Raw genomic sequence first — 72089 nt, 5'->3', positions numbered from 1 at the left:
AAATGAGCTCTTCTTTTATAGGAGAATCCTAGAAAATGGTTTATGCTTGATCTGTTTTATTTATTATTTTGAGAGACTCTTTCCAACTTTCTTTCTTCATTTTTGAAAATAATTCTCAAAAGGTCATTTCTTCTGTGATCTATTTTGTTAAATTACTTTTTTTTTCAGAAAATTTTTCAGTTTTTCTGTTTTCAGATCCATTTGTTTTGACCGATTTATTTTACTATTCCAATTGTTTTAGTCTTCTCTCCTTCTTTTCTCCTCCTATCTTTTCATATTTTATCTGAATGTAAGTTTTTTAAAAAATCTGATTGGATAAACGAATATGTCTTTTCTTCCCCCAAAATATTTACCCAAACAACCCTTTACAATATGAAGGATGTGTAGGTGGATCTTGATGTGAATTGGCTTTCCAATAAAGGTCACAATCTGAGGTGAGGGAACTAACAGGTCTTCAAGCTTGCATTTATTGATCTGAGCATTTTTGTTTGCAAAACTTAGTGGTAATTGGAGCCCCAAAATTAATGTCACCTAAGAGATAGTATCCAGTAATTCCTTAAAACAAAGTATTTCCCTTTTCATAGTATTTATTCACAATGATCATAAACTGAAAGTCCCTTTTGAAAAGAAGAGTAGGAAAAAATGACAGTACATATTTTTATTTGAGTTTCAGAGTTCAAGGGACTCTAAGGCTGTGAATTAGGTTTGGGACATCACTGGGAAATGGTGATCTTCTATGGCAGGGAAAGTAGACAATACAACAGACCTGAAGTGCTTGGCCTGTTTTTAATCTGTTTTGTTTCTTTTAAATTATAACTATCCATTAAGATCTTAGCAAACCGATAATATATTTTGGTCCTTGGAACATCATGATCTCTACTGGTTAGGTATTCTTACTATTATTTAGGCTCTGTTGACCTTTTGATTGCCACATTAACTATGTCCCAGGTGTTTAGGGAGAGTCATTTGACTACTCTGAGATCTTATCATCCTCATCAAGACTCATTTTAATGATAGCTTCTTCCAGGCTATAAAAGATTTCAGCTGTAGAGTTGTCTAAGCATGTTAGCATCAGTCTTTTTTTTTTTTTTTTTTTTTTTTTTTTTTTTTTTTTTTTTGACGGAGTATCGCTGTGTCACCCAGGCTGGAGTGCAGTGGCCGGATCTCAGCTCACTGCAAGCTCCGCCTCCTGGGTTTACGCCATTCTCCTGCCTCAGCCTCCGGAGTAGCTGGGACTACAGGCGCCTGCCACCTCGCCCGGCTGGTTTTTTTGTTTTTTTTTTTTTTTTAGTAGAGACGGGGTTTCACCGTGTTAGCCAGGATGGTCTTGATCTCCTAACCTTGTGAACTGCCCGTCTCGGCCTCCCAAAGTGCTGGGATTACAGGCTTGAGCCACCGCGTCCGGCCAATTAGCATCAGTCTTACCAATGGACTTTTTCATTTCTTGATGAAGATGGTATCACCCAACGACTTCTTAGAGACAAAGATTTATAATAGGGAGGAGAGCAAGAGAGTCAGACAAGAATTCACAATAACCAAGATATGAAATCAAACTGAGTGTCAAATATGGAATGAAAGATAAAGAAAATGTAGTAAAATACACAATGAAATACTGTTCAGCCATATAGAGGCTTAAAATTATGTTATTTGCAACAACATAGATGAAACTGGAGGGCATTAGGTTAAGCAAAATAAGACAGGTACAGAAAGACAAATACTGCATATTCTCACTCATAGGTGGGACATAAAAGAATTGATCTCATAGAGGTAGAGAGTAGATATATGGTTATCAGACATTGGGAAAGGTATGGTGTGTTGGCAGATGGATGAGAAAAGCAGCTGGTTAATGGCTACAAACATCCAATGAAATAGAAAAAAATAACTGCTATGGTTCAATCTCACAGCAGGGTGAATATAGTTAACAACAATGTTATTATATATTTCAGAATAGCTGAAGAGAAGGTTTGAAATGTTCCCAATACAAAGAAATGACAACTCTTACAAGGTGATGAATATCCTAAATAGCCTGATTTGATCATTACACATTTTATGTGTATATACCATAAATATGTACAAATATTACATATTAATACAGAACTTAAATAGAGAAAAATCTGTTCCAAAATTTCTATCTTTCTAACTTGTCAAATTTCTATTTCTATATTTTACCAAGAAAGTTCTGGCATTCAGGCTTTATTTAATGTAGGCCACTGTTGAGTCAAGAATAAGTTACCAGCTATGCAAACTGTTAGAGTTAATCTCAGATTTGTGAATTGAAGTATTAAACCTAGCATGTTTGGTAAGTACATTTGGCTTACCATTTTTTTCCTATCTAATCTTGAAGCCATTTTCATTCATTTCCTTCAGGTTTCTGTGTATATAAATCATCTCCTGCTTATTCAGATGTGGGACTCATTACCCTGGAATATGACAAGATCTACTCTAGCCTTCCTTAGTCTAGATACAAAAATGGTGGTATGGTTATATCTTGCTTAGAATCAGCATATAAAAAAGGTTAATGTCCAAATTAAGGTTCTTAAAGAGGCTTTTAAAAAAAGGTATTCTAGCTTCCTCATATAGAGGAAAATTGTTATTCATGCTGAGAAGATACACTTTGTAGAACTTGGCAATTTAAGAACCTTGATTTTTTTCTGATTCCATTAAAGTGCACCTTTTAAAAAATTTTCCAGGTGGCATTCTTTCCCTATTGGTGCAATAACATCCATATAGAAGATGTGGCAAGACTATAAATCTAAATTGAGTTGTCATTCTGCAATCTGAAAAATCTAATTTGTGTCATAGTAAGATATTTCAATCCCTGGGCTAGAAATGATTTTATAAAAAATTATAGCAGACAACAAATCTTTGTTTTTCCAGGCTTGCTTTGAGCTCCAGATGTAAAGCCCTGAACTTTCCATTTTCTATGTAAGATTTTTGTGTGTAATACAAAACAGACGGTCCTCCCTAACTCTAAGAACCGTGACTCCTATTGTAATACTCCATTTCAGCAGCCACTTGATCACTCATATACTCGCTTTATATAGACACTTTATTCCAGTGAAATAGACATTATAATTCACATACCCGATTTTAACTAAATGATAGAAACTTATAACCAATTTTTGTCTGATGATGTAATCATCATTGTCTTCAAAATTAACTAAGTTGATAGCAAATACTAGCTTTATGCTTGTGCAGATGTTTTTCTTGGAACCATTTCTAAAATAACAGCATTAGCCAGGATTATATCTAGTATTAAGAAACCACTCTACATTTCAATCTAGAAAATATTAAACACAGGAAATTAGAGGTTTATACAACACTCAAAGTGTTAAAAGAGAGATGGTCAGAGAATATTGAAACTTTTTTTAGTTTTTGCCATTAGTTTCAGTATTGCAGGAAAATTTTGGCCAATAGTCACAGCTGCATTTAGGAGTGACTTAAGAAATTTCTAGGGGGGTTTGCCGAAGAGATGAAAAAATCCCATGCTGAGATCGGCATTCATATCTTCCTTTTTCTGTCTGGAACAATTCTGCTCTGCCTTCCATATCTCACATGAAGGCCTCTCACTAGAAGAGTTTCCACTGAAACAAAAATAATAGGGTATTCTAAGAAACATAGTTTACAGACTTCCAACCTCTGTGATACAAAGAAAGCATAGAAAATTCAGAAATGGTGTTGCCTGTGAGCAGGGACATAAAAGACACATTTATTTTTGTGTTTGTAAATAATACCTCTCACTTAGCCTCACTAAAAATTAAGCTTGCAGGATACAATTTTTTTAATTATTTTGTTAACACCTTTTCATGGTTTCCTAGAATAAAACAGAATTTAACAATATTCATGTTGGAAACAATTAATGTTTTAATATAAAATATTGCACTTCTCAAAAATATTTTTCTCCTAAATATATGTAAAAGTGTGCTAAAATAAATTTTTAAAGCAAGGTGAGTACTTTATTTTATGCCCCTCTCAATATAAGACAAATGAGTTACAGCTCTTCATCCTAGATATCAAAGTTTGATACAATGATGTGATATAAAAGTAATGTCTCGCTTATTGCAACCACTTAACGGATAAAGCAATTTAATGTTAATTATTTACTAATAAACTATAAGGTATCAGTTTTGTAACCTCAAAACATGAGAAAATGCTTCCTCAGAAAATCTATATCCTCCACAAACTAAACCACAAATAAACTGATTAATTTGCAGTTATACAAGTCAGTTACACAATTTACACAAATTGTAAAAGAAGTTATGTAAGAAGTCATGCACAAAGTTATATAAAACATTACACATGAAGTCAGTTGAAGCTAGATCAGAAATCAGACTTCACTGGTTCAAACAATCGTTGTGAATGTTAATAATTCACTTCATTTAGATTAATCAGAAATATGGACTGAAATTTTGAGTACTATCACTGATATTAATTAATATTTCTATTTTATAGGCTTGAAAATTTATACATGATATATAGAGGTAATTTGAAAGAGCAAATGCTATCCATAGAAACGCTGCCATAATTAATTCAGGCAGCCACTAAGCCTTTAATGATGGTACTTATTCATTGAAGAATAAAACTGACCAAAATATTTCTGTACAGAGTGAACTTTAGAGCTCAAGCAATTGAGTTGAAACCTGAACACTGCCACTTACTGTATAACCTTTGTCAAGATGCATCTGAGGCACCTGACTTTCATCATTTATAAAATAGAATGTGTATGTTATGTTATTCATATTGTTTATGTGATAATTACTACAGTTAATACATGAAAAATAGTTACAACCTTGCTTAGTATGTAATAAGCTCTCAATGCATGTTAATTGATTTTATTATTATGTGGCAATAGCAGTAGAAATAGTAGCAGGTTGTACCTATTATTTTGATAACTTAAAATTTTACTATACAAAAATTCTGTTATTTGTACAGATAAAAATTCAAGTACCAAATTGATGCCCTGAAGCTGTTTAGCTGTTTCTGATAAACAGGTATTCTAGTTCTGAGAATGAGCGAAACCTTATGAATCATTTCTTCTAAATGTAAAATGCTATAGACCTGTTAAACTAGGTTGAAAATGTTTATTTATTTATTTTTTTTTTCCGAAATCTCAGCTTTTCTCCAAGCAATAAACGCAACGGAAACAAACAAATTCTTGACAAATCTATTCAACTAAAAAGTATATTTGAGCATATAAGGGAAACAGAAAGAGGTGGAGATAAAAGAGAATATGATAAAGACCCAGAATAAAACCAACAAGGCAAGCAGAGTAGATAACTTTTATGTGTATTTTTTTTTTTTTTAGGTTAGAATTACCTGTTTCTTCTTCACTGTATGTAATAAAATATATTTTATACTCATATCTCCATAAATTATGTTTTATAGATTGGCAATGCAAAGATCATATGCTCAAAATATTATTCATTCTTAGAAAATAGCAAACTTTAAGATAAATTAATGTAAGTGAAATGGAAAATAAGATAATTTTTTTTTTTTTTTTCTTTGAGACGGAGTCTCACGCTGTTGCCCAGGCTGGAGTGCAGTGGCGCGATCTCGGCTCACTGCAAGCTCCGCCTCCTGGGTTCACGCCATTCTCCTGCCTCAGCCTCCTGAGTAGCTAGGACTACAGGCGCCCGCCACCGCGCCCGGCTAATTTTTTGTATTTTTAGTAGAGACGGGGTTTCACTGTGGTCGATAATTTTTTTTTAGACGGAGTCTCGCTCTGTCGCCCAGGCTGAAGTGCAGTGGCGCCATCTAGGCTCACTGCAAGCTCCACCTCCCAGGTTCACACCATTCTCCTGCCTCAGCCTCTCCAGTCGTGGGACTACAAGCACCCGCCACCACGCCCGGCTAGTTTTTTGTATTTTTAGGTGAGAGGGGGTTTCACAGTGTTAGCCAGGATAGTCTGGATCTCCTTACCTCGTGATCCGCCCATCTCAGCCTTCCAAAGTGCTGGGATTACAGGCGTGAGCCACCGCGCCAGGCCAAGATAAAAATTTTGATGAAAGTTCATCAACCTACCTGACCCAGACTGTTCAGGAATCCTTTGTTCCATTTCACCACCATCTTTACATACTTCTTAGGTTCTAAAATATACACTTTTTACTTCCTAAGCAGTTTACTAAGAAAATACACTTATAAACTCACAGTTTCTCTTCAAAAATAATATAAATCACACAATAACACCAAAAGCTACACAATTGCATAAGCAAAAAGTCATTGCCATTATCATATTCTATAACTCACCACAATGCTCTAATTCCACTAACATTCCTTTATTATCAGGAACTATTTATTCACCTTTGAAATTACTGTTAGAGCAGCCCAACTCATCTATGTATATTATGAGTGCTAGAAAACTATTAGCTTTTAAAAAAATCTGCTAATCCATTCTTCAAACAGCAAGTCTTACAGCAAGTCCAAGAGAGAGAAGCATAAAATATTTGGATAAATCACAGTCAAAACTTACCAAATTTGATATGATTTCATCTCCCAGGTAAGACAATGGAAATAATAAAAAATATTTTTTTCTAGAGAAAACAGATTAATATTAGAGAAGATCAGTAAAATAAAGTTTTAAAATAAGATCTAAAATTAATAAACATCGGGATATAATAATAAAGATAAAAGAGAAAAATCAGCAATTACCAAAATTAGAAATGAAAAATGAGCTATAACTGCTGATTCCACAGATGTTAAAAAGTTAATATAGAGATATGTTGAACAATGCTATGCCCATAAATACATATGAAAAATTTAAATTGCTTAATAGACAAAAATTATAAAAAATTACAAAAGAACCACTGCTCAGTGAAATAAAAGAGTACACAAATGGAAGAACATACCATGCTCATGGATAGGAAGAATCAATATCGTGAAAATGGCCATACTGCCCAAGGTAATTTATAGATTCAATGCCATCCCCATCAAGCTACCAATGAGTTTCTTCACAGAATTGGAAAAAACTGCTTAAACGTTCATATGGAACCAAAAAAGAGTCCGCATTGCCAAGACAATCCTAAGTCAAAAGAACAAAGCTGGAGGCATCATGCTACCTGACTTCAAACTATACTACAAGGCTACAGTAACCAAAACAGCATGGTACTGGTACCAAAATAGAGATCTAGACCAACGGAAGAGAACAGAGCCCTCAGAAATAATACCACACATCTACATCTTTGACAAACCTGAGAAAAACAAGAAATGGGGAAAGGATTCCCTATTTAATAAATGGTGCTGGGAAAATTGGCTAGCCATAAGTAGAAAGCTGAAACTGGATCCTTTCCTTACTCCTTATATGAAAATTAATTCAAGATGGATTAGAGACTTAAATGTCAGACCTAATATCATAAAAACCCAAGAAGAAAACCTAGGTAATACCATTCAGGACATAGGCATGGGCAAGGACTTCATGTGTAAAACACCAAAAGCAATGGCAACAAAAGCCAAAATTGACAAATGGGATCTAATTAAACTAAAGAGCTTCTGCACAGCAAAAGAAACTACCATCAGAGTGAACAGGCAACCTACAGAATGGGAGAAAAGTTTTGCAATCTACTCATCTGACAAAGGGCTAATATCCAGAACCTACAAAGAACTCAAACAAATTTACAAGAAAAAAACAAACAACCCCATCAAAAAGTGGGCAAAATATATGAACAGACATTTCTCAAAAGAGGACATTCATACAGCCAACAGACACATGAAAAAATGCTCATCATCACTGGCCATCAGAGAAATGCAAATCAAAACCACAATGAGATACCATCTCACACCAGTTAGAATGGCGATCACTAAAAAGTCAGGAAACAACAGGTGCTGGAGAGGATGTGGAGAAATAGGAACAGTTTTACACTGTTGGTGGGATTGTAAACTAGTTCAAGCATTATGGAAAACAGTATGGCGATTCCTCAAGGATCTAGAACTAGATGTACCATATGACCCAGCCATCCCATTACTGGGTATATACCCAAGGGATTATAAATCATGCTGCTATAAAGACACATGCACACGTATGTTTATTGCGGCACAGATTTTGGTATCAAGTTGATGTTGGCTTTATAGAATGAGTTAGGAACAAGTCTCCACTCCTCGAATTTTGGAATAGTTCCAGTTGAATTGGTACCATCTCTTCTTTGTCCATATGGTAGAATTTGGCTGTGTATTCATCTGGTCCCAAACTTTTATTATTTTGTATGTTTTTTTTTAAATTAATGATTGGATTTCATAATTTGACATTGTTCTGTTCAGGGTTTTAATTTCTTCCTCATTCAATCTTGGAAGGTTCTGTGTTTCCAGGAATTTATCCATGTCCTCTAGATTTTCTAGTTTGTATATGGAAAGGAATACATAATAGTCCCTGAAAATCTTTTGTATTTCTGTGGGATTGGTTGGAATGCCACCTTTGACATTTATGATTGTGCTTATTTGGATCTTCTCTCTTTTTTTCTTGCTTAATTTAGTTAGTGGTCTACTGATCTTGTTTATTATTTCATAGAAATGACTGTTGGTTTTGTGGATCCTTTGCATGGAGTTTTGGGTTTCAAGTTTATTCAGTTCTGTTCTGATCTAATTTATTTATTTTCTTCATCTCCTTTGGAGTTATTTTGTTCCTATTTTTCTAATTCCTCTTCGTATACTGTTAAATCATTAATTTGAGAATCTTTTTAACTTCTTGATGTAGATGTTTAGAACTATAATGTTTCCTCTTAATGCTGCTTTTGTTTTATCTCAGAGATTTTTATATGTTGTGCTTATTTTCCTTTATTTAAAATATTTTTTTTTTAATTTATCTCCTAATTTTGTTGCTTACTCAAAAGCCATTCAAGAGCAAGTTGTTTAATCTCCATGTAATTGTGTGAATATGAGAAATCTTCTTGGTGTTGATTTCTTTTTATTCCATTGTGGTCTGAGAGTATGGTTGGTATGATTTCAATTTTTTATTTTATTTTATCAAGAGTTGCTTTATGGCTAAGCATGTGGTTGATCTTAGAGTATATTCCATGGGTAGATGAGAAGAGTATATAATCTATAGTGATGGGTGGAGTACTCTGTATATGTTTATTAGGTCCAATTGGCCACGTGTCAAATTTAAGTTCATTATTTCTGTGTTAATTTTCTTCTTCATTTATTTATCTAACTCTGTCAGTGGAGTATTGAAGTTTCTCACTATTATTGTGTGGCTGTCTAAGTCATTTTGTGGGTCCAGAAGTACTTGTGTTGTTAATCTAGATAATCTAATGTTGGGTGCATATTTATTTAGGATAGTTAAATCTCCTTGTTGATTTAAACAGTTTATGTGCTCTTCTTTGTCCTTTTTTACTGTTTTGGTTTAAAGTCTATTTTATCTATTGTAAGAATAGTTTCCTTGTTTTTTGTTTTTGTTTTGTTTCCTTTATGCGTGATAGATCTTTCTCCAACCCTTTAAGCCTATTGGTGTCATTACAGGTCAGATGGATCTTTTGGTAACAGGAAAAAAATGGTCTTTTTTTTTTTTTAAATCCAACTTGCCCATCAGTGCCTTTTAAGTGAAACATTTTGACCATTGACATTTCAGATTAATATTGATACATGGTCTTTTGTTCCTGTTATCAAGTTGTTACCTGGTTGCTTTGTAGTATCTATTGTGTGGTTGCTTTATAGGGTCCATGGACTATATACTTAAGACTGTCTTGGTAGTAACAGGTATTGTTTTTTGTTTCTATATTTGGAACTCATTTAAGTATGTTTTTGTAGACATGCTGTATGATGCTGTATAATTGTTAACAATTCCTTTAATGATTGCTTATCTGGAAATTATTTTATTTCTCCTTCACTTATGGAACTTAGTTTGGCCAGGTATAAAATTCTTCGTAAGAATTTATTTTCCTTAAAAATACTGAAAATATCCTCCCATGTAATACTTTTTCAGAAGTCATGTTTAATGAGTTCATTTTGTTTCACAATTATTTATAATTCAGGTCTAAATTGTACTAATTTCATTTACCGTGAACTGAACCAGACTCTTTATGTTATCAGTCTTGCATTTATATTCCTACAATTCTAAATATGATGAATGCATGAGTAACTGTTGATTTTCAGTCAGTTTGCTTTCTGAGATATGTTAATATCCATATTGTTTAATATCACCAAAGCTGAATAATGATAACAAATCATTTTCTAAGAAAATAATAGTATTTAAATTAAAAATGAATAATAAAACATTTAAAAACAGGTTGTGAATGAAAACAATCACTTGTTAATAATAAAAATAATAAGTTGACTAATGACAAATACTGAGTAGGTATTAGATTTGCCCAGAAATAAAATTCAATTAAGACAGTATGCATTAGGTATAACTATCACCTCTGAGAATTGGAAAATAAATCCCCATAAAATTATTTTTTGGTAAATCTCTGCTCTGACAAACCAAATATAAGAAATAAGCTGCAGTGACAAAATATTAATGGCGTTTTCACTTTTCAAACTTTTAGCATTTGGATTGTCCTGTAAAGAACGTATTTACAGTGAATTTTTCCTCAGTAGTAAATATAAGCATAATGAGCAAAACTTTCTATTTGAGCAAGTCTTAACAACACCTTGGCAACATTGTAAACATCTAACATATGGCTCATTTACATGAAGAGAATTTTGGCAGATCATTTAAAAATATCTAAGCCTCAAAGATGATGAGGAGACAAACAACCTGGCCCATGAAGTGATTAATACCATTGTAGACAACCATGATTGATTGCCTAGAAGACATAATACTATCACATTTCTTGGGTAAAAATCCAGTGCAAATGAAACTTTTTTTGATGTAATTTCAAATATTTTCACAGCTTCACTTTTTGGGCGTAAAATGATTAGTGCATTATGATTAGCATATACTTCTGTTGACTATCAGGAAAACAGAGTTAGTGCACACCTTCAGAATGTAAACTACTATAATTTAATCCTATTTTTGTATATTTTACTAAACAAATTGCAGAGATGTCTTACTATGGTGACACAGAGGACAATGTAGCCACCAAATACACAGAGTCACTCAAAAATTTTGACAAAGGTATATATATATATATACACACACACAGAGAGAGAGAGAGAGAGAGAGAGAGAGAGAATGGAATCTCACTGGCTGGAGTGTTACTCAGCTCACTGCAGCCTCTGCCTCCTGGGTTCAAGCGATTCTTATGTTTCAGACTCCCAAGTAGCTGCGATTATAGGCAGATGCCACCATGCCCAGCTAATTTTTGTATTTTTAGTAGAGACAGGGTTTCACCATGTTGGCCAGGTCTTGAAATCCTGACTTCAAGTATCCACCCCCATCCCCTGGCCTCCCAAAGTTCTGGGATTATAGGCGTGAGCCACCACGCCCAGCCATGTATTCTAATTTTTCAAATCATCTCAATTGTTACTAGAATTACTAATTCATGATTTACAAAAATATCTCTTATTTCTATGTGGTATAGTAATTTAATTATCCTTACAATGTAAGTTTCTATTTAACTTTAATTGTACATTTATTCGTTGTGTTGAGTGTATCCGCTTTCAATTATATTTGTTAAACTGCATTTGTTTTAATGTTATAATACTAAACATAGTTTACAGAAATAACCGTTTTAATATTACTACTGATAATAGTTTGCTTTTCTATTTTCAAAACTAATTCAACCAGCCCTCAAAATATCTACTTTGTCTTCTAATATGAAATCTATATTTCTATACCTCTGTATATATCAATATCTACTTCCATAACTAAAGACTAATAATTACACACACACGCATAGATTTATTTCATCTCCACAAAATAATATGAATATATGTTCAGCCAAAATAAATTATCTATGATAACTTTTTATATAATATGTTATGTTAAAAGATATAGAAAAAACGAATATTAAATCAACTTTATGTCCTCAGTGCTTCGATGTACTGAGAGTAGAGACAGGTATTTGAATAGATAAACTAATATAGCAAGACTTGCATGAGCTTGGGTAACAAAGGGACCTCTAAGTACAGAAGCTTAAACCAAAGATATCTATTTGTCTCTTATGTAACATTCTAGAAATAAGCAATAAAAGAAAGCAGAGAAGCTGTATTTTTCAACATATAGCTCCCTGATTCCTAGGTAGCTCTTCTAGTTGTCACTATTTTCCATTTCTGATGTTCTAAAGAATAACAAGCAAGCCTAATAAAAATAATGTGTAAATGTTCAGTTGTGACTCAAGTTCAGAAAAAAAATCAGTTTCAATAATTGTAGTAATATAAAAAGTGCAAAATACGTGAACTGAGTTTTGAGATCAAGATAAAGAGGAACAAAACCTAATAAATCACAAAGAAATTGAGTAACAAATAAACACAAAATAGTTAGAGTTATTATTTCTATTATGATGAAAGTAAGAAGTATTTGCCATCATTTGAGAGAATCACAGAGAAAAAAAGAAAATTAAAAAAAAAAAAAACACCTTGAAACAAATGTAAATGGAAACACAACATACAAAAACATATAGGATGCAGCAAAAGCAACCCTAAGAAGGAAATTTATAGCAATAAACTCCTATGTTATAAAAGAAAGCTTTTCCTCTAAGATCAGGGACAAGGTAAGAATACCCAGTCTCACTGTTTCTTTTCAGCGTGGTCCTGAAAGTCCTAGCCAGAGCAGTTAGGCAAGAGAAGAAAACAAAACGCATCTCAATGAGAAAATATGAAATAAAATAGTTCCTATATGTAGAAAACATGATCTTATACATAAAAACCCAAAAGTCTCCATGAGTAAAAACAGAGCTGATCAACACATTCAGTAAAGTTATTGTATACAAAAACAGCATACAAAAATTTCTATGTGACAATATTTAACTACCTAAAAAGAAAATCAAGAAAACAATCTAATTTACAATGGCATCTAAAAAGTTAAAACTTAGCTATAAATTTAACCAAGGATATAAAATACATGTATATTAAAAACTATGAAATACTGATTAAAGTAATTGGAGAAAGTAAAAATAAATGGAAAGATATCCTATGTTAATGGATTGAAAGAGTTAATGTTGTTAAAATGCCCATACTACCCAAAGCAATCTATAGCTTCAATATAATCTCTACCAAAATTTCAAATTCATTTATCACAGAAATTAAAAAAAAAAATCTTTGCATTCTTATAGGATCACAAAAGACCCTGAATGGGCAAAGTTGAGCAAAAAGAACATAACTGGATTCACCTCCCTGATTTCACAATTTATTCCAAAGCAATTGTATTACAAACAGCATGATACTGGTATTTAAAAAAAAAAAAAAAAAAAAAAAAAAAAAAAGGACAGACTGAGGAATGGAACAAGATAGAAAAGGCAGAAATAAGCCCACAAATTTGTAGTCAATTGATTTTTGACAAAGATGCTGAGAGCACACACTGAGAAAAGGATAGTGTTTTCAATAAACAGTGCTGAGAAAACCGGGTATCCACATAAAGAAGAATGAAAATGGAACTTTATCTTACACATATACAAAAATCAACTTAAAAAAGATTAAATAGTTAAATAGAAGACCTGATGCTGTAAAATACTAGAAGAAAATATAGGAGAAATGCTCTACAACATTGGTTTGAATAATGATATTTTGGATATGACCCCAAAAGCACAGCAACAAGAGCAAAAACAAACAGGATCACATTAAGCTAAAATGCTTTGGCACACAAAGAAACAATTAACAAAGTGAAGAGAAAACAATTAACAAAATGAAGAGAGAAAAAATTTGCAAACCATTCATTTGAAAATAAGTTATTATCCAAAATATACAAAAAACTTAATTCAATAGCAAAAAAAATACAAAAATTACTTGATTTTGAAATCAGCCAGGGACTTGAACAGATATTTCTCAAAAGGAGACATACATATACCCAAAAGATACATGAAAAATGCTTAGCATCAGTAATCAACAGGAAAATAAAGTTAAAACCACAAAGGGATATCACCTCACACCTATAAGAATGGTTTTTATATAAAAGATCAAAAATAACATGTGTTGGAGAGGATGAGGAGAAAAGGAAACTCTTTAATATATTGTTGGTAGCCATGTAACTTAGTACAGCCATTAGGAAAAATAATGTGGCAATTCCTCAAAAACTAAAAATAGAACTACCATACCATTTAGTAATCCCACTCCTGTGTATGTTTCCAAAGAAACTGCAATCAGTATATGGAAAGCTTATCTGCATTCCTTTGTTTATTGCTGCACTACTCACAGTAGTCAAGAGATGGAAACAACCTAAAAGTCTGTCAAGAGATGGGTAAAGGAGAATGGATAAAGGAGATATGGTATACGCACACAATGGAATACTATTCAGCCTTTAAAAAAGAGGAAAATCCCGTCATTTGTGACAGCATGAATAAAATCTTCAGGACATTATGCTAAATGAAATAAACCAGGCACAGAAAGACAAATATCACAAATTCTCACTAGTAAGTGGTATCTAGTAAAGTTGAACTGATAGAAGTAAAGAGTAGAATGATTGTTACCAGAGGCTGGGGATATAGGGAGGAAATGAATGGAGCGTTTATGAGGTTTCCCATAGATGGGAGAAATAAGTTTTCAGATTTAGTGCACATCATGGTGGACATAGTCAATAATAATGTATTGTATATTTTAAAATAACTATAGGAAAAGATTTCAAATGTCTCATCATAAAAAATCATAGGTAAGTAAGCTAATGGATATGTTAATTAGCTTGATTTAATCATGCCATATTGTATACAAATAACCTACCGTTACATTGTACCCTATGAAAGCATACAATTATGACTTGTTAATTTTGTTTGTTTTAAACACTAACATTTTCATGGGACTGATACTCATTTTATGCACCAAATTTTGGGATAGTTATAGCCTCCTAAGGTAAAAATCAATCCTATCTAGAATTATATTTGTTTAATATAGAGTACATATTAACTTACACTGCCTCTAAAACAAAGCTGGTACAATTTGATTTTCTTTATCAAAAATGCAGTTGAGGCTGGGAGCAGTGGCTCACACCTGCAATCCCAGCACTTGGGGAAGCTGAGGTGGGCAGATAATGAGGTCAAGAGATTGAGACCATCCTGGGCAACATGGTGAAACCCCGCCTCTACTAAAAATACAAAGATTAGCTGGGTGTGGTGGCACGCACCTGTGGTCCCAGTTACTCGGGAGGCTGAGGCAGGAGAATTGCTTGAACCTGGCAGGTGGAGGTTGCAGTGAGCTGAGTCGCACCACTGCACTCCAGCCTGGCGACAGAGCAAGACTCTGCCTTAAAAAAAAAAAAAAAAAGAAAAGAAAGAAAGAAAAAGAAAAGATATACAATTGGGACAGAAGTATAAGACATAGAAGAGTGATTTTGAATGTGCTAGACTGTCTACAAGCTCCGATGTAACTTTGAGTAGATATCGCCTGTAGCAAAAAGATCAACATAATGTGCTTTCCTATTTCTCATTTAATGGATCACTGAATGTGATAACAGGGTGCTCAGTGCAGTGTTAATTGGATGTGATGGTCTTAGTGGTGCATTGAAGTTTGGGGGAAAAGGTGTGTAATAAAGGTATCTAGCTTTGCCTTGAGGCTTACTACTCAGGAAGGTATGTGATTTCTGAGTCTTTTCTAATATAAATGTTTGATTTTTATTTTGTGTGTAAATGTTTGATATCCAGGATTATATGTTAAACTTTTTATCTTGCTTCTTTATTTTTTTCTTAATTTATGCAATGTCTTTATTAAAACCCAAAGAGAAATCAGCACGAGGACCTCTCCTCTGCCAATTCCTTTTGAAATATATATAAAATATGTGTATATATATATGTATATGTTCTTTAAATTACTTCTAGAAGGGCTCACTGGACAGGGAGGTAGGTTCATGATTAATGTGCAAGTGGGGACTCTGTGGCGAACATATTGTATTACCAAACAGACTGGAAAATGTATGCTGAGTTATTGTTATGATGATTATCCTCCATTGAGTTTACATTGATGTTAAAAAGTAGTAATAAAAAATCTTGAACAGATGGAATAATTATGCTTAACTGTTGTAATCAATATATTAATTTTATAAAATGATTTATATCAAAAATTAATTACAATGATTGTAATTATTATTATGTTGTGCTAATAATTTTAATTTTTAATAAATGCTATTTAAATCATTATTAAAAAGAATATTTTTCTGGTTTAACTTTTTTGTATCTTGGTTTGATTCTTATAGGTGTTTAATTTTTATGTATAATCAATAATTAATATCTTAATATGGTAACAATGTATGAAACAAATACATGTTTAGGTACAGTTTAATTCATTGATAGGAATAATTGTGATTTACTACATGTCTCCAAACTTGCACACATCAGTGTAAGCACATGCACAGGCTGTATTTTATACAACTCATGGAAACCACTGTCCATATATGGATTATATTACTTATCACTAAGTTTACACAAGTTTTATCAAGACTGAGGTGATTGTAACTCAACACTATTCTGTGTACTTTTTACCCAAAATTATCTGATAATTTTGGATAGAATTCATAAACTAGCAAATATTACAGTCAATTGCTTTTGACTCCAAACCTTTAAACTAATATTTTAATGATTTGAATATCTTGCTTTGAACTTTCATTGGTCCAATTTTTAAAAACTTCTACAAAGCTCTGTGAGAATATGAGCTGGACAACTGCTAGGAAGATCATGAGATATAATAAATTCTGCACCAATGAAGGAAAAAGAAAGTTTTCTACTTCTATCATTAGATTTCTCAAAACCATCATTTGGCTTTTGTAAAGCCTATTGAAAATTCATATTACAGAAAATTGTTATTATGGTATAGTAAAAGAAACAAAATACACTAAAAATAGATATTTTGGAAATATTAAAGTACTTTTAAAAGTTAAGCAATGTTATCCTATTATAATCAAACATTTCCACATTTAACATACCATGAGACACATCAGATCAAAACAATGGAAAAAAATACATATTGAAGAAAAACCTAAATTCACTGCAGCATAATTTAATCCAGAAAATAATCTGCTCCATTACTTATTTTCAGAGAACAAATACTCACATAACCAAAGAAGAGTATCTGTCTGGATTACCACCACATCTTTCTTCCCTCCCTCTGTTTCTCTTTCTTTCCTTTTTTTCTTTCTGTTGATGTGGTATTTTCATTCCATTTTTTTCTGTCAGTTTTAATTTCAATACTATATTGTACCCTATTTTTCACTTTTGACCTCTGACAAGTATATGTATCAATAATTAACGCTAAAATGGAAGTGGCAATACGCTAAACATCAGTTTAATTTCATTTTAAAATAATCCTTCCCCGTTTGACTTTAAGAAAGCCAAGTTTCTGAGAGGTGTTGGGAAGATGGCCTGACTAGGTGCATCCAGGTGAAAAGCTGCCACTAAGGGGCTGGGACTAATGGTGCACTCCTAACAAATATTCAGACTGAAGGTCTCAGAGTGGATAGAGGGAAGATATGGGACCTGGGCTGAAAAAGCAGAACGCTGGGATCCCTGCATATGATTACCACACACCAGGACTCATTCCTGGCCCCCAGTGACTCTGGGAGAACAGGTGAGTTGAACTGGCATGAAGTAACATACTCTCACCACAGCCCTCTGGAATCCCAGCAAGAGGAGATCCTTTGCCCACTATGGACATTCAGACACTGAGTTGGCAAGAAGAGCTGCTTAGAGAAGTGGTAGGAGCACAACGTCAGCTGATGTGGAGCCCAGAGGGGTTAGTGCAGGAGCGTTTCTATTGGAGGCTGACCAGAGATGCCCATCTCTCTTGGTTAACATGCTCCCATAGGAGACTTAAGTCCTATGGGAGCTATTGAATCTGAACTTTGCAGGGCTGTCTTGCCAACAGATGGGGCTAGTCTGACCTGAGCTCCCCTTAGTTTGCTGGCCTCTCACAGGACTCCAGCCTGGCTGTGCCTGCTTGCAGGGCAGCCTAGGATGCACTCAGGTCCTGCATCGTAGCTCCTGTGCTGGTGGACCTTGCCTGACTGGCAGGTGGAGAACACTAACAAGACAACCCCACTAGCCAAGCACCAGTGTGCCTGCTACCTTCCAACACTGCGGTTTTTCCTGGGCCCACAACTTCTCCCATCCACCATCATTGCTTTGCTGGTGTGTGTGCACATGGGTGAGTTTTGCCTTCCCTTTTCCATCAACATGCATTTGTGTGTTCATCCTGCCATGTCACTACTGTAGAATGAATGCGCCCCACTTCCTGCTGTACCGATATAGCAGTCAGAGCCTTGGCAGGCACAGAGCCTGATATTGTTTGGCTCTGTGTTCTCATCCAAATATTATCTTGAATTGTAATATCCATGTGTGGAGGTGGGATCTGGTGGAAGGTGACTGGATCATGGGGATGGTTTCCCCCATGGTGTTCTCCTGACAGTGAGGGAGTTCTCAGGAGATCTGCTAGTTTAGAAGTGGCACATGTACCCTAGAACATGAAGTATAATAAAAAAAGAAAACGAAAAAAAAATAAAAAATTAAAATGTTTTCATGCTTAAATTGTCAAAAAAAAAAAAAAAAAAGTGGCAGTTTCCCTTGCACTCTCTCTCTCCTGCCGCCATATGAGATGTCCCTTGCTTCCCCTTCACCTTCCTCCATTATTGTAAGTTTCTTGAGGCCTCCCCAGACATGTGGAACAGTGAGTCAATTAAACCTCCTTTCTTTATAAATCACCAAGTCTCAGGCAGTCATTTATAGCTGTGTGATAAGGCACTCACATAGAGCCAGACAACCCCAACCTGTCAGTGGGAGTGAAACTAAGCCCAGAGAACAGCAGGTCATCCTCTGCTCTGAACAACCACCCCTGCCTGTGGTGCACAGAGAGCACACACAGACTGGCACCCACCCATGCCTTGCCCCCATGCTACCACCAGAACCAATGCAATTGTGCACTGGGGCCTCCTGACTCCCTGAGCTGTGCTGCATCTGCCACTGTTGTGAACACCTGCATGGAGACAGGCACCCCAGCACCCACTATCATGCAGCATTACCACTGCCACTTCAGCTGGCATGTGCAAACGAGGTTGGATTCCTCTACCACCACACTATGAAAGGCTCTGGCTGACCCCACCCGTCACAGTGCAGTGACCAGTGGTCTGGGAGCACCTTGGCTCTCTTAAAGCAGTGGATTCCTAACCGTGAAGAGTGAGAGAACAAAGTTGGGGCCCAATTCAAGTCCCACAGAGCTAGAGCATGCAGTCCAGGAATTGGGAGTTGAATATTGGCTCCCTGAAATCTTCCAGAAGTGAAGACAGTTGACTGATGACCACCTTATACCAAAATCAAACCCCCAAGGTCAGCAAACAGGAAAAAAGAAAAAAATCCCATCCAAAGATCAGCAACTACAAAAATTGAAGAAACATTAGCCCACACAAATGAGAAAGAACCAGTGCAAAAACTCTGGCAACTTCAAAAGCCAGAGTGCCTTCTTTCTTCCAAACAACAACAGTATCCCTCCTGAAAGGGTTCTGAACTGGGCTGAGATGGCTCAAAAGACTGAAATAGAATTCAGAACATGGATAGGAATGGAGATCATTGAGATTCAGAAGTACATTGAAATCCAATCCAAAGAAACTAAGAATCACAATAAAACAATACAGAGGCTGACAGATAAAATAGCCAGTATAGAAAAAAATGTAACTACCTGATAGAGTTGAAAAACACAGTACAATAATTTATTAATGGAATCACAAGCATTAATAACAGACTAGAGCAAGCTGAGAAAAGAATCTCAGAGTTTGGAGACTGGCTTTCTGTAATAAGACATAGAAGAATAGAGAAAAACTATTAAAAATGAACAAAACGTCCAAGAAATATGGGATTATGTGAAGAGACAAAATCTATGTCTAGTATATTGACTTTGGAAATAAAATATATCATTCTATTTATAGCATTCTGTTTTTAATAGTGGTATTTTCATTGACAAAATATGATAATTCTTGATGGCTGAAAATTTTAAAACCTAGAAAACATAGCATTCCTACATGCAATGTTAACATTGTTTATGAACAGTTGTTGGTCAAAGATTCATTTATGAATCTGATTTTTCCAGAATAGATGATTGTGATGATTCATACAATTTTGATGTTAATTATGTTTAGAAATAGCTCTGAGAAAAGTTTTTATATTTAATTTTTTTATATTTTATTTTCAAATTGAAAATCAAATTTGCTTCAGCCTCAGAGAGCAAATGAGTGCTGGCAACAAGCTGTACCTTCTTTTTCTAAATGAAAAAGGGTTAAAGAAAAAGAAATTCTAACACAGAATTCATATCCAGCCAAACTAACCTTCATAAGCGAAGGAGAAATAAGGTGTCTTTTAGACAGGCAAATCTGAGGGAATCCATTACCACCAAACCTGCCTTACAAGAGCTCCTGAAGGAAGCACTAAATGAAAAGGAAGGACCAGTACCAGCCATCAAAGAAACACACTTAAGTACACAGACCAGTGATACTATAAAGCAACCACACAAAACAAGTCAGCATAATAACCAGTTCACAGCATGATGACAGGATCAAATCCACTCATACCAATACTCACCTTGAATGTAAATGGGCTAAATGCCCCCTGTTAAAAGGTACAGAGTGGCAGGCTGGATAAAGATCCAAGACCCACTGATAAGCTGTCTCTAAGAGACCCATCTCACATGTGATGACAGCCCTGGGCTCAAAATAAAGGGATGGTGAAAAATCTACCAAGCAAACAGCAAACAGAAAAAAGCAGGGATTGCAATCCTAATTTCAGACAAAAGAGACTTCCAATCAACAAAAACTGAAAAAGAAAAAGGACAACACTACATCATGTTAAAGGGTTCAATTCAACAAGAAGACCTAATTATTCTAAATATATGTGCACCTAACACAGAACCACTCAGGTTCATGTAGCAAACTCTTTAGAGACCTTCAAAGAGACTTAGATTCCCAAACAATAATATTGGGAGACTTCAACTCTGCACTGACAGTATTAGACAGATCATTGAGGAGGAATATTGACAAGGATATGCAGACTCTAAACTCAGCATTGGAACAAATAGGCCTGATAGACATCTACAGAAATCTCCACCGATAAACAAAAGTATATACGTTCTTCTCATCACCACATGGTACATATTCTGAAATGAACTACATAATCAGACACAAAACCCTCCTCAGCAAATGTAAAATAACTGAAATTATAACAACCACTCTCTTGGACAACACCACAATAAAATTAGTGATAAAAACTAAGAAAAATCACTCAAAACTATACAATTACAGAGAAACTGAATAACCTGTGCCTGAGAGACTTTTGGGTAAATAATGAAATTAAAGCAGAAAACAGTAAGTTCTTTAAAACAATGAGAACAAAGATGCGACATAACAGAATCTCTGGCACACAAGGAAGACACTGTTAAGAGAGAAATGTATAGCACTAAAGGCCCACATCAGAAAGTGAGAAAGATTTCAAATCAACAACCTAACACCACAACTAAAAGATGTAGAAAATCAAGTGGAAACCAACCCCAAAGCCGGCAGGATCTAAGAAATGCCAAAAGCAGAGCTAAACAGAAAGAAATTAAGACACAAAAGATCATTCAAAAGATTGACAAATTCAGGAATTGTTTTTTTAATCACTAAAATACATAGACTGATAGCTAGACTACTAAGAAAGAAAAGAGAGAAGATTCAAATAAACACAATTAGAAACAACAAAGGGAATATTACCACTGATCCCGCAGAAATATACATAACCATCAGATAATATTATGAACACCTCGTGCACACAAACTAGAAAATCTAGGAAAAAAAAGTGGATAAATTTGCAGAAACATACACTTTTCCAAGACTGAACCAGGAAGAAAGTGAATCCCTGAACTGACAGTAATAAGCACCAAAACTATAAAAATAGCCCATTAAAAGTAATAAATAGCCTAACAACAACAATAACAACAACAAAGCCCAGGACCAGAGAGATACACAGTCAAATTCTATCAGATACACAAAGAAGAGCTGGTATCATTTCTACTGAAACAATTCAGGAGTAAATGGTTCAACGAGGTTACTATCATATTGATAGCAAAACCTGGCAAAGACACAACACAAAAAAGGAAACTTCTGGCCAGTATCTTTGGTGAATATTGATGCAAAAATCCACAACAAAATACTGGCAAACCAAATTTAGCAGCACATCAAAAAGTTTACCCACCACTTCAAATATGTTTTATCTCTGGAATGAAAGTTTTGTTGATTACATGCAAATCAATAAATGTGACTCATTATATAAACAGGACTAAAGACAAAAACCATATTATGATTATCTCAGTAGGTGCAGAAAAGGTTTTCAATAAAATTCAACACTGCTTCATGTTATAAACTTTCAAGTAACTATGTATTGAAGGAACATATCTTAAATATTAAGAGCCATCTGTGACAAACCCATAGCCAACATACTGAATGGGCAACATCTCCAAACATTCCTCTTGAAAATTGGCACAAGACAGGATTCCCCCTCTCACCACTTCTATTCAACATAGTATTGCCAGTCCTGGCAACATTAATAAATAAAAGGCATAAATAAATAAAGTCCTGGCAACATAAATAAATAAAGGGCATCCAAATAGCAACAGAGGAAGTCAAACTATCCCTGTTTGCGGACGACATGATCCTATATTTAGTAAACCCCACGGTCTCATCTCAAAAGATCCTAAAGCTGATAGACAACTCAGCAAAGTCTCCGGATACAAAATCAACGTACAAAAATTACCAGCATCACTATACTATACACCAATAACAGTCAGATAGAGAGCCAAATCAGAAATGCAATTCCATTCACAATTGCCACAAAAAATAAATGAATAAAATACCAAATAATACAATTAACCAAGAAAGTGAAAGATTTCTACTAGGAGACCTATAAAACACTGCTCAAAGAAATCAGAGGTGACACAAACAAACGGAAAAATATGCTTATGGATGAGAAGAATCAATATCATTAAAATGGCAAAACTGCCCAAAGCAATTTATGGATTCAATGTTATTCCTATCAAACTGTCAAAGAGATTCTTCACAGAAATAGAAAAAAATATTTAAAATTCATATGGAATCAAAATGATCAAGGTAACCCTAAGCAAAAAGTACAAAGCTGGAGGTGCCATGCTAGCCAACTACAGGGCTATAGTAACCAAAACAGCATGATACTTGTATAAAAACAGACACAGAAATGTAGACATATGGAGCAAAATAGAGAGCCCAGAAATAAGGCTTTACACCTACAACTATCTGATATTTAACAAAGCTAACACAAACAAGCAATGGAGAACAGGGTCCCTGTTCAATAAATGGTGCTAGGGTAACTGGCTAGCCATATGTTAAACCTTGACACTGTTCTTATACCATATACAAAAATCAACTCAAGATGAATTAAAGACTTAAATGTAAAACCCAAAATTGTAAAAACAGTGGAAGAGAACCTAGGCAATACTATTCTGGACCATAGAAATAGGTAAACGTTTCATGATGAAGATGCCAAAAGCAATTGCTACAAAAGAAAATATTGACAAATGGGATCTAATTCAACTACAGAGCTTCCACACAGCAAAAGATACGATCAACAGACAACCTAGAGAATGGAAGAAAAAATTTTTGCAAACTGTGCATCTGACGAAGTTCTAATATCCAGCATGTATTAGGAACTTAAACAGATTTACAAGAAAAATAAAACATACAGCCACATTAGAAAATAGGCAAAGGACATGAACACTTTTCAAAAGAAAATATACATGCAGCCAACAACCATACGAAGAAAAGCTCAACATCACTGATCACTGATCATTAGATAAATGCAAATCAAAGCCACAATGAGATACCATCTCACACCAGTCAGAATGGCCATTAATAAAAACTCAGAAAATAACAGGTGTTGACGAGGTTGTGGAGAAAAGTGAACACTTACACACTGCTGATGGGAGTGTAAATTAGTTAAACTATTTTGGAAAACAATGTGGTGATTCCTTAGAGACTTTAAAACAGAACTACCATTTGAACCTGCAATCCCATTACTGGAATATACCCAAAGAAACATAAATATAAATATAAGTTGTTCTATCATAAGGACACATACACGTATATGTTCACTGTAGCGCCATTCACAACAGTGAAGACGGAGTCAACCTAAATGCCCATCAATTGTAGACTGGATGAAGAAAATGTGGTATATACACACCATGGAATAATACTATGTAGTCATAAAAAAGAACAAGATATGTCCTTAGCAGAAACATGGATGGAGATGGAGGTCATTATCCTTAGCAGACTAAGGCAGGAACAGAAAACCAAATACCACATCTTCTCACTTACAAGTGGGAGCTAAATGATGAGAACTCATGGACACATAGAGGGAAACGACAGACACTGGGGCCTATTAGATGGTGGAGGATGGGAGGAGGGAGACGGTCAGGGAAAACAACTAATGGGTACTATGATTAACAATTGGGTGATGAAATAATCTGTGCAACGAACCCCCATGACACAAGTTTACCTGTGCAACAAACCTACATGTTTACCCCTGAACTTAAAATAAAAGCTAAAAAAGAAGAAAACTTTAATGTCATTAATATAAATTGACAGCCATTTTCATTCATTATGAAATAGGAGGTAACACAAAATATAAATTAAAGAGAAATCAAACATTATCAAATTAAATCTATCAGCCATTGCTTAAAAAAAAAAGAAAGGCAAGAGTCTCTATCTTCTTAAGGATATTGTTTAAGTAGACGTTACAAATCAAAGTAAAAATTAGGAGAAAAAACTTACAATGAGGAAGATCAAATGAAAAACTAACAAGTATAAAATTAATACATCTTCATTTAACCCATTTTCATGTGTTTTATTCCTTGCAATTGTTCCTAAGAATGTATGGGTGCTAAATATTGTGGGTATTAAAGGGAGGTAGATAAGGCAAAATTAACCCCTACTTAATACCATTTCAGTTAGTATTGACCAAACCGAATATATTTCACCACAGTCATTGATTAATTCTACCCTACTCCTGGTTTCTACTTTTTTGTGTGTACATGACATTCAGAGGCAATGCATACTAAATAAAGACAGATCCAGACTCCTCCTACATTTCAACACAAGTTTAGAGGCCAACTATCCTCAACACGATTTATTTATTTAAAGAGTATGTTCAGCATGGATGAATTCCAGAGCATGTGGTATTTTGTTCTTTGTTGATAAAAAAATATTTCTGGACAAACAGCTTACTTTTCTAGCATTTGTTTATATTGACTGAATTGCTGGGATTCCAGATATACACTAAAGCAATCACTGCTAGTGGTGAGTCCACTTTATGTCCTATTTCTTCATGACTAAGTTTAATAGTTTGTGTGTTTCCTTTCTGAATATATCGGATATATCATGGCCAAAACATGTTTTTCTAATATCGTTATTCATGCTAAACTTCACATCTGTCACAATTGTGAGTTTGTAATAGCTATTATAACCAAAAACACTTTGAAAATTAACATTTCCCTGTGTTTCCTGTTTCCTGACTTCTTTTACAGCAATCTTTTTGCCAACAAATTCAAATAAAGCACAGTATATTCTACTTGTGAGTTCATAAGTTGAGCATCATATTTTTAAAGCCACTTTACATAGGCAAGTTTTGTCAAATAATATTTAAATTGAGGTATTTACTGTGAGTCTGTTACGGGACAGTTGACAAGGTTGCTTGATTCATCTAGCAGTTTTGAATATAAGATGCTATTGCTGAATGCATACACACTCAAACAAAGGCACATGGGAAAACAGAGCAGTATATTTATAATTGTAAGCAATAGAGAAAGTTATCAGTCTGATGTTTCTTCTCATTCCATTCCAGAATGTACCATAGTTGAAAATGAAATTCTGAGATATACTTTGAGCTTTGAAGAGAGAATTGCTCGATATTTAGCAGTTGCAGTGTTTGCCAGTGAAAGATTTATATAATTTAATTATTTCAACTTCAGTGCCTAGTAATGGGTGTGGGAGGTGTTAAGGCGGGTAGTAGGAAGTAATACCTGTAGTCTTTTTAAAATTTTTTTCTTTTCTTTTTTTTTTTGAGATAGAGTCTTACCTCACTCTGTCACCCAGGCTGAAGTGCTGTGGTGAAATCTTGGCTCACTGCAGCCCAGCCTTTGGGGTTCAAGGGATTCTCGTGTCTCAGCCTCTCGAATAGCTGGGATTACAGGCGTGTGTCACCACACCCAGCTAATATTTTTTTTAGTAGAGACAGGGTTTCACCATGTTGGCCAAGCTGGTCTCAAACTCCTGGCCTCAAGTGATCCAATTACCTCAGCCTCTCAAAGTGCTGGTATTACAGGCCTGAGCCACCATGCCTGGCCTAAATTTGTTATAACAGAATGTATTTTTATTCTACTAAAAATCCCACCTCCGGCTCAAAGGAAAATGGATTTACCATATAATAATATATATTCAAAACAATGCTTTGGGGCATGTTTATTTGGAAATTAGGTACTGTGTATTAAAAGATGCATGTTTATGTTCTTTGTTCTCTCTTTAATGTTCTCTGTTACTTGATATTGAGCAACTTGCTGACCACAGTATCTCTCTTGTAGTATTTTGAAATTCTTTCTCCCTTGTGACTAGACAATTATAAAACCCCATATTACTTGTATTACTTAGAAATGTTTGGTTTTAATGGAAACCCAAATCGTACTTCCTTCAGTTAATATTTTTTTAAATAATTTATTGACATATAACCAAAAATGCTGGTTTCAGAAAGACTAAATTCCCAATGATGTTCTGAGGGTTCTTATATTGTCATTCTCAGCTTGGTTTATCAGCTCATCAAGGCGATACATACTTTTCTAAAAACTGTGGTACTTGGAAGGCTGAGGCACAAGAATCGTTTGAACCCGGGAGGCAGAGGTTGCAGTGATCTGAGATCCCACCACCACACTCCAGCCTAAGCGACAGAGTGAGACTGTCTCAAAAAATAAAATAAAATAATGAAAACCGTGGTAACATGTCTCTGGTAAAATGTTGACCCAGTTTTGGTCAATTTCTGAAACAGATTGGAGTTTGGACTATTCTAGTTGACCATGCCCATATTTTATTTCACCATTTCACTAAAGATCATGTAGATAAACAGGCATATCACATGAGATAGAAGTACAAAGGAATGAGGAGTCAAGCATTGAATAGTATTATTTAGCTATTTCTGCATAATGAAATATTCTAAAACTAGTTAGTTTAAAACAATGAACATTTATTATTTGTGTTAAGTCTATAGTCATCTGGGTGATTCTACTGATAGTTGGATTCAACCTATATTAACTGTGCTTGTTCTTATGTCTGCAGTTTTCTGTTGTGGGTTGAGTGGACCTGCATCACATAAGATGACCTTGGCTGTTATGACTCGGCTGTGCTCCAAATTCTATCTCATTCTGCGACAGAAGAATGTAGACTTGTTCTCATGGCGGAGAAAGGGTTTCAAAGCAGAGAGTGGCAAAAAACAGAAGCCTTTCAGGTCTAGGTTCGGAAATTGCTTGTCATATCTACTGCATTCTACTGACCAGGCCAGGCCATCCCAGATTCAAGGATGAAGAAATAGACTTTGCCTCTTAATGGAGGCACTGCAAACTTATAATGCAAAGGGCATAGATAGAAGTAATGGAAAATTAGGAACCTTGTTACAATTAACCTGAAACACCAAGAAAGGGAGAAGGTAAAGCTGGGCAGGATAAATAAATTTAAAGAGATGTCTTTACTGCTGACTTTAAATGTGGACTGTGGCTTTTGTGGTTAAGACCCCACTTAAGCTTTTGGCTTAAGGCTCATGCCAAACTCAGCTTTATAAAGTCCCACAATTCTTCCAACAAACATAATGGCTTCTCAAAGATAATAAAGCAGTATCCTATTTCCCATTAGTTTTTTCTTTCTTGCCTGTATCTTCCTCAAGAGTCCTATTTGGAATGTGTATTTTTCAGAGAAGTTGTGGGTGTTTCTGTGCTACATGTCGTTAAAAATCAAAACCCAACTCTGATTTCTAACTTTGGCTGAAATACTAATCCCACTTGTCTAGACTCTATAATTTATCTAGGGCATTTACAAGGTGACTTTTTAGTTCTCAAATAACTCAACAAATAATGTATTTATTTTGTTCCCTTTTTTCCAAAGAAAAAAAGAACTTTCCAAATTAGCATCTAAGTAAATTGGAGACACATTTGGAAGGGCTGGCCTACCAACACTTTTTAGTCAAACATAAAATAGGCGACCATGATTATATGGGAGAATGTGCGCAATAGTTCAGGGGTGAAGAAATCTTCCTCAATATGACTGAAAATACGCTTAGTGCCAGAGAAGTCTAGGCACGAGGTCAGATCCAAAGGGCAAGTATTTTAAATTAATGAAATGTCTTTCTTTTACACCAAGCTTGTAAAACCTGTGACTCAATGTGGCCCAGGACGCCTTTGAATGTCATCCAACACAAATTTGTAAAATTTCTTAAAACATTATGAAATTGTTTGCAGTTTATTTTATTTTTATTATTATTTTTTAGCTCATCAGCTATAGTTAGTGTTAATGTATTTTATGTATGACCCAGGACAATTCTTCTTCAGCTGTGACCAGGGACCCCAAAAGATTGGACACCCCTGTTTTACATCAATGTTAACAGGACATTAAATTAGGGCATTGATAGATATCAGAAGGTTTTTTAATTTTATGATATTATTTTATGTACCCAAATTTATATATTTTCAGTGATTCCAAAAGTGTGATGCCATTAATATTCTTACATATGTACTAAATACTAATTTTAAAAATAAAGAAAATTTATTTCAACATATCAATGTGTTACTGCTTTGAATGAAATAGTGTTATGATGAATTAATTATGTTTTATGGACTAATATGCATTTTTCACCAATTTAAAAGAATATTAAGAAAAATTCATTAATGAGTTCATTCGGAGAGGGTGATATCTTAAAGGCTATGTTAATTCTGACTTCTGCTTTAATGTTTGCAAAGAAATTAAATATTTTATTTATATGAATATCCAGAAATACAAAAGAAAATGTTAATATATTCATTTTTTAATGTTGTGGTTTGTGTTTAATTCAACAAGCAAATATTATTTATAACATTTACATTAATTCAGCATAACATCCCAACTCTGTGTTAATAGCATTTTTCCTGCTGGGGAGGATTAATTAGTAAAACTTGAGAAACATATACCATAAAAAAAGACCTGTACAGTTTTCTTGTTTTAATTCAGTCATAATAGCATTATCCAAACAGATTACCATTTTCCTTATAGAAGACTGAAATCAGCCTCTAAAATGACATCTTGAATGATTGTTCTTTACTAGGGTGTTAGCCAGTGTGCAAAGGACGATGACCTCATTCTCTCCTTTGACAAAATGGAAGCTCTTAGAGCAGAAAACAGCACCACAAATAAGACATTTTATGGAGGTCTTACTTTACTCTCTACACATATAATTCTATAAAGTACAGGGGTAATTTACTTTGTAGAATAAATTTGCATACCCAAAGATTCAGGACCATAAATATATTAAATAATGTTTACATTTTTTCGTTGAGGCATAAATGGTCAATTGTATTAAAAGCAGAGACAACCAGAAACTTTCTCCCAAAAAATAAAATAAATTACCTAACTCATGAAACCCAAAGTGTAACACAAAATAATTAATGTGGAAATAATTAAAGAAAACCAAATTCAAAGATTTAAATATAAAATTACGATTATTTCTTATATAATTAATTTATTGTCTATATATGTACATTATATTTTAAGTTCTAATTTAGCTTTCTGAAAATATGTTTTTGTATTCTTGAATACAGCTGGAAATTAGAGAGCACTGCCATGTTTGCAAATATATTCTGATACGGAAAAGGCACAAGATTCTACATAATCCAAAAACAGAAAGTCTTGCATCCATTTTCTGAATAGTTCAGCTGAATACAGATTTGCTTTTATTTTTGAAGGTAACCCTTTCATAAACTAGATAGACTTTAATTCCACCTGTGATATATGTGGATGGAACCTAGAGGCATATTACATGTAAGGCTGAAATTACTACTGCATAATAAACTACAAGAGAAATGTATTCATTCTTTCCAGCTACTAATTTATTACTCAATATACTGAATAAGCAATGTAGTAAATTGAGCTCTCTGAGCTTTCTTTCCTCTTGATCTTCCAATTAACAAGTTGGCAACCACTCAAACTCTTATCTGACTCACTATGACACAAAATCCAACATTGTATAGTAGGGATATATTGACTTTTATATTTTTACTTTTGATTAAAATTTGAAAATTTATCATGCAATATTGTTGTTTGGGGATAGAAGAGTTTGAAGTATTCCTGGATGGGAAAAAAAGTGTTAATTGAATGCTTATTGATTAGTTTATTTAAAACCATTCATGATAAGAAATCATCAGAATAAGCATGCTTTACTTTACCTTGAAATAAAATGAATTTCATTTTAAACTACTTAATGCCCCTTAATATTGAATATGCAATGCCGAGATAAGTAAAGTGGTATTTATTCACCATTTCTGAGGCAAGTTTAAGCAAAATTGAAAATGTTAATTGCATCTGATTTGACCACTGCCAAGATGATTAGTTTTTCTTATCATATGGACATAATTTTAATATTTACTTTTGGAATACGAATAGAAAAATGAGGAGAAAGGATGAGCAAGAAAGGCAGGATGAAGAGACAAAGGAGGTTAGTAGGGAGCAGAAAGAGGAGAAAGAACTGAAAGAAGGCATTGTTACGGTTTAAAATACATAAATTAGCTATTAATTCGTCACTAATACTAAGCCTATACAACATGGCAGTAAGTTGTACATTAAGATTGGAAAGTTAATTTTAATGTATAGAGGGTTGTTCTCGATTGACACCTGCAATGGCTATTTTGACACTTAAGATTTTCTAGTTTGTGGGGCTTTAAAAATATTTTTCCATGTTTTTTTGTTGTGGAAAAATCCATATAAAAAATTTGCCCACTTTTAAGTATACAGCTTGGTGGTATTAAATACATCCATAATGTTGTGCACCCACCACCACTATATATCTCCATAACTCTTCGTCGTGTAAAGTGGAAACTCTGTACCCTTGAATCAATAACTCCTCATTCTCTCCTCCCCTGGACCCTGGTACCCACCATTCCACTTTCTTTCTGTATGATTTTGACTATTCTAAATATCTTATGTAAGTGGAATTAACAGTATTTGTCTTTCTGTGACTGGCTTATTTCACTTAGCTATGATTTGTTTTTAGTTCAGCAAATGTTTAGGTTATCTACAGAAGTTCTGTCTTAGCGATCCAGTTTACACATGTATATGCAATGGAAGCAAAAAACTAGTAAATTGTTAAGCTAATTTATTTCCAAACTATTTTCATAATTTAATTTGACTATGTTATTTTTAAATGTTCCAGAGTTTTCATCTCTAATTCACTTGTCGTAAGCAAATGTAATATTATATCTATATCACTAGAGAGGGAACTTGATATAAATATTTTTGCAGGACCTATATAAAATGTTATAGTAATATATGTGGTACATACTTAGAAAAATATAAATGCATATATTTAGTTACATTGATATATGAACATTTGTATTATTATTTATTCAAAATTGAGATCATTCTTACTTTTCAACTTTTTTGTGATAAGTGTCAAAATAATTCAAATAACAAGTCAATGAGATTATTTTACATTATAGACTGTGTGAGTCCTATGAAGGTTTTTATCCTGCCGAATAATAAAGATAGACTGCCTAACGTGCATACTCAATCCAGAAATAAAACTGAACACTTTGCAAAATAACATGGAAGATGATATGTGTTCTTAAAAAATTACCAAGATTCATTTTCTTCCCTACTGTGTCACTATTTCATGACTTCCCACAACTTTGAGATTTTTCTGGAGAAAGCTCCTACTCAAGTATATTTGAATCATAGGTAAAGCTTTTATTGTTTTCTCATTTTGAGCTTTTAAGACACCATATTTGAACTCCGTTTTTTGCCAAAAGTAACAAAACATGTGGCTTGTTAGGTTATCTAGACCAAGTAAAACTTCAAATGCAACAAATTGAACAACAATAAAAATAATAATCTACCAACATTTTAAGTTTCTATTAGTTGTTCTTCCTATTACAACTTCTGACATGTGCATTGGTTAGCCATGGCTTTCATCAAAGGCAATTATAAACATCCATTCCACCATGACACTACAAAATCTGGGGAAGATGATAATAAAGTTTTCAGGTCACTTACGCTGTGCAGTGATTCACACTTTACGTTATAATTTCACTGGAGACTGGATTATTTGTGACTAAATCTAACCTGACGCAAAAGCTGACCATAATACTGACTTTATATACAATATACTATTACTCGGTCATAAAAAAGAATACAATTATGTCTTTCACAGCAACAGGGATGGAACAGGAAGCCATTACCTTTAGTGAAATGACTGAGAAAGAAAGAGTTTGAAAAATGTGTGTTCCCAACTAGAAGTGAGAACGAAACAGTGGATACATACAGACATATAGAGTGGAATAATAGACATTGGAGACTCCAAAATGCTGGAGGGTGGGAGGGAGGCAAGGGATAACATCCTACCTATTGGGTACAATGCACACTATTCAGGTGACGGATACACTAAAAGCCCAAATTTCACCGCTATGCAATATATTCATGTATCGCAACTGAACTTGTACCCCTAAATCCATAAAAATAAATAATTTTTGAAAAATAAAAAATTAAATTGAATTGAATAAATTTAAACTCATACGCCAATTTCTAAGAACAATTGAACCAACATTTCTGAAAATAAATAAAAATTGTTATTACTTTTACATTCAGAATATTTTAAAGAGGTATCAAGATATACAAAATGTGAATTACTATTATATCTGTTGGGTGTATACCAATGTAACCTTCAAAGCAGCAAACCCCAGTTTATCAGAAGTTTATGGCTTCTCCTAAACTAGGGTTTGCTCAGATCAGAAATTTAGATTTCCCTACCGTGTAACAGCATAATATATAAAACCTATGCAATGGAAAAGGAAATAAAGTATAAAACAATATATATTTTAATAGATTATCTCTTTTACAATATGGATTATACATACCATCTAAGAGAAGTGGGGTTTCTCCCTACTAAGGGCTACTCACATGTATATAGCATCTTGTCTTCTGCTTTCCCCAAAGCAAGTATCAATGAATACTTATATCTGAAGATTTGTATTCATATTATTTCTGCAAATCAAATAATTAAGTTCTACTTATTCACATTTTTATTTCTCCAAAGAAATCTGAAACTAATTTGGAAAATACATTGTGTTTTTTTCTGCAGTATTCAATAACAACTCGGAGTAAAATATTTATTTTTAATATGTGAAAATTATTGCATGCTTACTTATGGATACTATGGGCTTTCCAAGTAGGTACCATGTCTTGCTCATCAAATTATTACCACAGTGCCCATTCCAATGCCTGACAAAGTAGAGACTCAATAAATATTCCATGAAAAAAAGTAAATTTCAGCTATTAGTTTCCAGGATGATAACTAGTTTTTCTATACACTAATTCTGATTCTGCAGTCTGGTATGGAGATTATAAATGTATATATATGAATTATAGTATAGGCATAAATAAATAATGCCACCTTTTCCCTAGGGGAAAGTTCATAATGATTTTGGTTAAACAAGGATTATGAGCCTTTTAAATTACTTGCAATTAAGAATCAGAACACACCCTTGTCTTATGGCTCTTTCAGAAAAATATTCTCTAAGAATTTCAGTACAGTCCAGGCTGTAATTATAATTTACAATTACAACTGACAATTACAAGATAGTAATAAGAGTAAAGCTATTCCCTCTTTCAATTCAACTAAATTGTAAGTGGATTCTACTCCAAAATTCATATTGAAAATAATGTAAATTCAAAATAACTTTCTCCACTAATTTATTCTATAGGCACTCTGTTATGATTCTAAATAAATGATAACAAAGTATACAATGATCCCATCTTATTAGAGATATAAATCTATTTTTTCCTAATAAATATTATACTTGGCCAATAGTATTTCTGACCATGGCAGAGTGTGCTTTCCATAGATAGCCACAATGATGCCTTCCAACTCACGTAATCATCTCCTTGAACCTGGAAACATGGTGAAAGTGACTCCACAACTCTTCTTGAATTATATTAATGCCATACACCTCTGTTTTGTTTCTAAGGATGCTCCCACTTGGAATACAGTCACTACGTTGCAAGCAAACTAAAATTAGCCCTCATGGAGAGTGGATGTTTCAGCTGACATCCCAGCAGAGGTTCCAGCTGACATTTAGCATCAACCCTTATTTATATGAGAAAAGTCATCCCTTTCCCCAGCCATAGAATCACCTCTAACCTTCATGTCTTTCCAGCTGAAACCCATACTCTGTGGAAAACAACTAAGCTCATCCCTGTACTGAACAAGAAGGCCTTAAAATTCCCCTCAACTTGACTAATCTCAGACAGGTTTCTTTCTGACTGCAAATCCATGACCTTTCTTTTATAGAGCATTTACTTAAGAAAACTTGCAATTAGAAACTTTTTCTCTGCCTCTATGAGATATAAAGTTTCTTCCCACTTCTCACCAGTTTTACAAGGAATGTCTTCATCAAAGTTTTAGGAACCATCACTTTGAAATGTATATTCATTTAAGGAGATATTGTCCCTAATTTTGAATCTCTGTGGGAGGTTAGGAGTCTAACTTCAAGCAAAGATAGATGACCTAGTCACTTTGACCAATTCTTTGCTAATGTCATCTGCTAATATCTTTGCTAATATTTTTCCATTAGCTTACTCCAACATTTAAAAATTCTCCCACCTTTTCTTTCAGTGAAGTTGAATATAATTGCTCTCCTTTATTGAAATAGTCTTGATCTATATTGCAGAAGTCTTGAGTGAAGTCTTCCTTACCTTTTTTACTTTTTCTAGAAATGGGGTCTTCTTATGTTGCCCAGGCTGGCTTCAAACTCTGACTTCAAGTGATCCTCCTGCTTCAGCCTCTGGAGTAGCTGGGACTACAGTTTCCTTGCCATTTTTAACAAGTGTCCAGAGCATTTTGTTTCTTTTATAGTTCCTGGTTGAACTTTTAACCTACAGAATTCATGTGCATTTTAAAAGTTTTTCTGTCATTAAGTTTAGGGTTATTTTACTATGCAAAAATAGTAGTTAGAACACAGTCTATCCTGAAAAAAAAAATCACTGCAATATATAGTTGAAATTGTATATAAACTAAAAATATGAGAGAACAGTACTATTTTAATGCAAGTAATTAGAAGAAAAAATGGGAAAATTAAGAATTTTAATTGATCCTTTTCTCAAATATACCACAATTATTTATTTTTTTAACCTTTGTCACAGAAACCTAGCACAATTCATGCTGGAATGGAGGAAATCGTTCACCTTCTCTTAACCAACAATTGGACTGATGACTGCTGTCAGACAATGCTCATGATCAAGGTTAGATTCACCATTCATCCCTTGTCACTACTATTAACCTCAAGTGTTAATCACTGCTATCAATTCTATTTTACCCTAATCATAATCTTCCTTTGTCAATTGGAAGTTTAAACCTTCTCTACTCTCCTCATATGTTTTTTTGTTCAACACTCTTTCACTCATCAGTGTAAACAGAAGCCATGAAACCAATTATAGTGTAGACTCATCTATTTCTATTACTTTTGTTTGTTTGTTTTAGTAAATGAGATACCACTCCTTCTGTCTTATGCCGGTTCCATCAACTACACTTTAAATTTCAACACCTGCCACATTCTCAGTAGGAACCTCACCATAGAGGCAGGCAATAATAGACGTCAAAATTTCCATAGACATTTTGTTCGTAAATATAACAATTTTTTTCACTTTCATATTGCTTGACTTCTCAGCAGCATTTGAGAATGTACATCTGCAAACCCAAAGCTCAGGCAACAAAAGTAAAAATAAGCAAGTGAGACTACATAAAACTAAAAAGCTCCTGCACACACATACACACACACACAACAAAAAGAAAACAAATTCAACAGAGTGAAGACTGGCGAGAATCTAAGGATTGGGAAAGAAGAATTGCAAACCATGTATTTGATCAGGTGTTAGCATCCAAATTATATAAAGAATTCACACAACTCCATAGAAAAAAGAACACAAATAACCTAATTAAGAAATGAGGAAAGAACTTGAATAGATATTTTTCCAAAGAAGACATACAAATGGCCAACAGATATGTAAGACAGTGCTCAACATTACTGATTAACAGTGGAATGCAAATCAAAAAACCAAAGCGTGATATCACCTCACACCTGTTAAGATGACAATTACGAAAAAGACAAAAGATAATCATTGTTGGCGAAGCTGTGGAGTAAAAGGAAACCTTGTACATTCTTGATGGTAATATAAATTGGTACAGCAATTCTGGAAAACATTGTGGAGGTTCCTCCAACAATTAAAAATAGAACCACTGTATGATTTAACAATCCTTCTGCTAGATATAAAAGAAATACAAATAGGACCTAGTAAAACAAGCTTTACTCCCATGTTCATTGCAGCATTACTCATAATGTTCAAGATATGAAAACAACCTATGTATCCATTGATAGATAAATTGATTAAAAAGGACATATTAATATAAATGAGATTTTATATACATATAAATATATATTTATATATATATTTCATATATATATATGAAAGAGATACTGCCATTTCTGAAAACATAAATCTGCCACAACATTCATGTTAGTAACCCAGAGGACATTAGGCTAAGAGAAATAAGCCAGACACAGAAAGAAAAATATCGCACAATTTCACTTATACTTAGCAAACAGAGAATAGAACAGCGATTACTGGGGAAATCAGGGGAAATAAATAGAAGGAAGTGAAGTGAGTCAAAGGTTATGAACTTGCAGCCATGTAGAATGAATAGGTCTAGAGCTCTAATGTAGATTATGAGGGTTATAGTTAACAATATTGTATTGAATACTGAAAATTCACTAAGAGAGTAGATTTTTAGGCATTGTTGTTTTGGGGGAAAAGGTAATTATAAAAGGTGATGGATAGAATAATTTGCTTGACTGTAGTTGTCATTTCACTATATATATTAGTTTGTTTTCAAGCTGATGATAAAGATATTCCTGAGAGTAGGTAATTCATCTGAGAAAGAGGTTAAATGGACACAGTTCCACATGGCTTGGGAGTCCTCACAGTCATGGCAGAAAAGATGAAGGAAGAGAATAGGGACATCTTACATGGCAGCAGGCAAGAGAATGTGTGCAGGGGAACTCTCCTTTATAAAACCATCGTATCTTTTGAGACTTACTCACTATCACCAGAATGGCCTGGGAAACACCTGCCTAATCATTCAATTAGCTCCCCCTGGGCTGCTAATAAAAACGTACTCAAGACTAGGTAATTTATAAAGGAACTAAGTTTAATGGACTTACAGTTCCATATGGCTGGGGAAGCCTCATAATCATGGCAGAAGATGAAGAAAGAGCAAAGGGACATCTTACATGGTAGCAGGCAACAAAGAGAGTGTGCAGGGGAACTCCCTTTTATAAAACCATCAGATCTCAAGAGACTTATTCAATTTGATGACAATAGCACAGGAAAAACCTGCCCCCATGATTTAGTCACCTCCTACCACAATTACCCTCCCACAAGAAGTAGGGATTATTACAATTCAAGGTGAGATTTGAGTGGGGGCACAGAGCTAAACCACATAATTCCACCCCTTGTCCTTCCCAAATCTTATGTCCTCACATTTCATGCCTTTCCAATAGTCCCCCAAAATCTTTTTTTTTTTTTTTTTTTTTTGAGACGGAGTCTCGCTGTGTCACCCAGGCTGGAGTGCAGTGGCCGGATCTCAGCTCACTGCAAGCTCTGCCTCCCGGGTTTTTACGCCATTCTCCTGCCTCAGCCTCCCGAGTAGCCGGGACTACAGGCGCCCGCCACCTCGCCCGGCTAGTTTTTTTTTTGTATTTTTTAGTAGAGACGGGGTTTCACCGTGTTAGCCAGGATGGTCTCGAACTCCTGACCTCGTGATCCGCCCGTCTCGGCCTCCCAAAGTGCTGGGATTACAGGCTTGAGCCACCGCGCCCGGCCCAAAATCTTAACTGAGTCCAGCGTTAACCTAAAAGTCCACAGTGCAAAGTCCCATCTGAAACAAGGCAAGTCCTTCTGGCTATGAGCTTGTAAATCAAAAGCAATGGGAGGTATTGGGTAAATACACCCATTTTAAATGGGAGACATTGGCCAAAATGAAGGGGCTACAAGTTCCATGCAAATCCGAAATCCAGCAAGGCACTCAAATCTTAAAGCTCCAAAATGATCTCCTTTGACTGCATGACTCATATCCAGGTCATACTGATGCAAGAGGCGGGTTCCCATGATCTTGGGCAGCTAATGCTTTTGTGACTTTGCAGGGTACAACTCCCTTCCTGGCTGTTTTCATGGGCTGGTGTGGAGTGTCTGCAACTTTTCCAGGTACACAGTGCAAGCTGTCATTGGATCTATCATTCTGGGGTCTGGAGGATGGTGACCTTCTTCTCACAGCTTCATTAGGCAGTGACCAGTGGGACTCTGTGTAGAGGGTACCACTCCACATTTTCCTTTGTCACTGCCCTAGCAGAGGTTCTCCACGAGGACCCCACCCCTGCAGCTAACTTCTGACTAAACTTCCAGGCATTTCCATACATCCTTTGAAATCTAGGTGGAGGTTCTCAAACCTCATTACTTGACTTCTGTGTACCTGCAGGCTCAATACACATGAAAGCTGTCAAGGCTTGGTGCTTGCACCCTCTGAAGCCATGAGCCTGAATTTACCTTGGCCCCTTTTAGCCATGGCTGGAGCAGCTGAGATGCAGGACACCAAGTCCCTAGGCAGTATGAGGCAGGGGGGCCCTGGACCTGGCCAAGAAAACAAATTTTTCATCCTTGGTCTCATGGCCTGTGATGGGAGGGGCTGCCCTGAAGGTCTCTGACATATCTGGAAACATTTTCCCCATTGTCTTGGTAATTAACATTTGACTCCTTGGTACTTATGCAAATTTCTGCAGCAGGCTTCAATTTCTCCCCAGAAAATGGATTTTTCTTTTCTATAGTATTGTCAGGCTGCAAATATTCCAAACTTTCAAGCTCTGCTTCCTTTTGAATGTTTTGCTGCCTAGAAATTTCTTCCCCCAAATACCCTAAATCATCTCTATCAAGTTCAAAGTTCCACAGATCTCTAGGGCAAGGGAAAAATGTAGTCAGTCTCTTTGCACAGCAAGAGTGACCTTTACTCCAGTTCCCAGCAAGTTCCTCATCTCCATTGGAGACTACCTCAACCTGGACTTTATTGTCCATATCACTATCTGCATTTTGATCAAAACCATTAGACAAGTCTCTAGGAAGTTCCAGACTTTCCCACATCTTCCTGTATTCTGAGCCCTCAAGATCTCTAGGAAGTTTGAAACTGTCCTGTATTTTTCTGTCTTCCTCTGGGCCCTCCAAACTATTCCAACCTCTGCCTGTTACCCAGTTCCAAAGTCACTTCCACATTTTAGGGTATTTTTGCAGCAGCACTCCACTCCTGGTACCAAAATCTATGTTAGTCAGTGTTCGCTAGAGTTACAGAACTGATAGGATAGATATATATATATATAAAAGGGAGTTTACTACAGAGTATTGACTCACACAATCACAAGGTGATGTCCTACAACAGGTGGTCTGCAAGCAGAGAAAAGATGAAGCCAGTCTGAGTCCCCAAACCTCAAAGGTAGGGAAGCCAACAGTGCAGTTTTCAGTCTGTGGTCAATGGCCCGAGAGCTTCTGGAAAACCACTGGTGTAGGGCCAAGAGTCCAAAAGCTGAAGAACTTAGAGTCTGATGTTCAAGGGCAGAAAGCATCCAACATAGGAGAAAGATGGAGGCCAGAAGACTTAGCCAATCTAGTCCTTCCACATTCCTCTGCTTGCTTTTATCCTAGCCACACTGGCAGCTTATCAGATGGTCCCCACCCTGATTGAGGGTGGATCTGTTGCTCCTAGTCCACTGATTCAAATGTTAATTTCCTTTGCCAGCACCCTCACAGACACACCTAGGAATAATACTTTGCATCCTTCAATCCAATCAAGTCGACACTCAATATTAACCATCACACTATATAGGTGCGTATACCAAATAGTTGTACACCTAAAATGTATGCAAAAATATTTTTAAAATGGAAAACAAAGGCACATATGAAAAAAGAAAGCACATATTTGAAAAAAAAAGCTGCCATAAATTTCTCGTACCACTCTAATTTCTTAGGCTTTATATTTTTGATTAGTTTCATTCACTCTAGCATTCTTATTTCTCCACTATGTTTACTCTATGCATCCGCATAGCTTCAGTTACCAATTATATACTTCCATCTCACAAAACTGTATCTTCATTGAAGATCTGGTTTCAAAATTTCAAAAATATATAATCAATTGTCTCCTGAATATGTACATTTTAATGCCTTATAGGCAAATGAAAGCAGAAGAGAAGATTTTAGCAGAAGTAACAGGATTAGAAAATAGAGAAAAAGAAGGAAGAGCATTTAAAAGAATATACATGGTATGTGACATAGAAGGCTCCCAAATGAGAATGAACTGCAGTGTCGGAACAATAATGTTAATATAATAAGTACAATGCATATTATTTCCTGTGAGGGAACAAATTGAAATGGCGGAAAATAAGTATGGAGGTCAAGTTCCTGAGATTATTATGCAAGGAGGTTGATCCAGGATATCTGTAGTACTATTAAAAACTGAACAAGGCTAAGAGATATGATAGAGGCCTATTTACTCGGGAGTAGAAAAAGTAATAAGAAATTGTTTTATGCAATATTATTTATTGTATAGCATTTATTAAGTGCTGGACTCTATAATGAAAACTTTGAGTATATCCCTGCAAAATTGTTATTAAGTAGAGATTCTTATTATCCCAATATTTCAGATGAAGGGTGTGTGAAGAGTTGTATATCTTGCCCAAGTTCAGGAAGATAAATAAGAAGTAAAGCTAAGATATACTCCCAGCTATACTGACTTGAGTTCATGCTTTACGGCATTTGTCGCAGTTTTAAAGCTAAAAAAACCAAAGCAAACCAAACCAAACAAACAAGAAAAACCTCTTTCTTTAAACGAACTTTAGTCAGGTTTCTCTGAGCCCTTCTCTTGACTTGGCCTTAACCTTAGCCCCCATCCTTGCTATGGATGCATGGCGTAGTTGTAGCAAAAATTCTGCTAAGTCAGTTTAACAAAAATTTCCCACCCTTGATATCTAATCACTCTTTATATATAAGCAAATTCATCATCCCTTAACTTTGATAGCTTATCCCCCAGCCTATCTTCAGCAAGAATTCTATTAAGTATTCTTAGACAGAATTCCCCCACCCTGATGTTTCCTCTGAGTAATTTTTCTATTGATTCCTCTAATTCTGCTGGTTGACTGTATATTTCCACTGTCTTTGCTATACTCAGAGTTGAGAGCTATTTCACTACCCAATTGCAGTAGATTTTATGCCTATCACAATAGTGCTAAATAGTATTCCTCCTCAACAAACTATGCCCCGAAGGAGCATACCTCAAAATAATAAGAGCCATCTATGACAAACCCACAGCAAACATCATACCAAATGGAAAAAAAGTTGGAAGGATTTCCCTTAAGAACTGGAAGAAGATGGGGATGCCAACTCTCAAGACTCCTATTCAACATAAAACTGTAAGTCTTAGCCAGAGTAATCAGACAAGAGAAAGAAATAAAAGGCATTACATAGGAAAAGAGGAAGTCAAATTATCTCACTTCACTAAGGATATGATTCTATACCTTAGAAAACTCTAGAGACTCTGACAGAAGTCTTTTACAACTAAAACTATTTAGTAAAGTTTCAGAATACAAAATCAAGGTACAAAAACCAGTAGCATTTCTATACACCAGTAGCATTCAAGCTGACAGGCAAACCTTGAATGCAGTCACATTTACAATAGCTACAAAAAAAAAAAAAAAACAAACAAACAAACAAAAAAAACCTAGAACTATATCTAACCAAGAAGGTCAAAACTCTACAAGAATTTGTAGAGATGGAAAAACATTCCATGCTTGTGGATAATTAAAATGACCATTTCTTCCAAAGCAATCTAGAGATTGAATGTTGTTCCTATGAAACTACTAATGTCATTTATCACAGAAATATAAAAAAGGGTATTCTAAAAGTCAAATGTAACCAAAAAAAAGCCCAAATAGCCAAAGTAGTCTTAAGCAAAAAGAACAAGCCAGAGGCATCACATTCCTCTATTTCAAATTATACTATAAGACTACAGTAACCAAAACAGCATGGTACTGGTACAAAAATGGGCACATAGACCAATGGAACCAAATTGAAACCCCATATATAAGACTGCACACCTATAACTATCTCCAAAGTCAACACAAATAAGAAACGAGGAAATGACTCCTGTTCAATAAGTGGTGCTGAGACAAATGGCTAGCCATATGCAGAAGAATGAAACTAGACACTTGCCTTTCACCATAAACAAAAAGTAACTCAAGATGGATTAAATATTTAGTGTAAGACTTCAAAGTATAAAAATCCTAGAAGAAAACCTAGGAAATACCCATCTCGTCATCAACCTTGGAAAATAATTTATGGCTAAGTCTTCAAAAGCAATTGCAACAAAAACAAAAATTGACAAGTGGGACCTAAATGAACTAAAAAGCTTTTGCACAGCTACAAAAACTATCAATGGAGTATATCAACAACCTACAGAATGGGAGAATATATTCATAAACTATGCCTCTGACAAAGGTCTCATATATAGAATCTATAAGGAACTGAAATCAAGAAGTGTAAAATAAACAACCCCATTTTAAAAATGGGCAAAAAACATGAACAGACACTTCTCAAAAGAAGATGTACAGGTAGCCAACCCAGATATAAAAAAGTACTCATCATCTTCAGCAGTCATCAAAGAAATGTAAATCAAAACCACAACAAGACACCATCTCTTACCAGTCAGAAGGGATATTAATAAATGATCAAAAAATAATATGCCAGCAAAGCTGTGGAGAAAGGGGATACTTATACAATGCTGGTGGAAATGTAAATTAGTTCAGTCACTGTGCAAAGTAATTTGGAGATTTCTAAAATAACTTAACACAGAACTACAATTTGATCAAGCAATCCCATTACTGGTTATATGTCCAAAAGAAAACCACTCATTCTACCAAAAACACATATGCACTTACACATTAATCGCAGTACTATCCACAATAGCAAAGACATGGAGTCAACCTAGGTGCTCATCAATGGCTAACTGGATACGGAAAATGTGGTACATATACACCATGGAATACTATGCAGCCGTAGGAAATAATGATATTATGTCCTTTACAGTCACAAGAATGCACCTGGAGGCTGTTAGTCTAAGTGACTTAACACAGGAACAGAAAAGCAGATACAGCATGTTCTGACTTCTAAGTGGAAGCTAAACACTGAGTACACATAGACATAAACATTGGAGCAATAGACACTGGGGACTGATGGAAGGGGGAGGGAGGAAAGGAGTGAGAGACTGCCTATTGGGTGCTGTGCTCATTGCCTGGATGATGGGATCATCCATACACAAAACCTAACCATCATGCAGTGCTCCCATTTGACACACCTGCACATGTAACCCCTGAATCTAAAATATAAGCTAAATTTATTTTTTAGAAGAAATAAATAGGTGAAAGTACTGGTAACTTTAAAGTAGTTCATATATGTTGGCAAATTTTGTTGTGTTTCACGAGAGAGAACATAAATGTTTAACATTAAAGATATGTTGGTGGGAATCATGTATTATCCACAAGATGGACTATAATAAAGCATCTTTAAGTTCTTAATATATGAAAAATGTCTATGATATTATGTTACTTTTAAAAAGGACATAAATAGATCAGAATGTCAGTGGTGACAATGTAATGGTAATTGAATAATGGGTGATATCTACTTATATATGTTTTATTTGTACATTTTTTTGCAGTGAGCATATTTAACTTTCAAAATACGAAATATAATGATGAACATTTTTGAAGTTAAACAATGATAATGAAGTCTTCCTTACTCTTTTAAGAAGTATCAGAATAAATTTCCTTTAACAGTTAATGAAGTCATGATTTGAATAGGGTCAGATTAATCATTGGACCTCTGGACCTTTTGGCCTGGATCCCAAATGTTCATTTCTGAAATCTTTGCCTTCACTCTTGACTGATTGATAATAGATTTATTGGTGATCTGACTCCTGAGCCAATGCTCCAAATAATAATCCATTGAAGTACAGTAAGGATATACTTTGATTCTTATGGTTGCTGAACCCCCACTGACTATATGCTCTACCAATTCTGTTGGCTTCTTCTCTTGTTGGAATGATTACATTAAGGATAATGTATCCTATCCTGTTCAGTCTCCTTTAACAAAATACCACACATTGATTATATTGTAAACAAAAGAAATGTATTTCTCACAGTTCTGAAGATTGGAAAGTCCAAAATCAAGTTACCGGAAGATTCAATGTCTGGTGAGGGACCTTTCCTCACAGATAGTACTTTTGAGCTGTATTTTCACATGAAAAAAGTGGCAAAAAAGCTACCTCAGTCCTCTTTTATAAGCACCTATCCCATTCAAGAGGGCACCACACTCATGATCTATTGACCTCCCCCCACAGTCTGTCTCTTAATATCATAGCCTTGGTGATCAGAATATCAGCATACAAATTTGGGTGGAACAAATACTTTCAGGCTATAGCAATTTTGAACTTCAGTGGCTCCGCAAAACAGTCTCTTCTAAAACTTCTCTCTTCTCATAGCTCTCACTCCTCCTTCCTCATTTACCACCTTCAATTTTTCCTTCAGTTTCCTTGAATCCTTTGATAAGTTGATCTTCAAACTCCTATGTCTTCAATCCCTCTGTTCACCCCTGTCAGACTTTCTCTTTCACTCCCTCCTTTCAACTCCACATAGTTACTGAAAGTTTAGGACCCCTAATCTCCCACTGGGAACTCTCAAAGGACTCAGGGGCTCTAAAATCAACTACATATCAGGGTAAAAGAAAACCTTAAAAAGGATCCTCCACAAATCTTGGCAAAATGCATTAGTCCTCGTATCGAACAGATAACATAAACTTGTTCCATGTCAGACACACTGTTCATACAAAAATATAAAATGTAGTAAAGATAAGAGACAACTGTTTTATATAAACCAGTAAGTTTGTATTATTTTGTTTACCTGACTCATGGCTAAGATTTTAGAACGGAAGCTATAAGGTCCTTGTTTTCATCTATTTGTATATTTATGTATATACAGGTGAATTTTTCTATTTCGGTATAGTATTACCAAATTAACTTGTAAAATCCTACACAGAAGCACTATTCAAATTGCTTTAGTGATAAGTATGTCTATATAAATTAGATATTGAAAAAATTTCCAGAAATATAGAAACTAACCCAAATGCTTTCTAAGTTCATGGGAATTGGGTAAATATGAGATGTTTAAGATTGTAAAAATTACAAATTCAACTTAAGAACAAATGTACAAATTAAGATGAAATTAAAAATGAATTACTTAATGGAAATTAAGTGCAGTGATAAGACAGAAAACTCCTGAATTCACCTTTTTTAACTTTGTTTTGCTTTTGTAACACATGCTTAACATGAATGTGCTGTAAAAATAGTTAACAGGAAATAACTTGGGATGATGGCTAGTTTTGTTAAATGTTATAATGCTTCAGTCAGAAAATAGTCTCCAAAATATTTTTGGTAACTTATGACTTTAGAGTTATGCTAACTTAAATTAAATAATAGATATTCATTAAATATTTAAATCATTTCTAAGTAAGATGAACTACTGATTACAAAGAATGTGTTTTACTTTATATCCTTTTGAGTTCTTATTTTTAAATAGTACGGAGAGGCTAAATATATTTGAGTATGTTAATTAATAGGTTCTTTTTGCCATAGTGAAAAGTTGCACTGTGAAAACACATATAACTATTAAAATTGTTAGATGTGATATTCATTAAATTTCCTAGCCAGCCTGCTGTAGAATTCTAATATATAACAGACAATTCACAATTGTCTTCTTCTTAGTTTTTTCTGTAGAATAAAGTTTACTAATGATTAAAAATTGTCATTAATATATGTAAATGAAACTACTAAAGTAATAAGGATATAAGGTAAAGCATTTTGCATGTAAAGTATAAGGATTTGGTTTTGTTAAGAGAAAGTGAGTACTTTTGTCCTAAGGTAAAATGACTGATTTCTCCAGAAGAGAAAGAGGAAAATAAAGGAAAATCAAATAAATAAAAGTTTTTAAAGGTTTGTGAAAAAGGTATCTTGGAAAAGGTATCTTATCTTGTGTGTCCAAAGATGGCCAGCATTGAATGAATATATATATATATATTTTTAAATCAACTTTAATATAAAAATACACACATATAAAACTAGAGTTTGGTTTTACAATTACAATTTTTTCTTGCATGATTAGTTTGCTCTTAAGAGCTTGTAAAAGGCTTTCTTTACCTTTTAAGTAACCTGCCTAAAAATAAACAAAGATTATGTCTTATCAGAATAATTTCCTATGTTTTATGTTAACCTTTATGAATTTGATTATTCAAGCAAAATTAATCTTTTTATTTTTTGAAAGAGCTTTTTTTATATATTTATTATACTTCATATAACTACTTTTGAATCTTTTTATTGCCACTTTGGCTAAACAGGTACAAAGTTACAAAGTATTGTTTCACAGTAACTCAGGATCCTCTTTAGTCAAATATTCAAACCTTTTGACAATTTTGACAATTTTGTCTTCCTAAAATCAAAGGATAAATGAAATCTTGATATTGAACTCACCTTGAGACTTTCTGTAGCACACATGGGAATTTTCAAGGAATTTAGTTTTTCACTTTTTTTAAAAGAGAAATGTTAAAAAATAATTAGGTTTGTTTGTTATGTTCAATTGCATGAAAGTGTCAAATAAGAGATGCTTTACTCTTTCATAATTTATATACATATGGTTAAATATTGCTCATATAAGTATTATGTAAATTTTTAAAAACTACTTTGAAATTTGACAATACTCTTGCTGTCCATGGTTTAGTGTTACCATCTCCTGGTTTAATGTTATTAGTCACAATTCTAGTTATAAAATGTTGTGTAGCACATAAATTACATTTTCTTGGCAAATGACTTTCATCATATCTTTAACCACAGCCGTTTCAAGTTTTTGCCATTCACAGGTAATTTTTGGTTTACTCTGATTTTTCTGTGAAAGCACTTTCACTTAACCGTAGGCCAGAGTGCTTCATCTTCAGTCTAAGGAACTGTCTCAGAGATTCATGAAAAGTACTATGACAAGTATCTGGGACACAGAATTTTGGTGGAATTGCTTAAGTAACTTTGAAACTATACTCCACTATAGTGGAGAAGATGACAGGTTCATAAAGCTGCTAACCCTAACTAAAGCAGTGCAATAATTTATTACGTAGAAGTGAATAAACTTATGAAAAGTAATTGTTATTTTTTATGACTTCTGTTTGGAGTATTGCTGGTTTTTTAATGTTCTGTGTTCTATGTTTAAGGAACTTCTTTCTACTTTTAAGTTATGTATAATTTATAAAAATTTATTATCATTAAATCATTTAGCTTTTCTCCCTGTTTGATCCTCCCAAAATTTAGAAACTCTTATTAAGTATTCCTATTTTATGGCAACATAATTATTTGCCTAAATTTAGAAATAATCTTCCTAGCAAGTAACAGTATATATTTGGAAACATTAGTTATATAACCAAGGCTTAGATTGGAATGTCATATTTGAGACTGATGTGCATAGAATCAGATATAATCAGACTGTTTTGTGGAACTAGGGTGAACTTTATGGAGACAATGCTTACAAAGCCCTCTTGGAAAAACTGGCTTGTTACTTGGCATACAAACTTACTAGCCTTACATGTGAATAAGAATGGTTACTTCCCATCAAGCCCAGGAAACTTGGCTATTTTGAGGCACTCAAGAAGAGAAGAATTCACTCAAATCTGTAAGTATTACAGGTGAAGTCTGATGGCAAGATCTTGGCTTGATTTTCTAGTCTCAAGAGGCTTTTACAAGCAGAAGCTAAGATTTGTTATAAAAGGTTCAAGCAAAGCAAACTTAACAATGGCTTATGTGGTCAATTACCATTTTTGCATCACTTATGTAAATAATCAGGCCAACTCTAATGAGATCATACTTACGTTTTAAAATATATTGTCAATAAGGGGGAGTGTCTGGAGGGAGAAATTTTATGTTTCAGTGGAAAACTATAGCATAACCTTGGTTATTAGATTCCAGTGCTATCTACTGTTTCCAAGGTTTTGTTATCTACCTGTAAATTGGACTGGATCCTGATATCTTAAATGCTTTACCATTTCATACAAAATTCGAAACTCTTCTAACGTTCTCCAATATCTCACTAAAACTCTCCAAATTAACATTTCCAATTTTCCCCTACTTTCCTGTTTTGGTGTGGCCAAGAACTAAAACCTGAATGCCCAGATTCTTATTGGAATGCTAGTTATCTATAGCTGACTTTCCCCACAGGATCCAAAGAGGCCCTGCAAGTTGAAGCTGAGTCATAGGCAACCTTTTGTCTGGAGCTACTATTGTGTGGATGACTCAGGATTCTTTAAAACAAACATCTAGAATTCTTCCCAACCGGCTGCCCTTCTACCTAGGCTCACTCGATAGCTCAGCTGGTCTTTAATGAACAAAAGGCAATTAAATAAACAAATGAATGTCTCTTCTTTTCTTGAACAAGAGGAGCAACTGACAAAGACTATCTCCTTGACCAAACTTTAGTCAGGCTCCTCTGAGCCCTCTGTTCAACTAGGTCTTGACTTTGGCTCCTGCCCTTTCTATACATGCATAGCAAATTGCAGCAAGAATCCTGTTAAGTCAGTTTAGACAGAGTTCCTCACGCTTGATACCTGATAACTCTTCATATCTGATTAAATTTCCTGTTTTTCACTTTTGATATCTGTTCACTCTGGCCTGTCTTTAGCAAGAATCCTGTTAAGTAGGTTCAGCAAAAATCCTCTCAACCTTGAAGTCTCCTCATTTTTGTTTGTTTGTTGTTTGTTTTGTTTTGTTTTTGTTTGTTTTTTTTGAGACAGAGTCTCGCTCTGTCGCCCAGGCTGGAGTGCAGTGGCGTGATCACAGCTCACTGCAAACTCCGATTCCCGGGTTCACATGGTTCTCCTGCCTCAGCCTCAGCAGCTGGGGCTACAAACGCCCGCCACCACGTCGTGCTAATTTTTTGTGTTTTTAGTAGGGATGGAGTTTCACTGTGTTAGCCAGGAAGGTCTCGATCTCCTGACCTCATGATCTGCCCTCCTCAGCCTCCCAAAGTGCTGGGATTACAGATGCGAGCCACCAGGCCCGGCCTTTTTTGTTTGTTTGTTTGTTTGTTTTGTTTGTTTTTTGTTAGCAGAGTCTCACTCTGTCGCCCAGGCTGGAGTGCAGTGGTGCCATCTCGGCTCACTGCAACTTCCACCTCTCGAGTTCAAGCAATTCTCCTTCCTCAGCCTCCGAGTAGCTGGGATTATAGGCATGCACCATCATGCCCGGCTAATTTTTGTATTTTTAGTAGAGACAGGGTTTCACCATTTTGGTCAGGCTGGTCTTGAACTCCTGGCCTCAGGTGGTCTACCGGCCTCAGCCTCCCAAAGTGCTGGATCACAGGCACGAACCACCACGCCAGGCCGAAGTCTTCTCTTAATAGTTTTCCATCCACCAACCCTTCCAACCCCACCACTCTCTCTCTCTGTCTCTCTCTCTGTCTCTCTCTCTCACTCACTCAGACACACACACACACACACACACACACACACACACACACACACACTGCTCCGCTGTAAATCACCACTCGTCCTTGTTGTATTTGGCGTTCTGCTCGATCTCTCTCCCCTATTATAGTATAGTTGACATCTGTCACAATAGTCTTGAATAAAGTCTTTCTCAACATTTTAACAAGGGTCAGAATAATTTTTGTTTCTTTTTAGCAAAACTTTTGGACATATTCTGTCTACATACCATTTACCATTCCAGGATAAAGAAATGAGGCAGTTTGACTGAAATCAAATAAAAATTAAAAATAAAAATCAGGGATATAAGGGTGGAAGCGAAGATGAAAGAAAGAAAAGAAGCCAAATTTTTATTTGGGAGACTATATAAAATGAAATTTCCTATTAGGTTTCTCTGAGGCAGTTTCCTCCTCTAGACAAAATATGCTGTTGTAGGAGAAAGAATATGAGCTTAGGGTCAGGCTAGCTTGGGTTTAAATACAGCCTTTGAAAAAGACACACTAAACAAACTAAGGAACGTTTCCCTAAACTCCATGATATTCAGCATAAAGATGAATGAAAAATTTTACAGAAATTTCCCAGCATAAGGTCTTGCATTAGAAATTTACTAGGAGTATATTTTTTTTCTCTACCCTGGAAACCATCTTAACTCAAATTCAGTGATGCCAGATCCTTCCTTCAATGCCCCCCATAGACTCATGGTTACAAAGCTGAATTTATCCTGCTGCCTCTGCTGCTGATCCTTAGTTAGAAGGCAACACAAAATAAGGAGGAACAAAGATGCCTCAAAGAATATTTCGACTCATTTCAAAATGTACACAGCTGAACGAATATAAATTTATTGAAAGTGCAATGCTTCTAAAGCAGACACTAAATAATGTGTTTTATTGCCTTGGTTTCTTTCACGTGGTAGCTAAAAGAGCCTTTGTTAATTTGTTCAGGCCAACAGTATACACTTTAGTAAATCATTCTATAATTTCATGAAGTTGCATCCAAATCTTCTATCCATTAAAGTGAAGGTAAAATTCTTTCTTTCATGGCTCGATTTACTTAAATCTGATTGAATTGAAAGCTAAGGCTTCTTGCTATATTTTTCTGTATCCAATACTGTTTTATTTTTCAAAAACATTTTAGATTCAAAGAACACCAAAGCTAAATAGATAATGAGACAAAGAAAAGCAGCTGTTCCATGATAAACGAAGTAGGTTATTACTAATATGATAAAAGTTAAGAAATCATAAGGAGTTCTCTACAGGTGCTAATTTTACTACTTGAATGAAATTAATAAGACTCTCTATAAAACAGCAGGAGATTCTTAGATTACACGAGTAATCAGCAAGAAAATTTATTGTGGTTTCATGAAGCATAAAATGTTTGTGTAATATATGCAAAAGTGGTACTTTATTCTCTTCAGTGAACAATTCTCAGTCCTTATAATAGAAAATATTTAATGGTTTGATACCTCTCGAGGCAAAATTTTTAAAAGTTGTTCAAGTGTGATTAATTTGACTCAATATAAAATAACAATGCCGCAATGCAGAGTCATTTAAAACTACTAGAAGAGCTTATACATTAATATGATGACATAAATAAAGAGAAAATGTAAAAGGACATCGAAATTTCCACCTTGAGATATAGGCCAGACTCTGACGTAATGCAGAGCACATAGTCATGCTTCAGAAAATATGCATTCAAGAAATAATGGGAATAAAATGAATGATCCAAAACCTAATGCAAAGAATTAATCTGAAACTTGAGAAGTAACTGTTAAGAAAGCTAACTTGTACTTAGAATATAAAATATTCAAAGGAGGTTAAAGCATATAATACTTGATTTTTGACTATAATCTTTTGACTGTATATTTTACACTTAACTGAATTTAACCAAGTCCTATATTGTACTTTACTTCATGTTGCTGAAAAAAAAATTACACACACACACACATATGCATACATATATAATGTATATATATAGTTCTATATAGAATTGAGATCTTTTTCTCTAGATTTCCCTTCAACGAATATGTTGATCCAGGCCTACATATATATTTCTTGAATTTTAAACACTTAGGTTTTGGGAAATGGATGTCTTTGGAGAGAACCTTATGCACAGTCACATATTCAATCAATAAGTAAATTTACTAAGTAAATACTATAGTATTCACTAAGTGGTAAATATGTGTGTTATTAGGTTCCCTTCCTTGTGAAAGCAATCAAGATCTTTCAATACAATTTCAGAACAATCAGTTATTCTTCTTCTTATTTTTTGCAGCTCTAGTTTCAGGAAAATTATTGGGAATACAAAAAGAGAAAATACAGACAAGAAAAAAACATAGGAATATAAAACTTTACAATGATTTTTTAAGATAAAATGTTTTTCTAATATACTGGAAGAAATATATACAGTTTGCAGAAGACTTTAAAGCACATACATGTTACATACCAGGCATTTTTCTAACAAATATATGTGCTAACTTATTTAATTAAAATAGTTTTGTAAGACAGGTATGGTTATCCTCTTCATTTTATTGATGAGAAAACTGAAGCACAAAGGATCCATTAACCCACAATATTATTTAGTAGAGTTAGGATTTGAACTCTGTTGAGTTCTGGTTGTTCTGGCTTTACAACCTGGGCTTTTTGTTGATATAAGATACTGCCTTTCATAGAGTGCAGCAAGAAGTAAAGATGTTGGTTTATTTAAAAGCAAGTGTTGTGAATCAGTTATGTTTCTGTATCTATTTGTGACAAATTTTGGAGATTCTCAGATCCCATTCTCTCTTTATATGGAGCATCTTGTTTTGCCTCTTCATCACTCCGCAAGTGCTTTACCCTGATGCCCAGTAAAATGCATCTTATTACATTGAGGGTCAGCTACTTTAAATCATTAAATGACTCTGAAACTGGATATTTTCCAGGAAGAAAATATGCCTGAATGACAGACAGTAGAATGAGTGGTATGAAATAAAATCATGGCAATCAAATGGATATCTATTCTGGACTGAACTCAGGCTGATTCCTGTCAAAAAGGATAAACTAAATGGAAAATTGCCCTAATAACCTACACATCATTTATGGTAAAGCATGTTTGTCTGATTGAATCTTAAATCTTGCTAACATGCCATAGTAATGTGGCTAAGAAATAAATAAGAGTTAATTTTAGATATTCACAATGTATATATGCCAAGTGTATTTTTAAGGATCATGAAAACTTTAATGCCCAACTTATTTGTATAGAGTTGATTTATTATTCATAAGTCTTGGTTTTGAATTTATGAATATTTTTACTTTGGGGGCATTTAACATTCATTGATTTGAGACATTAATTGCAATTTTCTGCACTTGTTATTTTAATTAAGTAACTGAAAATATCAATATAATAGTTGATAATTTGAAGTTCAATTGAATTAGAACTAAGCCAAAAAGAATTCAAAAAATGCAAGCTTTAGTGCAACTGACTAAGCCAACTATTTTCTCTAAAATAATTTTTAATGTTTGTATTACAGACAGAGCTGTCAGATCTTTTTATATTGATGATTAAAAATGGGTATTTTTCTATGACCAGACTTCCTATCTTGTTGTGGCTATTTAAGATAGTCATTAAGTTTATGATGACATACAGATTTACTGATTTTGAAAAGTGAAATACATAGCATCCATTTTTGCAACTACATTATTTTCTCTCAGTTCAAATGTCTTGTGTTGGAAAAACAATGGACTATTCAGACTGGCCCTTTAATAGATAATTTAGGTCTAATAATCAACTTTGCAACTCTAGACCCTCAATGTTATCAGTTAGCCTATGAATGATCAGGTTTTCAAGGTACTAATTCTTATATCCATGCATTTATTCAAAATGGGGCATATTTCCAGCATAATAAATGAGTAGTTTCGTTCATGACACTCACTTCTATTGTATAATTCTACTCAAAGAACACATTCCTGAGTCGGAAAGAAACTTAGAATAAAATTAAACTATAGTTCAATATCAGGATTATCACACAAATTTGATAATTTAATGATTTAATTAAATATATAAACACATTTTATATATTCATATTTATGCGTGTGTCTGTGTGTCCATATAAATAAGATTGGGTTGTAGAGAAAAAATTCTCTGTTGAGATAAGCGATGAGATGTCCATTATTCAACAAGCTAGAAGTATGAGGAAATGTCATGTAAATATCATGAGGAAGAGGATTCCTAGTAGCAGAATCAGAGGAGAAAATGAGGAATAGAAAGAGACAGAGATAAGTGAAGGAAGTAAAAATGAGTTAGCTAGAGAGTGATGTTAGAGAAGTACATGGAAACAAGATCATATAGGCCCATTAGGACATGTTTGGCATTTTGAATTTGATTTTGAATTACCGGAATGTATTGAAGAGTTGCAAACCGTGATGTAGTATGATATAATTGAAATTTTTTGTATAGCACTGACTGCTGTATTGACTAATCATCATAAGAAAGCAAAGTGAAAGAGGGAATACAGGAGGGGAGGTTATTATTATAGTCTAGGGGAGATACAAATGGCTTTAACCAGAGGGACAGTGAGAGGTGATGAAATGTAATCACATTACTAGGTTCAGTGAAGAAAACTTGGTGATGTATAGGATGCAAACTATAGAAAAAGGGTGAATAAATAACAAATTTTAGGATTTGGGCCTCAGTAACCAGGTGAATAGTGGTGACATTTACTGAGATGATGATGATGAGGAGCTTGCAGTTCTGAGAGGAAAATCAAATGCTCTGTTTTATCATATTTACTTTGAGATATTTATTAAAAATCCAAATGGAGATGGCAAGTAGGTAGGTGAATACATGAATTCATCAGAGCAATAAGGTCTTGACATAAACTATAAGTATCACCAGGATATAGAATTTACCTTAAGCTATGGGACTTAATAGAATTACCTAGGACACAAATAAAGACACAAGATTGTCATCCCAAAGGCATCTGAGAATAGAACACTGTAGGTAGAATATTATGGGCATATATGTAGATTTGGAATTCATCCACAGAGCAGGCATAAATTCTGGAGCTTAAATATACCACAAAAGGTGAAAAGTAGATTTGTCTTTTTACTTATATATTTTAGGTTATTTTGCTTTTGTTGTTCTAGGGGTTGGGGGGCATTTTCACAGAGATGACAGAGCTCCAGAATAAGTTGTTGAAATAACTGAGGCTATAGTCCTGAAAATATTGTTTCTAATTTATAAGTATGAAAGTTCAGACTGGGAATAGCCAAAAGGGCAAAAACAGGTAATATCTGAACTAGATTAATCTTACCTTGTGATGTCCCTAAAATATTGTTTATGTCTGTATTAGAAATGGGGGGAAAAACAAAAATAAAACATATAAAATAAGCCACAAAACAGCAAGAAATCCCTTTGAAAGTGATTCAAAGATATTTCCTCCTTCTCAATATTACCGGTTCACTTGCACATCTTCTGTTATTATATGTTCTTTCAATTTAAATTATATAATTATATTTATGATTTTACATAATTTTTATTTTACTTTGGTGGGCTGCCTTTATGAAAGGAACATTCTTGAACCTCTGCTGTAATCATGTAGAAAGAGGAATGGACCCTGCAGTTGAGAGGAAACAATAGAAACAGTCAGTTGATAAGGAGAAGTCAAGGTGGAGAAATAGTACCTGGATAGGATTAATATTTGACTTTATATGTTTGAAGAAGTTTTCAACTTCTTCTCTCCTTTTAGAGACAAAACTAATATAAGAGTACTAGGTGAGCTGTCTATGTCTTTATTACCTTTTGGAAGACTCAATGTATTCCACAGATTAAAAACGTATTTAGCCACATTCCCTTCTCTGCTAATATGCAATATCTTTAATATGACATGGGCAACTAAGGGAAATTCATCCGTAAATGTAATGATAAAATCACATGGCTATTAGTGACTATTGACATTTTCATTTCCTGATCACTTTGCTGCTGATGGACAAGCAGCCTGCTAATAGGGTTCCATATATAGTACTCTGTCAGTCATATCAATTGCAGAACAATTTATTCTCAGGGCTTGATATTAGAATAAAATATGTCCAAAAGCGGAAGGGAAATATGTGGCTAGATATTATCCATGAATTGCTTGTAAGTTGAATTTGAAGATATTGTATTAGTTTCCTATTGCTGCTGTAACAAACCACAATGTGATAATGGTTTAAAGCAAGAGAAAGGTATTATCTTTTGGTTTCAGAGGTCTAAACTCTGTGATGAGTCTCATTGGCTAAAATCCAGGTATCAGCAAGTCTGTGTTCCCTCTGGAGGCTCTAGGAAAGAATTCATTTCCAATTTCTAGAGACCACCTCCATTCCTTGGTTTCTAGTAGCATCACTGTGAAACTGTTTCCCTCATCACATCTCCTTTTCTGATTCTGACTCTCTTACGTTTTCTTACAAGGGACCTCTAATTAAATTGAGGGTAACTGGATAGTCCAAGATAGTCTCCCTTTCTCATGGTTTTTAATTTAATCACATTGGTAAAGTCCCTTTTGCCATGTCAAGCAACATAATTACAGACTCTGAAAATTAGGACTTGGACATCTTTGCAAGGCCATTATTCAACCTCCCACAGGGATCATTAAGCCTTAGTTTGGACTCATGACTCTGCTTGAGTTCAGAAAAATTTCACCTTCCTTGATATTCTTGAAAAAAGATGGAAATCTGACACAAATACAGCTAAAACCAAAATCATTCCAAAATTTAAAAATTGATTTAAAATACTCTGTGATTATAAATGATTTCAGCAATAATTTAATCAAACTAAGCATTTAGAAATCCTCAGCAAATTTAAATGTATTCCCAAATGGTGCAAAGATATCATTTTCTAATATTAAATCAATTTTTTAATCATGTAAATTAAATAGTATTTAAACAAACATCATTACATATCTAAAATATGTGGAAAAGGATATAAGTCTCACTCATTTTTTAATCTTTTAAAGCCAGAAGGTAGAATATGTTTAATCATAAAGAAAAACGTAGTATTTGAGAAAGGGGAAAGATGTATGTATGCATAATACTAGTTTACCTATTATATAAGATTTAATTTTATCTTCAGATGCCTGTGAAATAAATAATAAGAAAATGTACAGTTGACCCATGAACAATACAGGGATTAGGACACTGAAAGTTTCACTGACCTGGGCAGTGAAAAATCAGTGTATACATCTTTACTCCCCCAAAATGTAACTACTAATAGCCTACTACTGACTGGAAACCTTACCGATAACATTAACAGTTGATTAACACATAAAAAGATGAGCATCTACATGAATTTTATGCATTAATGACAAACAGTTTTCTTTATGTTTTTATATTTGTAGGCTACACGGTTTATTTGTAAGAGTTTTCAAATTGTTGTACATTTAAAAAAAATTCTAATACATTTATTGAAAAAAATCCACGTATAAGTGGACCCAAGCAATTCAAACCCATGTTGGTCAAGGGTCAATTGTGCTTTTTTCAAAGAGTTTATTTAACAACTATTAATAAATCGTCTCCTGAAATTGTGGCTTTTTTACATGAACCATTTTAACAACACAATTAGTGAAAAGCATCATTATGCTAGCTATTATAAAAGTATAGCAATGCCCCTTAAAAGTTCACTGTGGCCTAATTCTCTACTTACAATTCAAATTCATTGGAGAAAAGAAAAAAAGTATAACTGATCCCATAAGAATGAACTACATTACAACACAAACATTTTATTAGGAAGTTTTCTGGCTAGGCACAGTAACTCATGCCTATAATCCCAGCACTTCAGAAGGCTGAAGTGGGAAGGTTGCTTGGGGCCAGGATTTGGAAACTAGCCTGGTCAACATAGTGAAATCTCGTCTCCAGAAAAAAATTGAAAAATAAAACTTAGCTAAGTGTGGTAATGCACACCTGCAGTCTCAGCTTCTTGGGATATGGGGCTGATATGGGAGGATCACTGGAGCTCAGGAGTTTGAAGTTGCAGAGAGCTATGATCACACCACTGCACTCCAGCCTGGGTAACATGGTTCACTATGTCTCTTAAAAAAAAAGAGACCTTGTCTCTTAAAAAATTTATTATGATTTTTCAGCAATCTATCTGTGCATTCTATTAGAAGGAAAACTCAAAATCTGAGGAAACGTTATTGTTTTAGGATGGGATTCTATAACAAAGTACCAGAGACTGGCTGACTTCTAAACAAAAGAAATGTATTTCTCACCATTCTTGAGGCTGGAAGTCCAAGGTCAGCATGCCACCGTAGTCAGGTTCTGGAGATGGTTCTCTTCTAGTTGATGACTGCCAACTTATCATTGTACCCACACTTGGCAGAAAGAAAATAAGAAGCCTCTTTGGGATCTCTTTCATCAGGTCATTAATTCCATTCACGAGCACTCCATCCTCATGACCTAACTAGCTTCCAAAGGCTCCACCTCTTAATATTATCACATTGGAGGTTAATATGTCAACATACAAATCTGGAATGGGTGGGACACAAATATTCAGTCCATAACATTTATTATAAATATAATTCTTAAGGTATAGCTATAGACTATATTTTGGACATAATACTTATGGCTTGAAATAAGTATAAGGCAATATTGACCTTATCTAGACTAATTCATGCTCCTCAGTGGCTGCAGCTATGCTACCAGAGAGGCAGTGTAGTACACGGTGCTTCCTCAAATCTGGCCACGGAAACAGTTGACAAATCTAGCATTCAGGGGGATTTTGTAGATATATGATCGCCTTTGGATTGTTCTGAGTCAATAAGCCCGTGAACAGATGGCATTAGTCATGAATGTATTTTTTTTTTTGCTAAAGAATAAAATACTTATCTGACATTGCTTATGTTTCTAAAAGAACATCCCCTCCTCCATTTTCTCTAGACTAATATTCAAAATTTCAAGGAAAAAAAACCTAACATCACATCACTACTGAAAATGAGCATTGCATATCCCTTTAAACTATCAATTATCCTGTGATGTAGTTACATGTGTTTCTGCAAAATGATTTTACAAATCTCTATGAGTGGAAAAAATAACTTTTGAAACCCTTGAATGATTACTGGCAGGTGGCAGGTGGTGTAACAGAGAAGTTAGAAGTTTTTTGCATGCTTTCTGGTTTAGAGTAGACAAGTCTATCTCAGACTTGAAATTCTCATGGGCCAATTTAGAAAATCTCTTAAAAGATAAACTTTGCTGTCTTGTATGGCATGTATCACTAGATGCTAGGCTACGCCTTGCATATCAATGTTGCCATGGTTGATGCAGTGTGTCCTGCTAGGCGAGAAAAAATGAAGAGCTCCACATTGACAAGAGACATTGGCAGAGTAGAGCTGAAAGCCAAGGTGCTGATCTCCTTTAGTTCAAGTGCTATCATCAACTCTAGGAATTAACTTTACTTTTTTGAGTCTCAGACTCCAGAGGAATAACTACAAACCAAGCTATTAATGCATGTTCAAGAAACTAATCAAATGCAGAATGGTATAAAGGAGACTTGCAGCTACATAAGAGATTTATTTTACATTAGTAAGGGGGACCTTCCTAATGCTGAAACTGAAGATTCGTACTTCACATATATGCTGCCTCTGATTCATTTTTCTATTGTTCCTACTTCTCCTAATATGTCCTATAGGAAGCATGAAGACAAGTGCATAAGTACTTGTTTTATTCTCTTTGCTGATGACTTCACTCTCAAGAGGCATAAACAATATTATCTTTGACTACATCCATAAAAATGGTTCATTAGTAGATTTATAATAAGAAATAAAATAGCACACACACAAAAAAATAGTATTCATTTATTCCCATCTATTGTAAAACTATTAGACAAGAATTTTCAGTATCTGATGAGTATGAATAATTTTCAGATTAAGTTTTGGGCTCTGTGAAATTTGTATTTTATAAAAAGTTTATTATTTACCTTAAGAAAAATTTAAATAAAAATCCCTGTGACTGCAATTTTTAACAAACACAAATATGAATGATTATTATTTCATGCAATGTTTTATATTCTTTTCTTTTCTTTCTTTATTTATTCTTTTTGAGATGGAGTCTCACTGTGTTGCCCTGGTTGGAGTGCAGTGGTATGATCTTGGCTGACTGCAAGCTCCATCTCCCAGATTTACGTCATTCTCCTGCCTCAGCCTCCCGAGTAGCTGGGACTACAGGCACCCGCCACCACGCCCGGCTAATTTTTTGTATTTTTAGTACAGACAGGGTTTCACGTGTTAGCCAGGATGGTCTCAATCTCCTGCAATGTTTTATATTCCTAATGCCAATAAATTACAGTTATATAATTATAAATTGTATATTCTTGAGATCAGAGTAGCTAAAGTCATCTTAAAACAAAATGTGCTTTTACAGTTTTAAAATTTAATTTTCTGTTGGTTGAAGAGTCATCATAAGTTATTCAAATCCGTGTGCATGTGTGTGTGTGTATATATATATATTTATATGACAATTAAATACAGTATGAAGATTGTTTTAACTAGAAGTTAGAAAATACAATCATATTCATGTATTCGTGCCCTTATATATTTTCAACAAAGCCAATCATTTAAATAATTATGACATAATATCACTCATTTCAAAATTATGTTTTTTTCTGATTATTTTCTGTTAATATCAATATGATGTTAATTCTTAAGATAAAGGCATACGTCATATTTTTTCTAATAAATGTTACAACCAGGTATCTCTCATTCCCTACCTAACAGAGATCCAAATTTGACTTCTTCTTTCTCTTCCATAGTCCCATAATCAACTTTTTTTTTTTTACATTTTTCAAGGATTGTTAGTTTATAAGTGGATAAGATGTAGATTTTGTTTATGCTAAAGCTATGCATTAAGTGATTACAGAAGAAACTTAAACAGCATTTTAATATATATCTAAAATATTAAAGGGCATTATTATTCTGTATACAATTTATTTTCCATGGATAAATAATGTGCAGCATTCAGAAAGCCTAAACATTGTAGAAAATAAACGAATTCTAGATAAAAGTACCTAAGATTAATTTAACATGCATAGAATTTCCCAATTAAAACTTTCACATTAGCATTGCATTTTAAACAGTTAATCTCCTAATGAGACATCCCCAGCAATGAGGAGAGAGTTGCAGAACTGAATGTGGCCCTGAGGCCTACATCTGGAAAGGGCTACATTTTGGTAATTTTAAAACTATTTTAGTACATTTGGGAAGGAAAGTACTACACTGCCACCTTCTGACAGTGACTTTCTCCTTAATGAGAAAAATTTCAGGCCTAAATTGGGGTATATATTAATTACTTATATGCCTTTAAATAACAAAAGATTAGAGTATTTTGGCTTCTTTCTTTAAAAAGTTTATCGTCTGTACTATATGGCACATACAAAATAAAAGAGCATATATGAAACTAACCATGAACCTATCATCCAAATTAAGAATTAAACAGTATCGACAATGTCGAAGCTGACTACATGCACCTCCCCAATCCTGAATAAATTTAAGTTCTAACTCCGAAAATGTGGAGACTTTCGGTTTGTTGGTTTTTTGTTTGTATTTTTACTGATACCGTTAGAGTGACCATTCAGGCCATGTTTTGTGACTTGTTGCTTTAGTATTTCCTCAGTTCCGTGTTTCCCCTGCCCTAGCTAGCATGTATGTGTTTGAAAATGCCTGTTGTGTTGTCATAGAAAGATTACCTTTCTCCTTTATCTTTTACTGTGTTGGGGGAGGAGGGGGAAATTAGTACATTTATTTAACAAACATTTATTGGAAAACACTACATGTCCAGTAATGCCAAATATAATGGATCTAATGGACAACAAGATGAAATCATTGAGTGCCCACCAGAAGTTTTATTTTAAAAATTTTAGGGGAAAAAACAAACAAATAATTAAAATCTAGTTGGATTAATAACATAGTAAAATTAATGAAAAGTTTTCTTTCTAAATCTGGTTGATTTTCAAGAACCTGAAGGTACTGAAGACACTGAGAGAAGCTCTGGAAAGCAGAGAATCTTAATTAAATAATGGATTGGCTCAGGACACTGTCCTTGAGTCACTAATATGATTGAACTGACTGAAGATTTTAAATTCAAATACATTGTGAAATTTTTTTCACATTTCACTTAAGTAATAGATTTCATATAAAACACAATACTATTCCCCTAGTAGAGCTGGCAAATGTTATTGGATATAAGATTCATTAAAAAAAAAAAAAAAAAAAAAAAACCTAGAATGAATATAGATAAAAATGGTATCGGATTCCTTTAACAAGAAAAGACAAATTTTAAAGGTGGAGATTAAAAGAAGTTTGCTTATATAGATGTCCAAAGTAAAAATTGTGGCTTGTTATTGTTTATCATAATTTTTCTTCGAATTTTAAAGTAAAATAAATCATACTGTAAGCTCCTTTACATAATAAAAATATTTTCAGACTGGGTGCGGTGGCTCACAACTGTAATCCCAGAACTTTGGGAGGCCGAGGAGGGTGAATTGCTAGGTCAGGAGTTCGAGACAATCCTAGCTAATATGATGAAACCCCATCTGTACTAAAAATACAAAAATTAGCCAGGCATGGTGGTGGGCGCCTGTAGTACCAGTTACTCGGGCAGCTGAAGCAGGAGAATCACTTGAACCCAGAAGCGGAGGTTACAGTGAGTTGAGATTGCACCACTGCACTCCAGCCTGGGCAACAGAGCAAGTCTCGTGAGACTCCATCTACAAAAAAAAAAAAAAAAAAAAAAAAAATAGAAAATAATTCAAAGTTAAAAAGCTTTTCATAGAACATTAATTGATACTAATGTTACTTGAAATAACTTATTTTCACTGTTGAAATTGCTAAGAAATACTAAACTATATTTAAAAACATAGATGTAACTGATGGATATAAAATTAAACAATGTAGTAAAGAAAATAAGTGTCTGCAAGTTCAGTAGTAACATGGGTTAAGTTTGGAAAATGACCAGAGATCTTAGTTTTATGCTCTTCCAGCTCTACATAATAATTCTTAAAATCATATACAGTTATGGTATGATGTTTTATTTATTGTCTTAAGTAAAATAAAATGACAAATCAAAAATAATTTGTATAGGCTTCGATAAAAATAAGAAATGTCTCATCCGAGTTCATTAGAAGGTAATAGAAAGTAAAGTATCTAATAGTTTCTGAAGCCACCTTGTACCCTTGTACCTTGGATCAGGCCATTCTTACCAGAGCTCCCCCACTGTGTTTTTCTGGTTAGTCCTGGTTAGTTACTGAGAAAAATTGTGCCTTTCTTTACATGTAAACAGTTTATTTAAATATCTCTAAGAAGCAGAGCCTTATACTATTTACAGTATTAAACAATCCTGGATTTAGAGCATGTAAATATCAAGTGGTTTTTCCAAAGGAATTACTCTCAGATTGGGTTCTTACCTGGATATTATCTTCATGAAATCCACTGCCTAAAAAAATAGTGGGATCTGTCTAATTTAAGCACATTCAGAGTTATTTTTAATTGTTTAAAGAACGAGATTAAATTAATCTTAAATACAATTGTTCCATTCTATTCTTAAATATTTTCCTGTTTAGTTTTTATGTTTTTAGTCTTTACAAAACATTATGTAGTTTGCTTTATCTGCTTAAATCCCTTTTTATTATTGCCATTCATCTTCAGTCTTTTAAAAGTCTACTTCTCTAATTTACAATACTCACTTAAATTATCTTTCTCCTCCTATGATGTTTTTAGTTCCTCCTTATTATGTGTCATCTGTTTCATCCCTCTGCACCTTCGTGGAATTTATAAAAGCATATCATTTTTGAAGACTAGACCAAGCATACTCAGAGGCATTTATATTTGAGCCATTTAGTGCTTGAAATATTTTTCAGGGAAGAAAATAGCAAGTATTGCTTCTTCCAGAAAATTAGTAAGCTCTATTTGAAAGACAAGTCTGCACCAAGGTGCATATTGCCAGTTTACTTATTGTGATGTTTGGACAGATTACTGACAGGGCAACAAACAGTCTATGCACTCAGACATCAGAGAGAAAATGAGAGCATTATTTGCTCTGTGTAGATACATGATCGTTAGTTCCTGTGTTTACAAATATATAATTTATTACAGAGAAGTTGTCTGCAGTAAAATTTTAATAAACTGGTTTGAGGAAAAAAATTTTTCTGATACTTGATCTAAGCCATTTATAAGAAGACTGAAATAAAAGCAACTTTGAAGTATTATCAAGTCCCTCATTTTGCTTTTAGTCAAACAGGAATGGCATTGCACAAGGTTAAATTATGCATCCAAACACATCATGAGTTTTGTTTTTACTGTGAATTAACTTGCAAGTGACTTGCCTTGCAATATTAGAAGTGTTTTCCTTTAAGTCCTAAAGGTTTTTCAATCTTCAATAGTTTCTTATTAAAATGCAAATACTCTAAGATTGGAAAGCCCTTTACTCAAAAGTATTTAACACTTTAAGAAGCAGGAGGGCGCGGTGACCTCTAACTAGAAGTCACTGATAGCTGTTGATGAAGAAGAGAAGACAAATAGGAGAAGGCCAGGGCAACTACCTGTAATCTCCAATGTTGCTTCTCTACAGCTTAAATACGTTACATATTTGTTGTATTTAATCATGTATCTTTTGTCTATCTTTTGTTTATTACATGGAGGTGAGGATTTTTTCTCTCATTTCCACAAAGTTCAGGAAGGAGCAAAATCAAACCAATCAGATTAAACTCCCTGCCACTCTGAGACAGAAATGACATGCCTCCTCCTCAAACATGCTACAGACCAATTGTTATGGTGCAGTGTCCATAGATTAATACAATCTTATTTCATTTTCAAAAACAAATCATTCTATGATGTATTGATTTACTAAAATACAGGATTAAGAAATACTAAATGCTTCTTTATATATATTTATAGTTTGTTTCCATTTCATAGAATTGCATTTCAGTCTATATACCTCTTGAGGACTATATTTATTTTAAGTTTATTATCAAAGTTTGAGAATTCATAAACTGAAACGATGATACAGTTTTGGAAAATATTTCCTATTCATCATAACATGGCCACTTTGTACACATAACAGGCACTATTTTGTGACACCTGAATGTAAAACAAGAGTTATAAAAATTATGTTTGAAACTTTAATAATCTATTTGCTTGTGTCTATGATATATAGTTTGTGAATAATTCTTTAAAGAAATTAATGAATGAGCTAATGAATTCTGAGTTATTCTGGAGAATTGAAATATAATCTATTTATGTATTTTAAGAGTTTTGATATAGAAGTAACAAATCAAACTGTCAAAAGCACATCATTTTTGGCTCACAACTTTAAGATGAGGCAGAAAAATGTTCAATTTTTGTTTGATGCAGGAACCTACTTATTTTTGCAAAGACTCTATTTCACCTGAAGCTTTCCTCTTGGTAACAATATTAGTTCCTGGCTTCCATCTGCATACCACATTTTGGGAAGACATTTTCTTTCCCATCTTTTCCAGAAAACCTGTCATCATGTTTTATTGATTCAAATAGACTCATATGTCCATTTTTTAATGTATTTTTTCTCCAGGAATATGTCATGTGTTGGCTGCAGTTGGCATAGGTTACCTGAGCTTATCACTGTGGCAAGAGGGAGAGGGTGTGGGGGTTGGGGTGGGGCGCTTCTCTCACTGAAGTTAAAGTGAGAATCCACAAATATTGCTGGTGAATATGGTGAAAGGAATGTTAAGAAGACAACTAGATTGTCACAAACAACCTACCCAAAATATAGCTTGTCTCCTCATTGCTTTTGTTAATATTACATAATTTTTTTAAATAAAAAAGGGTTCATAAGAAGAATCAAGGAAACCTGATTCGTGTTAGTGTAATGTCACATAGGGAAGGAAGTGGTGCTAATACACACACACACATGCACACACACACATACACACACACATATACATGCCAAAGAAACCTGAAGAGTACCATATACCTACATATACCTATAATTTCAGGCATATATGCATATCTTAAACTTTGATATTTAGATAAAGAGCCTTATACTAATATTAATTAGGGTGTCCAAAAATACTGTTTTTAACTTTGATGTATATATTTTTGTACAATTTCATAGCATACTACCCATACATCCATACAAAGCAAATTTTTCTGTCAGTGCCTTATAGCAACAACTCTTATTCTTGCAAAATTATCAAAATACCACATTACTTTGGCAGTAAAAATATATTATTTATTATTTCAAATGAGCATTTACATTAAATATTTGAAAACTTACTAAAGTTCTGCTCCTAAATCTCATCTTGTAAAGTGTATATGTTTTCCTTAATATAGTACAGCAAATGTTTTCTGTAAAAGCTAAGAGAATAAGTATTTTCCATAGAATGTGCCACATAGTCACTGCTACAATTACTTAATTCTGACATTGTAGCATAAAAGTAGCAAAACTAAGTTGCAAATGAAGAAACTTACTTTGTTGCAATAAAACTATTTACAAAAATAAGCTGCAGGCCAGGTTTGTAGGTGAGTAGGCTATAGTTTGCCTACCCTTGTTGTATGAAGTCATTAATTTTTTTCAAATTAAAAAATTCATTTTAGATGCAATGCTCATTAATTTTTAAAGTAGCACATATTTGGAGGTCAGTGTCTAATAATAAATTTATTATTTCTAATGATGATTAAGAATATAATTTACAGGCATCAACCGAAGAGACACATAAACTTATTCTTGTAAATATGTGTCTACTCATCTAATTTGTGGAGATACACTTTCCCCTTACTTTGTGAATACAAAGAAAGATTTTCTCATAAACTACACTATTTTTTTCTTATTAAGAAATGTGTGTATCCTGGGTTAGTAAGGAATCTTACTCATTGATATCACTGAATAATCAAATATATAGCAGAATCTGTTTGTGAAAAACAGGAAATTTTGAGTAAAATGTTATCTTTACATATTAATACATGCAGAAACACAGTAATCTGGTTTGGCTAACAGAACAGTACCATCAAAAACAATCTCATTGTTAAGTATAGAAACGACTTGGTAAAAATTGGAATTACAGATGCTTTATGGCTGTTGTTGTATTAACAATAATTAATGTATGTTAAAAGTAATTTTTAAAAACTTTGTTAATTGGAAAAATAAATGCTTAATAAAAATTGACACTTCATATTTTGTCTGAATTATAACAAGCAGATACTTTTACTTATAATATGCCAATCATAGTACTAAATATCTTAACATATGCTAACTTAATTAATTTTTAAATAACCCTATAAGGTAGATATTATCACCACCCTCATTTTACAGAGGAGGAAATTGAGGAGCAAAAAACTTTAAAAAAAAGCGCTATTTAGGGACATATGACTATTAAGTAGCAGCACCAAAGTTTACATCCCAGGTATTCTTCTAAAAAATTTTTTTACTGATACATAATTTTCTTACATATTTATGAGAATCATGTGATGTTCTTTTACATGAATAGAATGTGTAGTGATTAAGTCAGAGTATTTAAGGTACATGTCATCTTAAGTATTTATCATTGCTGTGTATTAGGAACATTTTCAAGTTCTCTCTTCTATTTACTTTGAAGTATATAATGCATTGTTATTCAAAGATAGTTAACATCCCAGGCATTCTGAATGCAGAATATGGCATTGAAACCTTTTTGTGTGGGGATTTTTGTTGTTTTTATTTTTAAAGAGACCCAAGTTCTTGCTCTCCTCCCAACTCAGTCTCCCAAATAACTAGAACCACAGATGTGTGTCAATATGCTTACCTGATTTTTAAAATTTTTGTATAGATGGGGACTTGCTATGTTGCCCAGGCTGGTCTCATACTCCTGGCCTCAAGTGATCCTCCTGCCTTGGCCTCGCAAAACTCTAGATTATAAGCATGAGCCACCACACCTGGCCTATTTATGTTTTTTTTTTTTTAATGTTTGTTTTTAATTACTAATTTATATCACTTTGTATTAATCATCAATAATATGAATAATCATTAAGCAGATATGTGGAAGTCTTATTTCCTGAGCATTTGAAATAAAAAGATGTTGGTTTTAAACATTTTTCTCAACATTTGTGATGAATATCTAGATTTTTAAAAGCTTTACTTTTTATTTCATTAATTAAGTACTACATAAGATACCAAATGCTATTAAGACACTGCATAATCTTCTATCAGGGTAAGTGAGCATAACCAAGTTTTGTTGTTGTTGTTTTTTTCATCAATGAGTAAAAATGCTTCCTTAGTCAATCCTCTCCAAACTCTTCAATATACAGTAATGATAAAACACAAAGATCAAGCTGAGTCTCTCCATCAAACTCCACTCGATAATACTAAATAGCTCAACATATTTTAACTCACTTAATCTTTTAAAAGCCCTTAATGTAGAAACTGCTGTACCCCTCATTTTACAGATGAGGAAACTGATGAGCAACCAGCTTTAGAAAGCACTCAGGGACATATGACTATGATGTAGCAATATTACATACAGGAAAAATGGGCAACCCTTTTCTCTTTATCCCCACTAGTAGAACTGTGGATGTGCACAGTGGCCACTCCAGTGATGAGCAAACACCAGGCCATGACAGTGATTTCAGCGAGAATATCCAACTGCACTGTGACAAAGTTACCTTGCTAGACATTTTTTCTAGGCACCACGAATTTCAAAGCATTATTCATCAGAGTTCAAATAATACCATATTAAAATTAAAGGGGCATTCAAATCAAAATTATAACAGGTAAGAAAAGTATAGTATAGAAGTAGATGTCATACCAGAATTTAAGCTTTTAATTATGTGAGTTCACTAAATTAAGGAACTCTAGAAAACCATGATTTCAGGAAATGATATTCTGCAATGAATCTATAGTCTTGTTTAGAAGTTAAAGAAGTTTGATGATGGGTATGTTTGTATTTCTGAGATTTTTCCCTGATCCAAAAATTCTAAATAGATCTCTAAGATACTGTATTTCTGTCGTTCAATGCATTGTGAAGAAATATTTGAAATTAAGAAGACATTTCTTTTCTGAAAATAGAGAAGACCACAGAAAAATTGAGCTATAAAAATGTTGGGCCAGGCACGGAGGCTCATGCCTGTAATCCCAGCACTTTGGGAGGCTGAGACAGGCGGATCACCTGAGATCAGGAGTTCAAGACCAGACTGGCCAACGTGGTGAACCCCTGCCTCTATGAAATATACAAAACAATTTGCCGGGTATGTTGGTACAGTTGGTAATCCCAGCTACTTAGGAGGCTGAGGCAGGAGAATTCCTGGAACCTGGTGGGTAGAGGTTGTAGTGAGCCAAGATTGTGCCACTGTTCCCCCAGCCTGAGTGACAGAGTGAGACACCATCTCAAAAAAAAAAAAAAAAGTTATTAAGTTGGAAGTCCACAGAGTTTGAGACAGGCGATTGTTTAAAAGAGACTCTACAGTATCTGTCACTGAAAATTACCCATTGATCCCAAAGTATAAGAAGTATCTTCTGGTGTTGTTTTTATAGAAACCTTGATTGATGTACAAAATAACAACTACAACAAGAAGCATGTGTCAGGGTGTAGCATGATAAGATTTGGAGCAGGGACACTTACAGTTCAGCAAATCTGGCCTGTGATGCTTTACTTTCCTAACCTCCTTTGCAGTTAGGTAGGACTCATGTGAGATGGATTTTGGCTGCCCAAAATATAAGTCATGTATTTCACTCCTGGCCAAAAAAAATTAAGAACTGGTGGGCAAACTCCATCTCATTCTTACAGTTCCACAGAAATTTAGAAGCCAGATATCCCAGCTGATGCACCTGATGAAGGACCATATCTGATTTTTTGACTGTATAAATGCCTTAAGTTGAAGAGATTTCAGGACTTGTTTACTATGCCTACTTGTATTAGTTACTCTGACTAATAGAGGGTTCATACAACAGCCTGATAACCATTTGTAAAAAATAGTCCGTCTAGAAGAGAATTTTTCCAGGTAACAATCTAAGAGGGTTTACAAAGAGCACTTTGAAGAAGTAGACATTCCTGAATTGAGACAGTGCAGCAGAGTTTCCAGTAAAGGCTTACCGCACACTTAAATTGTCTTACTTTTCCTATGAGAGAGGAAACATAGAGAAGAACCACACTGGGGATATGAAATAATTGAGAGGTCAGACATTAAATAACAGTGTGTTTCCAGCTCCTGCATCTTATCTCCAACCAGCAGGTTCTCATGAAGAAGAGTAGGGGTGGGACTAGAGTCCTGCCATTCACCCAACTGCCCCTACAATTTAAATCCAGAATGCAAATATCTGCTACATGCTGTGACTTCCCTGGAAACTCTCTTTTGGCATTTTGAAGACCCCATTTTTGGATGGAACACATTAATTAACAAACTCTAGACTGGCCAGGATTTTGACGTAACTTGACATGTTTTTGTTTCAAATTTAGTAATAAGTAGATTCAGTGGCCAAGAGAATCACGTTCTTTCACAGGAAAAGTAACAGGGAAGATAATTACTGATGCTGATGTTTTCACCATGACTTCACTTTTTTTTCTTTCTTTCTTTTTTTTTTTTTTCTCTGTGATGAGCTCATGTTTTCTAAAAATGACTTTGATAGACATGGCCTGGCTAACATGAACATACAAAAGGAAAAAATGTGTAATATGAAACAGAGCTTTAAAGACATGACAGAATAGAGAATGTCTAGCATATATTTATTCTGAGTGTCAGAAGGAGAAAAGGGAGGAAAGAGGGCAGAGGATGTTCATAAAGAAAGACACTGGTGTTTAGGTTCAGATGGCCTGGTAAACTCAAGGCAGTGTCAAAAAGAAAGAAAAGAGAAAAAGAAGGAAGATAGGAGGGAAGAAAGCAAGAGAAGAAGGAAAAAGGAGGGAGGGAGGGAGGGAGGAAGGGAGGGAAGGAATGAAAGAAGGAAGGAAGGAAAGAAGGAAGGAAGGAAGGAATGAAGGAAGGAAGGAAGGAATAAAGGAAGGAAGGAAGGAAGGAATGGAGGGAGGGAGGGAGGGAGGGAGGGAGGGAGGGAAGGAGGGAGGGAAAATATCCCAAACTAGGTCCTTTATTAGCAAAACTGCAGATGGGAGAGAGAGAGTCATATAATGTATAGTTAAGATGGCAGTGGCGGCCAGTCTTGCCGACCACTGCAAAGACACCAGCTGCAGTCTGGAGATGCAGCCAGAGCTTTGCACTCCATGGAGCCAGCCAGAGTCCCACCCCTTTTGAGTTTATAGGGTGGGAGCCTCAGGCTCCCCAGGCACAGCCTCAGCCTCCCAGCCATGGTTGTGGAACTGGACATCCCTGTGTAGACCCAGGGATCTCTACACTCTCGGAAGCCAAGAAGCCCCTCTGCCCCAGAGAAGCACAGGCTCAGAAGTGCTTGCTCTCACTGCCTGGCTTCTCCCCACTCTTGGTGCCCACTCCAATTTCTGAGCAAACCTGAGGCCGAGCCTAGGCACTGTTGCAAACTGGACAGGTGTGCACACACTTGGGACAGCACTGACACACCAGTCCCATGATGCCTTGGCCTTTTCTGGACTTTGGGCACCAGTGAGTAGTGGAGGGAGGTCAGGGAGTGGCTAAGGGCAGCTCAGTGCAAGCTGCAGGTGCCTCTCGGCATGAATAGCCTGCGAGCTGTGGGCACCATAGGTGGCAGATGGCAGGGGACAGACAGGCTGCTGGACAGAAAGGGCTGAGTTCCCAGTGAAACACCCTTTTCCGTCCAAAAATGGCCTGGGACTTGGGTTGCCAGTGCCATGGCCTGGAGTAAGAATTTATGGTGTTTTTTCTGAGCCCACGCATGGCCACCCGTGGACCAATCAGCTCACACTTCCTCCTATCTGAAGCCCATAAAAACCCTGGACTCAGCCAGAATCTGGGAGATGATGAGACACTCTGCCTGCAAAGACAAACTACTTACTGTGGGTCTCCTTTCTGCTGACAGCTGTACACTTGTCAGGACACCTTGTCTGAGGAGAGGAGCTACCCACTGTGGGTATTATCTGAACCATACTGTGGCTCAATAAAGCACCTCTTTGCATTGCTCACCCTCCACTTGTCCTCATTCTTCCTGGACATGGGACAAGGCCTTGGGACCCACTGAATGGTGGGGCTGAAAGAGCTATAACACAAACAGGCTCGACCATGCACCTTGTTCAC

General features: G+C 34.6%; 1 long non-coding RNA gene across 1 annotated transcript; it reads right to left on the bottom strand.

Annotated features, from left to right (window-relative positions):
- Nucleotides 1–33191: 33191 nt before the first annotated feature.
- On the bottom strand, nucleotides 33192–44627 carry LOC114678180 (uncharacterized). The gene is made up of 3 exons (XR_003729455.2): nucleotides 44429–44627; nucleotides 34923–35194; nucleotides 33192–33304 (listed from the first exon to the last, which is right to left on the bottom strand). It is a non-coding gene; the product is annotated as an uncharacterized LOC114678180 (long non-coding RNA).
- Nucleotides 44628–72089: the final 27462 nt, after the last annotated feature.

The sequence above is a fragment of the Macaca mulatta genome, chromosome 5, assembly GCF_049350105.2.
Source record: "Macaca mulatta isolate MMU2019108-1 chromosome 5, T2T-MMU8v2.0, whole genome shotgun sequence".
In the NCBI taxonomy this organism is placed as follows: Eukaryota; Metazoa; Chordata; class Mammalia; order Primates; family Cercopithecidae; genus Macaca; species Macaca mulatta.
Note: the sequence above shows the minus strand (reverse complement) of the source record. Positions and strands in the feature narration are given on the sequence as shown.